General features: G+C 40.2%; 45 non-coding genes across 45 annotated transcripts; 24 read left to right on the top strand and 21 right to left on the bottom strand.

The window, feature by feature from the left end:
- Positions 1-36,472: 36,472 nt before the first annotated feature.
- Positions 36,473-36,554, bottom strand: trnas-gcu (transfer RNA serine (anticodon GCU)). Its single transcript has one exon. It is a non-coding gene; the product is annotated as a tRNA-Ser (tRNA).
- Positions 36,555-37,998: 1,444 nt separating this feature from the next.
- Positions 37,999-38,080, bottom strand: trnas-gcu (transfer RNA serine (anticodon GCU)). Its single transcript has one exon. It is a non-coding gene; the product is annotated as a tRNA-Ser (tRNA).
- Positions 38,081-38,200: 120 nt separating this feature from the next.
- On the top strand, positions 38,201-38,273 carry trnaa-agc (transfer RNA alanine (anticodon AGC)). Its single transcript has one exon. It is a non-coding gene; the product is annotated as a tRNA-Ala (tRNA).
- Positions 38,274-38,860: 587 nt separating this feature from the next.
- trnaa-ugc (transfer RNA alanine (anticodon UGC)) lies at positions 38,861-38,933 on the top strand. Its single transcript has one exon. It is a non-coding gene; the product is annotated as a tRNA-Ala (tRNA).
- Positions 38,934-39,460: 527 nt separating this feature from the next.
- On the bottom strand, positions 39,461-39,543 carry trnas-gcu (transfer RNA serine (anticodon GCU)). Its single transcript has one exon. It is a non-coding gene; the product is annotated as a tRNA-Ser (tRNA).
- A 121-nt stretch (positions 39,544-39,664) lies between these two features.
- trnaa-agc (transfer RNA alanine (anticodon AGC)) lies at positions 39,665-39,737 on the top strand. Its single transcript has one exon. It is a non-coding gene; the product is annotated as a tRNA-Ala (tRNA).
- A 1,169-nt stretch (positions 39,738-40,906) lies between these two features.
- trnas-gcu (transfer RNA serine (anticodon GCU)) lies at positions 40,907-40,988 on the bottom strand. Its single transcript has one exon. It is a non-coding gene; the product is annotated as a tRNA-Ser (tRNA).
- A 118-nt stretch (positions 40,989-41,106) lies between these two features.
- On the top strand, positions 41,107-41,178 carry trnaa-agc (transfer RNA alanine (anticodon AGC)). Its single transcript has one exon. It is a non-coding gene; the product is annotated as a tRNA-Ala (tRNA).
- Positions 41,179-41,675: 497 nt separating this feature from the next.
- On the bottom strand, positions 41,676-41,757 carry trnas-gcu (transfer RNA serine (anticodon GCU)). Its single transcript has one exon. It is a non-coding gene; the product is annotated as a tRNA-Ser (tRNA).
- A 1,373-nt stretch (positions 41,758-43,130) lies between these two features.
- Positions 43,131-43,211, bottom strand: trnas-gcu (transfer RNA serine (anticodon GCU)). Its single transcript has one exon. It is a non-coding gene; the product is annotated as a tRNA-Ser (tRNA).
- Positions 43,212-44,584: 1,373 nt separating this feature from the next.
- Positions 44,585-44,666, bottom strand: trnas-gcu (transfer RNA serine (anticodon GCU)). The gene has a single exon. It is a non-coding gene; the product is annotated as a tRNA-Ser (tRNA).
- A 121-nt stretch (positions 44,667-44,787) lies between these two features.
- Positions 44,788-44,860, top strand: trnaa-agc (transfer RNA alanine (anticodon AGC)). Its single transcript has one exon. It is a non-coding gene; the product is annotated as a tRNA-Ala (tRNA).
- Positions 44,861-45,361: 501 nt separating this feature from the next.
- Positions 45,362-45,443, bottom strand: trnas-gcu (transfer RNA serine (anticodon GCU)). Its single transcript has one exon. It is a non-coding gene; the product is annotated as a tRNA-Ser (tRNA).
- Positions 45,444-45,564: 121 nt separating this feature from the next.
- Positions 45,565-45,637, top strand: trnaa-agc (transfer RNA alanine (anticodon AGC)). Its single transcript has one exon. It is a non-coding gene; the product is annotated as a tRNA-Ala (tRNA).
- Positions 45,638-46,813: 1,176 nt separating this feature from the next.
- trnas-gcu (transfer RNA serine (anticodon GCU)) lies at positions 46,814-46,895 on the bottom strand. Its single transcript has one exon. It is a non-coding gene; the product is annotated as a tRNA-Ser (tRNA).
- A 779-nt stretch (positions 46,896-47,674) lies between these two features.
- trnaa-ugc (transfer RNA alanine (anticodon UGC)) lies at positions 47,675-47,747 on the top strand. Its single transcript has one exon. It is a non-coding gene; the product is annotated as a tRNA-Ala (tRNA).
- A 524-nt stretch (positions 47,748-48,271) lies between these two features.
- On the bottom strand, positions 48,272-48,353 carry trnas-gcu (transfer RNA serine (anticodon GCU)). The gene has a single exon. It is a non-coding gene; the product is annotated as a tRNA-Ser (tRNA).
- Positions 48,354-49,114: 761 nt separating this feature from the next.
- On the top strand, positions 49,115-49,187 carry trnaa-ugc (transfer RNA alanine (anticodon UGC)). The gene has a single exon. It is a non-coding gene; the product is annotated as a tRNA-Ala (tRNA).
- Positions 49,188-49,713: 526 nt separating this feature from the next.
- Positions 49,714-49,795, bottom strand: trnas-gcu (transfer RNA serine (anticodon GCU)). The gene has a single exon. It is a non-coding gene; the product is annotated as a tRNA-Ser (tRNA).
- Positions 49,796-49,916: 121 nt separating this feature from the next.
- Positions 49,917-49,989, top strand: trnaa-agc (transfer RNA alanine (anticodon AGC)). The gene has a single exon. It is a non-coding gene; the product is annotated as a tRNA-Ala (tRNA).
- Positions 49,990-50,487: 498 nt separating this feature from the next.
- On the bottom strand, positions 50,488-50,569 carry trnas-gcu (transfer RNA serine (anticodon GCU)). The gene has a single exon. It is a non-coding gene; the product is annotated as a tRNA-Ser (tRNA).
- A 120-nt stretch (positions 50,570-50,689) lies between these two features.
- On the top strand, positions 50,690-50,762 carry trnaa-agc (transfer RNA alanine (anticodon AGC)). The gene has a single exon. It is a non-coding gene; the product is annotated as a tRNA-Ala (tRNA).
- A 575-nt stretch (positions 50,763-51,337) lies between these two features.
- trnaa-ugc (transfer RNA alanine (anticodon UGC)) lies at positions 51,338-51,410 on the top strand. Its single transcript has one exon. It is a non-coding gene; the product is annotated as a tRNA-Ala (tRNA).
- Positions 51,411-51,933: 523 nt separating this feature from the next.
- Positions 51,934-52,015, bottom strand: trnas-gcu (transfer RNA serine (anticodon GCU)). The gene has a single exon. It is a non-coding gene; the product is annotated as a tRNA-Ser (tRNA).
- A 121-nt stretch (positions 52,016-52,136) lies between these two features.
- trnaa-agc (transfer RNA alanine (anticodon AGC)) lies at positions 52,137-52,209 on the top strand. The gene has a single exon. It is a non-coding gene; the product is annotated as a tRNA-Ala (tRNA).
- Positions 52,210-52,717: 508 nt separating this feature from the next.
- On the bottom strand, positions 52,718-52,799 carry trnas-gcu (transfer RNA serine (anticodon GCU)). Its single transcript has one exon. It is a non-coding gene; the product is annotated as a tRNA-Ser (tRNA).
- Positions 52,800-53,579: 780 nt separating this feature from the next.
- Positions 53,580-53,652, top strand: trnaa-ugc (transfer RNA alanine (anticodon UGC)). Its single transcript has one exon. It is a non-coding gene; the product is annotated as a tRNA-Ala (tRNA).
- A 522-nt stretch (positions 53,653-54,174) lies between these two features.
- trnas-gcu (transfer RNA serine (anticodon GCU)) lies at positions 54,175-54,256 on the bottom strand. The gene has a single exon. It is a non-coding gene; the product is annotated as a tRNA-Ser (tRNA).
- A 121-nt stretch (positions 54,257-54,377) lies between these two features.
- On the top strand, positions 54,378-54,450 carry trnaa-agc (transfer RNA alanine (anticodon AGC)). The gene has a single exon. It is a non-coding gene; the product is annotated as a tRNA-Ala (tRNA).
- A 1,175-nt stretch (positions 54,451-55,625) lies between these two features.
- trnas-gcu (transfer RNA serine (anticodon GCU)) lies at positions 55,626-55,707 on the bottom strand. The gene has a single exon. It is a non-coding gene; the product is annotated as a tRNA-Ser (tRNA).
- Positions 55,708-55,828: 121 nt separating this feature from the next.
- On the top strand, positions 55,829-55,901 carry trnaa-agc (transfer RNA alanine (anticodon AGC)). The gene has a single exon. It is a non-coding gene; the product is annotated as a tRNA-Ala (tRNA).
- A 500-nt stretch (positions 55,902-56,401) lies between these two features.
- trnas-gcu (transfer RNA serine (anticodon GCU)) lies at positions 56,402-56,483 on the bottom strand. The gene has a single exon. It is a non-coding gene; the product is annotated as a tRNA-Ser (tRNA).
- Positions 56,484-57,267: 784 nt separating this feature from the next.
- Positions 57,268-57,340, top strand: trnaa-ugc (transfer RNA alanine (anticodon UGC)). The gene has a single exon. It is a non-coding gene; the product is annotated as a tRNA-Ala (tRNA).
- Positions 57,341-57,863: 523 nt separating this feature from the next.
- Positions 57,864-57,945, bottom strand: trnas-gcu (transfer RNA serine (anticodon GCU)). Its single transcript has one exon. It is a non-coding gene; the product is annotated as a tRNA-Ser (tRNA).
- Positions 57,946-58,066: 121 nt separating this feature from the next.
- Positions 58,067-58,139, top strand: trnaa-agc (transfer RNA alanine (anticodon AGC)). Its single transcript has one exon. It is a non-coding gene; the product is annotated as a tRNA-Ala (tRNA).
- A 506-nt stretch (positions 58,140-58,645) lies between these two features.
- trnas-gcu (transfer RNA serine (anticodon GCU)) lies at positions 58,646-58,727 on the bottom strand. The gene has a single exon. It is a non-coding gene; the product is annotated as a tRNA-Ser (tRNA).
- Positions 58,728-58,848: 121 nt separating this feature from the next.
- Positions 58,849-58,921, top strand: trnaa-agc (transfer RNA alanine (anticodon AGC)). Its single transcript has one exon. It is a non-coding gene; the product is annotated as a tRNA-Ala (tRNA).
- Positions 58,922-59,510: 589 nt separating this feature from the next.
- Positions 59,511-59,583, top strand: trnaa-ugc (transfer RNA alanine (anticodon UGC)). Its single transcript has one exon. It is a non-coding gene; the product is annotated as a tRNA-Ala (tRNA).
- Positions 59,584-60,107: 524 nt separating this feature from the next.
- Positions 60,108-60,189, bottom strand: trnas-gcu (transfer RNA serine (anticodon GCU)). Its single transcript has one exon. It is a non-coding gene; the product is annotated as a tRNA-Ser (tRNA).
- A 783-nt stretch (positions 60,190-60,972) lies between these two features.
- Positions 60,973-61,045, top strand: trnaa-ugc (transfer RNA alanine (anticodon UGC)). The gene has a single exon. It is a non-coding gene; the product is annotated as a tRNA-Ala (tRNA).
- Positions 61,046-61,571: 526 nt separating this feature from the next.
- Positions 61,572-61,653, bottom strand: trnas-gcu (transfer RNA serine (anticodon GCU)). Its single transcript has one exon. It is a non-coding gene; the product is annotated as a tRNA-Ser (tRNA).
- A 121-nt stretch (positions 61,654-61,774) lies between these two features.
- On the top strand, positions 61,775-61,847 carry trnaa-agc (transfer RNA alanine (anticodon AGC)). The gene has a single exon. It is a non-coding gene; the product is annotated as a tRNA-Ala (tRNA).
- Positions 61,848-65,980: 4,133 nt separating this feature from the next.
- Positions 65,981-66,052, top strand: trnae-cuc (transfer RNA glutamic acid (anticodon CUC)). Its single transcript has one exon. It is a non-coding gene; the product is annotated as a tRNA-Glu (tRNA).
- Positions 66,053-67,229: 1,177 nt separating this feature from the next.
- Positions 67,230-67,301, top strand: trnae-uuc (transfer RNA glutamic acid (anticodon UUC)). The gene has a single exon. It is a non-coding gene; the product is annotated as a tRNA-Glu (tRNA).
- A 106-nt stretch (positions 67,302-67,407) lies between these two features.
- Positions 67,408-67,479, top strand: trnae-cuc (transfer RNA glutamic acid (anticodon CUC)). Its single transcript has one exon. It is a non-coding gene; the product is annotated as a tRNA-Glu (tRNA).
- The last annotated feature ends 649 nt before the right edge of the window (positions 67,480-68,128 follow it).

Here is a 68,128-nt window from a genome sequence, read left to right as displayed (position 1 = left end):
CCGAAGCATGTGGAGAGGCATCAGGACCATGACGGACTACAAACACAGCACTCAGCTGACCAGCCGCGACCCCACCCTGCCTGACACCTTAAACAGCTTCTTTGCCCGCTTTGACACAGTGGGCAGCAGAGAAGCTGTACATCTACCCCGACTGGAAGAGCAGTACCAGCCTCTCGTCCTGCAGCAGCACCAGGTGACGTCCACCCTGAGGAGGATCAACACCCACAAAGCTACAGGACCAGACAAGGTGTCAGGCCAGACGCTGAAAACGTGCGCCGACCAGCTGGCCGGAGTGTTTCTGGACATTTTCAATCTGTCCCTGCAGTTCACCATGGTTCCTGAGTGTCTCAAGTCTTCCACCATCATCCCTGTACCGAAGAAGACGACCATCACCAGCCTGAACGATTACCGGCCCGTCGCTCTGACCCCGGTGATCATGAAGTGCTTTGAGAGGATTCTTCTGAGGTACATCAGACACTTGATCCCTGCAGACCTGGACAGCCTCCAGTTCGCCTACAGAGCGAACCGGTCAACAGAGGATGCTGTCTCCATCACTCTGCACACAGCCCTGTCCCATCTGCAGCATCCCAACACCTACGTCAGGATGCTATTTGTAGACTTCAGCTCAGCATTTAACACCGTCATCCCAGACAAGCTGGTGCTGAAGCTACTCAAGGTGGGGCTGCCTGCTTCACTGTGCCACTGGATCAGAGACTTCCTCACCAACAGGCCTCAGGTGGTGAGAATAGGTGGCTCAACATCGTCCCCACTGGTCCTCAACACAGGCACACCGCAGGGCTGTGTGCTCAGCCCAGCTCTCTTCACCCTGTTCACACACGACTGCGTTGCCATCCACCCCACCAACACAGTCGTCAAGTTCGCGGACGACACAACAGTAGTGGGTCTCATTTCAGACAACAACGAGACCCACTACAGAGAGGAGATTCAGCAGCTCACTCAGTGGTGTTCAGCCAATAACTTGGTGCTGAACACAGGGAAGACCAAGGAGGTCATTGTGGACTACAGAAGGTCCAGGAGGACGGGTCACACTCCCCTTCTCATAGATGGAGAAGAGGTGGAGCGTGTGGACAACATCAAGTTCCTGGGCCTCCACATCACGTCTGACCTCTCCTGGAATACCAACACCTCCCACCTGGTGAAGAAAGCACAACAAAGGCTCTTCTTCCTCAGGAAACTGAGACGGGCTGGACTTTCCTCACGGCTGCTTGTGAACTTTTACAGGGCGACGATCGAGAGCGTCCTCTGCCTCAACGTGACTGTGTGGTATGGTAGCTGCACAGCACTGGAGAGGAAACAACTGACACGGGTGGTGAGAACAGCACAAGGCATTGTGGGATGCCCCCTCCCGGACCTGGACTCTATTTACATAGGCCGGGTCAAGAAGAGAGCTGGATCCATAGCCATGGATTCAAGCCACCCGGGCCACAGACTGTTTGTGCCGCTGCCATCAGGCAAGCGGTTCAGGAATATACGGACTACAACAAACAGACTGAGAAACAGTTTCTTCCCCACAGCCGTCAAAGCCATTACTCCCTGCCGCCCCCTCCCACACATATCATAACCTCACATACACCCCCCCCCCACACCCCAACCTCCACACAGCCATATTGTTCTGCACTTGCACTGTCACATCATCTGCACTTTACCATAATTGGACCTGCTGCTTCTTCTTTGGTGTGGTTGAGTGCCTTTAGTTAATTTTAGTTGTATATATTATTATTATTGTGTATTTGTTTATTTAATATTGTATTTTTGACTTTTTGCACGGGAGTTGCAATAGAAATTTCGTTGAATCCTGTTCAATGACAATAAATGCTATTCTATTCTTCTATTCTATTCTATTGAAGGAAACACAAAGATTAATGAAGGGAAGCAGCAACAGAAAAATAATGAAGCAGAAATATTTACTACTGACAATATGAGAGGAAAATGGCATTCAGAAAAAATCTAAATTACTAATTTATTTAAGGTTTATCTGGACTCACAAGTTGGAATTTCTTTGTTGAGGCCTTGAAATACTGTACATCCACAGCTTTTCTTCCAGTTAAGTCAAACATATCAGTTAACTTATCAGAAAGAACACCAAATGGGTTTGACCCAAATTTTATTAAATGACAATTATCTCTGATACTGACTAACAACCCTGAGCATCCTCTTCATGATGCTCAGGAGGGCAGAGCATCTTCAGTCAGAGGCTTCTTCAGATTCACTGCAGTACACACTGCTGCAGAAGATCATCAGAATCTTTGAAAAATCTAAATTAATGAGTTAAAATATTTAATTTTCCTTTGGGTTTAATTAAGTGTTTTTTAATATTGAAATTGAAATGAACGTTTGCAAACTTCTAAATTTGAACAAAAATACCTGTAAAAGGTGTTCTTGATAATTTTTCCAACATTTAACACAGAAATAATTTAGGTCATTCTAATCAACCTAAAGCAGGAGAAGTTTGGTTTGATTTAACTTCAGCCAGAAAGAAAAAAAAAACTTTTTATTTGGTATATGTAAATATCTGGTTTGACTTGTGCCAGACCAATGAGTTAGCTTATATTTTTACCATAAGTCAACGACGCGCTAACGTCAGCATCGACCATCATTTAATACTAATCCATGTTCAGATAAAACATGTCAGGTTTGTGTTACTAATGTCACAGAATATCGACATTTTCAGTAAGTACTGATGTTTTTAGTGCGTAGGTTTTCAGACCACTAGTTTATGCATTATTGTGATGTTACATAAAAGCTACGTTGGAAGGCAGGGCAGTGAAATCACTGCTCCATTTTCCATGGCTCATAATGAAAAACAATAAAAAGAAATGGAAGGCTACAAAGCTGAAATATAACCAGTGTCAGTGTCCATGGACCATACCAATTACACTCATCCAAATGTCCTCATTTCCAGGAATCCAGTTTAGTTTGATAGCAGCAAAATAATTTGTGCCGCTTTCAGGAGCCGCAATCAGTAGAAGGCCGGTTTCATTCGTTCTCCTGTTTTGATGACTTAACAGCCGAGTCCCAAACTGCCACAAGACGACCACAGGACCACAAACGATCTCTTACTGCTGCAGTGATTGGAATAACAAAGCAGAATAAGTGAATCAATGAGTGATTTTATTTGCTTTACAGTGTTTGCATAACTGCACTTTCTGGGCAAACAGGCAGTCACCTGGCTTCATGGCTCACAGATTTTGACAGTGGAGGAACACCCTCAGGTAAAAAGAGAAGGACCGATTTGTCCCAAGCATTTAGCAAACAAGCCCTTCTGAGTTCAGAACCGTTAATATTTAGTCTGTGGAAGCAGAACACTTTTAATGTTCTGTTGGTTCCAAAAAGCTCATGATGACCTGCGCTCTGGGCACGAAGGGCTTTTATTTTTTTCTTCTTTGCCAGACCCACCTGGACTGTTTGCTGCTGAAAAGCTGGACCTCAGGATGAATTCACATCAGCCATGTTTAGTCAGCTTTAAACCAACCACAAAGTCCAGTTTGTTTGGGAAGGTGTGAAACAGATTCTGATGCAGGTCAGACCAAAAACACAGAAGTGAACTCTGGTGCAGTTTGAATATGGACTTGACAACCGCTTCAAAAACAGGAAGTGGATTATAGGGCAGGGCATTCTGGGTAAATACCACCAAAACAAATGTAGAAGGCTAGCGCTAGCTGAAAAAATGGGTTGTGTTTTTTTGCCAAAGACAAAAGATTTTCTTTGAACTTTTCCTAATGCGATGCATCAAAATGCTCATAAGAAAACACAGTTAGCATTAAGTTCTCCAGAACAATAAACATAAAACATTCACGTTTACTGATGTCTTCATACCTGGGGATTGATGGCAACTATAATCAGTTTGTGCGTCTTGGCTTGATGTTTGATAAAGAAATCTGTAGTCTGATATGCCTTTACTGATTGTATGTTTACCTCAGCTCACAACCAGACCTTAAGAAGAAACCTATTTTTCTTCCAAAGCATAATTTCTTCCAATTCATTTATTAATTTTGTAACTGTTTGACCTGATAACCGTTTCGCTTAGATAAAGTGCAATTAACAATCAAAATCATTTTTGTCTCTGTGTCGTTGCTGTTTGCAGTTCGTTATCATGACACTTAATTGCAGAGGTGATGTCACACAGTGTGTGTGTGTGTGTGTGTGTGTGTGAGAGAGAGAGAGCAGTCACTGTAAAACTGTTTTTTTTTTTTTTAAATAAAGACAAAATGATGATCAGATTTCAAGTCTTTAGGATCATTTTATTAGTGATTAGCTCTGTTAGCTTTAGTGGACACATTAATCAGTCTCCATGTGTCAGAGCAGATCCGACAGATCCAGATCCAGAGTCTTCCATGAAAAGCCTAACAGAACAAAACCCAACTTTTCTGTAATATGTGTAACCTTCTTATTCTCCACTGAAGTCAGCGCCAGGTGAATTCACTTCATCAACTCAATGTCACGTCCCTGAGGCAGGTACAAAGTCGGCTCTTTTTGAATCCTCAGACAGATGAAACTGCAAACAAGTGAATGAGCAGCTTCTTACTTTAAAAACAGTCAATGTAAAAAAACACTTAATGTTAAGTTCCATCAAACTGTCACAACTTTAAAAACAATGAATAGATGCTAAATATCATGGAAATTCCATATTATTTTGCTTTAAAAGAAAAACTTTAGTAAGACAAGATGAGCTTAAGCTGAAGTCAGCCTCTTGCATCCAAGAAGTGGAAAAGAACAGATTTTTTTTGGGTCGTTCAAGACTCCTGTCAGTTTCTGATAACATTTCTCCCAAAGCCACTCACTGAAATAAAATGTTATTAATCCATCAATGTCAGGAATTGTATCACCAAGTGAAACGCGTTATTTAGATTTACTACACAGATGGAAGTTTGAAAGCCTTTCTTCCTGTTAATCATGATGATTTTCGACTTACAGGTTAATGAAAATATGATATTTTCAATTAGACTACTACATCAGATGAATAAAAGAAAATAGTTTAACAAAAAACTATGACTATATTTCACCTATGTGCATCTAGTTTTCCAGGTGTGTAAAATGAAAGCTGTTTTTTTTTTTGTTAAAGGATGAAAAAGTTGTCTAAACCCTTAGGCTGAGCTAACATCACATTTTTTGTTTATTCTATGCTGATATAACAAAAAGATGATTGAAATATTGTTTTAACCCTTTCATGCATAGTGATCATGACAGCGGACAGCTATCTAAAAGCCATTTCTTGTGGATTTTTATGATATAAATGCACACAGACCAATGAAGTGGACACATATGCATCATAAAATACATTATCAACTACTGGCCATCAGCTGCAAATGCAATAAATTCTTTTTGTTAAATCCATTTACAAATTTTTTTCCTACCTTTTTCATGCCTAAAGAAAATAGAAAAAAAAGAAGAAAAATATCTTGACAAAAAGGATCATAAATCATGCATGAAAGAGTTAAAAACAAGCAGGTTATTATTTTCAGTTTGGACTGGTGAACCCGGTACGTTGAACAGAACCCCATGTAGAGATAAACTGGGTGTCGTTTCATCAACGGCCGTTGCTTTCTTTCTTACAGGAGACAAACACTCTGACGTGTCGGACAGAGAAAGATAAATCTGTTTTCAGGAAACCAAAATGCCAAGTCTCCAGCATCATCAAGCACAATTTGATTATTCTTATGAAAATGTCTCATAATGGCGTCATTATGAGGAGGCAACACAGCGAACAGAGAGGGATCGAGAGAGAAAGCAACAGCCTGCAAGTCACAGTGCTGTTACTAAAATCAATATTTCAATTTCTTTGAACTTTTTCTGCGATTATTCCTTAAACTAACTAGGATTCATAAATTCACAAATTATAAATTAAGTTTCAACTAAGCTTTTGATAAAATGTTAACCAGACAAATGCAGAGAAGAAATAAAGTCTTGAGGAAGACTTAAACTGTTTAATTTACAGAAATGATGAAGAACATAATCTGAATAAATGTGTTGGGTCTTGCATTCTAAATTTAAACTGACTTTTGAAAGCTGATGCAAAATACATTTGCTGTAATTACTAGGTAATATTCAGCTCCAACACTGCAGTCAAGTGGTTCACGGAGCAAATGTTCTGACTTTGTGTCTGTCAGACATCTTGGAGGTGCTTGATGGAAATATCCTGTCTGCCAGTTATCAACAACAATATTCATTTTAATCATACATATACTTATAAAGAGTAAAATCAGAGAACTGATCATTTTAAGTTGTCTCTTAGTTTTTTAGGTTCCTTTATTAGGGCACCATGTGCCTGGAAAATTCATAACATCAATGTGGCTGACGTGCCGGTATTCTTACTGCTGTGTCGTTGCATAATTCAGAACAGAAGAGTTGCTCTCTTTGAACAGTGATGCTGAGTATCATAGTGTCAGACTTTTCAGATGATAGAAAGGAGGCTCCAGTAAACTGTTGAACCTCAGCCTGAGGAGCTGGAGCTTAGCGGTGAGGTGAAGAAGAAGCTGGGCTGGATGCAAAAGCTCTCAGTGAGGTGATTCATCTCTGTTCAATGACCTTTGGTCATGAGATACTCAGCAGAAGAACCAGATTCTGAGGACAAGCAGTGAAAATAAACTTCCTACGTGTCGCGTCTGGTCTCGATCTAAGACTGAAGATGATGAGGTCTGTCATCTCTGGACACAAAGTGTCAGCAGAGGGAGCCCAGCATTTGATTTCTGCCTTTGGAGATTTTCTGGCTGTCCTGTTATGGAAGGAGACGCAGGACTTGCTTATGGGTCAGTATTCACCAGCTGGACCACGGAGGACAACTTGGTAGTTTTTACAAATAGATTTTTGTGCGTTTTCTCACTGGCAGTACTCTACCTTCATTGTTCTCATACTGTATATAGAGATGCTTTTCTAGACAGTTTTTTTTTTTTACAGCATACACTGTTTGCTCATTAGCGACTGCAGAATGAGATAAGTACAGCATGTTTACAAATTAATTCCAAATTGCATCTCTGTGTTGCTTTATGCATTTTTGTGGAGCTCACATTGTAACATTTGTCCTTAATTTTATTTAGCTAAAAAAATGCTACATGCTAAAATGGGCCGTTTTGTTGCAGAGAAACGACCTCAGGGCTCCCATTGGTCGTTATCTTGAGTAAAATTTCGTTTTTTGTGGTGCATATGTATCTTATTTTGAAGGGATATGTAAATGAGTCAGCAAAATTGCCAAGTCTTGACCGATCTGCAATGATAAAAAGGTTGGGGACCAGTGCTCTAGTGGACATCAAGCACAAAACTCAGACCATATTTTCCATCATTTTCCTTACTGGTGATATTCCATACAGTGGCATATGGAATATCATTACTGTGCCTTTTCTTTCTTTCTGTGCTTTTTACCCTCACAAAGTGCAAATAAATGATGAACACCTTCTAAACTAAATGTTGTTTGTTTTCCTCTTTCAGCAGGTCTTGAGGCAGATTTCTGTGTTCTCTTTGTATGCTTTTTTCTCTCCTTTTTTCCTCTTTTCTCCTTTCTTTTTCTCATCTGTAACATTTGAAATAAACTTAAAGACAAATTGCTAATAAAATTCCACATACATATGGAGCGGAGCTTCACAATGAAAGCACCCATGCTTTGCTTGTCAAATTAAGTCTTGGGCCTCACCTTGAAGGACAACGACTCTGAACTCCACACCGCCAGAAAACACATACTTATAAAATAATAATGATAATCATTGGTGGGAGTTTTAGTTGACATTTTGCAGTTCTGATCAGTTTTCCTAAGTAAGGCAAGGTAAAAAGGTCAAGCAGATTATGCATCCTATTAAGTAGCTTTAAAATACACAACACATTATGAGTGGTTAATGTGATCAATTAATGTTCAATGTGGTAACAACAGTTTGCTGGATAAACACATTATAGTAATGACTGTATAGATTTACTAAGAGTGCAGTACTGCAGAAGACTTTTGAATTATTTTTTGGATGAAAATGCTCATCTGTTATTTTCTTTGTACTTGGGTTCATGGTTGCTATTTTCCTTTTTGCCAGATTAATGTGGGATTTGTTGCAGCTGATCATTTCAACAGCTCAACAGGATGTGGACGTTATGTCTGACTCTATTCACAGTGAATCATGCATTTTCAACAGGAAATGCATCTGGTCTGCAGGCGGGCCAGTCAAGTGCACACACTGCATCTATAAGCCTCGCTGCTGGAAGTGGATGGGAATGAGGCCTGAAATAACAGAATGCCGTCAGGGAAACGACTCTGGCTTGATGGACGTAAATGTTTTAAAAATCCAATATGCATTTCAGCCTGTCTGAAGACCGACACACGCTGCACGTCTGCACCTTCACTTCACGATAACACAGATTCTGCTTTTGGAATGAGGCATCTAAAGTCTAGTTAAAGAAAGAAAATTACGAATGTAAACAAGCAGCTTTTATTTTGAGAAAATATGATGAAATCTTAAAGTTTGGACGTTATATTTTGGAATATTAAGAACTTGGGGTGTCGTGAAACCAGTATGACGGCTTCAGCTGAGGTACTTGCCAAATCCAAGTCACATTTTCAACCACAAATGATAAACATGATCAGTCCAAGTATTTTAAGGATGTCAGTTACAAATGACCCTATGAGTCATAACATACTAATACATAAAACATTGTTGTAATATCATGGTACAAAGCTAATGTGGTTTTAATTTTACTTGATATGATAAGTCAGAATCACAACTGGAATTTCTGGAGGATTTACCTTCAGATTAACCAAGCAGCAGCAGCAGCACCAGCACTAGCAGCAGCACACCAGCACTAGCAGCAGCACCAACACCAGCAGCAGCAGCAGCAACAGCACCAGCAACAGCAGCAACAGCAGCAGCAACAGCACCAGCAGCAGCAGCAACAGCAGCAGCAACAGCACCAGCAGCACCAGCACCAGCAGCAGCAGCAGCAACAGCAGCACCAGCAGCACAGATGCTACATTTCTGAAGACATTCCATGAATGATCCAGAGTTTCTGAAACTCTGGAAAGATGAACGGACAGAAAAACACCTTGACTGTTGATGGTTGAAGAACCTCTATAACATTTGTTGTTGAGTGAATATGTCTATGTATCACATAATTTAGCAGCAAAAAAGGTTTTTAGATTTGAAAATGTTTATTTTGTGGAAATATGGTATTTTCTTAAAAGGCAATTAATTGCAATTACTTAATTACAGACCCTGCAATGAAGTCCATTAAAAACCCAGAATCCCATTATTAAATTTATTGTTTTGCTATTTTATCTTTCAACCTGCTTCCTGTCTTGTACATTCAGATTTTCTTTCTTCTTGTTCTGTGTTGCTTCAGTGAGGACCTTTCAATTGTTCTGTGTATAAATAGTGCTGAACAAATGAAGGCAGTGCACACATGCATACATGGAGTTTTCTCAAAAGGACCAGAAGAAAGCAACATGTTTCCTAACAGAACAGCTTTTCCTCCACACTCACACCGGCTGAAAGGCTCCAGGGTCTGAGCTGTTTTTACATCGAGGTGCAGAAAGCCACTTCCATCAGAAACATTTTTATGGGGTAATAGATGGGCTACATTTATAGCATCATATACAGCTATTTTCGATAGCCAGTGATTGTGCTTTTTGAAACAATCTGTATTATACTTAAAACTCCTTTTACAGATTCTGTCCAACAAAGTCAGTTTACTTTACTGGGACTTTCTGAGACAGGCTAACAGAAAGTAATGCGTAATTGTAGAGCATAAAGCAAAAACCCATATATGGTCATCAGACTGTTAAGCTTAGAAACATCCATTTTAATGCTCATGTAAAACGCGTAAAGAGCACATTGTAGTCTGGTGTTGACAAAACTCACAAATATTCAGTTGGTCTGAATACTATTGTAAGATACCCGTCCTGTGAGCTGTGGCTTAAACTCAGTGATAATGTTTCCTCATCTCTCCACTTAATTCATCAATAAAAGAGAAGACAATGCTGGGTTTTGACTTTCATTAGGAGAAGGCAATGTTAGGATACCTGGAACAAACAGAGAAAGGAGGACAGACAGGAGGAGGGAAGCTGCACCTCCTTACATACAGACATATACCGTAGATGTAAGCAAACAGCAGGTTACACTGCAGATTGTAGAGCAGAGGGTGAAAGCAGCTGTTCTTGATGTACGGCTGCTCCGAGCAGCGCGAGGTAAACCCCGACCCTTTCCTCCACTTCTGTCAGAGAGACTCCACATGTCAGGAGGATTGGATGAACTGCAGAGAGGAAGAGATGGATGTGACCGTATTGACAGCAGATAGACAGCTTCCCTACTTTGCCTCAGCTGATTGTGTTATAGGAAAGAGGATGATTGTGCACTTTTCTCCCCCTAAACAATAAAAAAAAGAAACCCAATACTAATGAGGCAAACTCAGCAAGAGGTTGCCACCCGTTTGCATGTGTAAGCCTTGAAACATGACAGTCCTCGATATTTCATTTTTTTCTCCCTGTGTCCGCACCACTCGTCACGCAGTGATTGACGGATATCATCCCATAGCGCTGATGGCCCGCAGCCCGCCGGTCCGCAGCCCGCCGGCCCGCAGCCCGCCGGCCCGCAGCCCGCCGGCCTCAGCTCGTCACCCTGCCGTCATCGCCACGACTCACTTTCTCTAAGACTCGTCGTTCAGCTGGACGTTTTCATCACGCTGCGTGACAGTTGCCTTGTGTTGCGTCAATGGCGCACTTTAAGACAGAGACTCGACTGTTGTGGGTCCATGGAGTTAAAAATAATGGGAACTTGCTTTAAGCCAATATCGACAAAACAAGAAGATTCATACTGAATTCAAGTTGCTCCACAAATTAAAGTTGGACAAGACTCCACTGGAATGTCTCCATTTCCACAATGTTAGCAAAAGGAAGCAAGCTGGGAAAAAAGGTAAACACAAATAAATGATTAAGAGTCTTCGCTATATATGCAACAGTTCAACACTTTTTACTTTCAGTCAGTCTAACAAATAAAAAATTCATGTAAGATTCATAATTATTATTATTATTTTTTTTTTTTGAAGAGCCGCTAAGAGTTCACGCTGGCTTTGTTGTTGGCATGCTGTTCTGTGTCCCTTTGTTTTGGTGGGCCTAAGCCGACGGGAGGGCCAGGAGCCGAGCAAGTGTGACACATAACAGAGCAGAATATTCGTTTGAAGAAAACCGTATGGCATTAATTATTCTGGGTAAATGCTTGATCCTGCATGGTGTTATTGTTAGCACTGAAAGGTGGCGAAGCCTCGAGGAAGAAGCTGAAGCAGAATGCTGATTTGGGAGTTTAATTACAGAAGAAGGATCTGGAACGTGACGGTGGAATCTGAATGAACACAACACCCGCTGGCGTCTTGAAGTTTACATGCTCTGATTAAAAATACACACACCTTTATTCTTCATCATCTGATGTTAAATCAGAGCAAAATTCTCTTTTGCTTAATTCAGTTAAAAGTAGTGAAATTCTTTATTTGCCAAATGCCATTTTATTATAAACTTCCTCTGAACTCAGATATTTACATGCAGAACTATCACCCTCACATAATGATGATGGTATCACAATTACCTTATGTGGTGATGGTGGTAACATCACCATCACCACATATGATTTTTCTTCCTGGTTGATGTCTAAAATGTGTGTCTCTTTGAATGTAAACCTCTGATTTCAATTGAACATTGCAGAGTGTGGAAACTTCACAACATACCTGAAGCAACATGGATTTTGTTCTCTCCACTCTTGAAGTTTCAAAGTAAGAATAATAAATTAAAATGTTTTCCTAAAAGATGACTTTGGACACTGAGCTTCAGTCCAGTCCTGTTCAACTCAGGCAAAGACTCAAAACTGCAGTTAATCGTGTTTTTTCACTTTTTCATACCAATGTTCCACTATAAGCCGGGATGCAGCACTACTTGAACATTTTCAGCAGTGACCTCTGGCAGCTTCCTCTCCCTGTGGCTGTCAGTGAGAATCTGTAACGAAGCAAATCTAGGATATCTGTATTGTGACATACTGTAGTGATAATCAGAAAAACTATTTGAATTACTTCACCTTAGAAGTAAATGAAATTCAACTTCATGATATTTATTAAGGTTAACCGTCATGTTAACTCTTTTACAATTCTAATCACACACATGTCATCTTACGCTTTTGATACAGCAAGGGAACAATGAAAGCAATGCTTTAATAATCTTTAGTAAAAGACAAAACTTTCATCTTGATGGCTCCACAACCATGCAAGGCTTAAAACTGCTATGGAAAACTGCACTAAACTGCATTACCTTCACTTGATATCATAAAATAATGACAGCTTATGAGAATACAATAGACATCAGGGTTACCTATTAATGTTGCTTCATAATTAAACAGAAATGAAAAGACTTTCACAAGGAAAGCATGGGGGACTTCATAGAGTACTCTGCTGTAACTCACTGGTGCATGAAGTCGTGTTTAATTGGCTGGCTGTGACCCTGAAAATGTTTCCCTGATTAAACCCACGTGTTAAAGGAAGAGTCAGAGCGAGACACAGCAGACTAATTGAGACGAGTGACTGAAACGATTCGCCCTGGATCTTACATCATATAAATGAAGCAGTAGCAGTACTTGCAGTGACCTGCACGTTCTTTAATTAATTTAGCTAACTTTACGATAATTACCTTTAGACTTCTGCAGCAATTTACTGCTTTCAGTCGAATATTCACACAAAAACTCCGGAGGAACAAGAAAAGTAGGTCATGAACAAACAACTTTAATTTCAAAATGGCTCCTCCACCTGGCTGCACAGATACAGAAGCTTTGGTTGTGATTATAAGAATCAATCACTTACTTTAGTCAACACTATCAAAGAACATCCAAGACAAAACCTTTTTTCTTTCATTATCTTTATGCTGTTTTAGATTAATAGGGGCTGCTTGAAGTCTCAGGTGTGTTTCATGTGTTTTATGTGTTTCATGTGTTTCATGTGTTTTGGTCTTTCTCAGTGTGTATCTCTACTGTGGAGTTACAAAATGCAGTTCAGTTAAATGAGTGTTTGATGTTTATGTACAGTCTCTCATCTGTCATGTTTACACTCACCAAAAACATTAACCTGAGGAACGAGTGGCTCTGCAACACAAACTGCTGCCACTGGAATGGGAGGAGTGACAAGTTTTATCAGTCAGTTTCCAGAAGATGTGGCAGTGGGTAAAAATACTAGCACAGGGAACTGTGAACACCATCGCAAAAATGTTTAGTTAATGCATAATTGTGAGTTTGATGCAAATGTTCGGCAAAAAAAAAATGGTGAAAAACTTATTTTTTTCCTTCTACTTTCTGGTAAAACCTCAGTCGTCAACATTATTATCCTCCTGCTTCTCAAGACAGTCACCAGCAGGTTGTGCTGCAGCATTTGACTGGGCAGGAAAAACGTTAATAAACACTTTAATCTTACCTGAGTTGTGGTCTTGAGTTCTGTTTCTGAATATTTCAAAATCATGCCAAACACCTAAAATTGGCTGAACTGACCTGATGCACATGTACCGAGCTTTCATACACACATATATATGTATATATCTATATATTCTTAGGATTACTTGAGGCTGTGGCTGTCTCACCAAATTTTCCCCAAAGTGCTGAGCATATTTACTATATTTAGTAATAAGGTTACAAAATCCATTATTTTAGTTGTGCCAGTAAAAGTGACTAGCACAACAATTGGTCAATAGTCAAAAAGATTGTCTGGGGTTTTTTGACTGTTTTAGGGTCATCTTGATGAAATGAATCCAAAAATCAGGTCAACTTTCTGAACCATGGAGTAACATGAGCATCAAAATGCAGGACTTGTGACATCTGGATCAGTTTCCTGACAATCTGGATCAATGAGCAGCAGGAGAGAATCCATCAGGACAGAAAAGAGACAGAGAACTTTACACAATGAAGACATAATGTTCAGTTCACATGTACTTACCCTTATCAGTGTTTATTATTTAATTTACAGAAATCCAAGTTTGCAACAATTATTTAGAAAAAAAATTTCTTTCTCTGAAAACTTTTTTTGGATGAGAAATTTTAACAGAAAAAAACTGATGTGTTAATTTACAGTCCAATATTTCATGAGTCAATATTAACTGAAATTGCTCCCTTTCAGCAAAACATTTTCGTATTTAAAAGTACTTTCCACCATTCCATGAAGAAAAATAAATAAATAAATTGTAAAGCTCTTTGGAACGCTTCATGTTTAGAATTTTCGGACATCTGGAGCTTATAATGACCCAAACATTTCACGTCTTTAAATGAAAAATTTTAAACAATCCAAATTTCATGGTCTATTGAGAAGCATGGTTCTCCAATAACTCTGAATGATGCAATCGGCTGTAACAGGCTCTAGTGATTTCCCCGCCTTACTTTTCAGGACTGAGGGAGAGTTTTCTCGTCTTTGAACTGAAACCAGCTCGGTTTCCTCTGACTTCTCAGGCCGGGCCTTTTTGCTCCGGGCAAAAGTTGCTCTTCATCCAACTACAGAGCATAGGTCTCTCTGTGTGTAAGTGTGGGTGTATGTGTGTGTGTGTGTGTGTATATATACATATATACACACATATATATGTATATATCTATATATACATATTTATGTATATATAGATATATATAATATATACATATTTATATTTACATATATATATATATATATATATATATATATATATATATATATATATATATATATATATATGTATATGTATATATATATATATATATATATATATATATATATATATATATATATACATATATATATATATATATATATATATATATATATATATATATATATATTCATATATAAAAATGTATATATGTATATATAGATCCATATATACATATTTATTATTTTTTATATATATATACGTGTGCGTATATATATATATGTGTGTGTGCGTGTGTGTGTATGAATATTATATTTATTCATACAGTGAACCCTCATAATGCGTTTCACGGTGTCACTGCTTCACGAATTTTAATCGTGCAATGTGTTCTGCATTCTGATTGGCTAAACAGTTTCTTCGCTTCTTCGCTACATGTGTGTCAATAATGTTGCATTTTAATATGAACACAGCTTGTAAAACATCTTGCCAAATTTACGTTTGCAAAGAAAAAAACTACCAATCACTTTATTCTTCTCACGAAAAAACTCACCTGCACCGCGGACTTTAGAAGAAAAAACCGCGACAGAGCGGAGACACGATGCAGCTGCAACACGCGAGTCTCTATTTGTCCTTCTGCACTTTGTGTTTTGTTTTCATAATCATTTTGCATTTCTCCCGTTCCAATCCAATGACTCTGGTCGCGGTGGTTCGGTTCTGATCTTCGCAATTTGAAGCCTCTGGTTCGTATTGATGATTCAGATGATCATTTTACAGTACATTTTACAGTACTGTAAAATGAGTAGTTTATTCACTACTTTTATTTGTTAAACAAATGCTTGCGTCTGTAAAAAGATTTTGTTTCATAATATCCATGATAAAATACTCCATGATAAATATCGCGGATTTCACCTTTTGCAGGTTCTTTTTGGAACTAAACGAGGGTTCGCTGTTTGCTATTTATATGTGTATATTTATGTATGGTCCTCCCTCCGTGTCCTCGCCTCCTAGTGGTCCTCCCTCCGATTGGTCCTCCCTCCGAGTGGTCCTCCCTCCGAGTGGTCCTCCCTCCGACTGGTCCTCCCTCCGACTGGTCCTCCCTCCGAGTGGTCTTCCCTGTCCCATAAATGTTAGGTCTTCTGGGATCTTTTTCTTCTTTTGAATTGAATATTTTTGGCTTCTCTCCAAAGGCACCCTCATCATCTTCCGGACGAGGGGCCGTATAACTGTCACAGATGTTACAATTTCTCGTAAATAAAAATGAATCCATTCGTGGAAATGTCTTCAGTGCAGTCAGTGAAGTCCACACTGCAGACATTCTGGTTTGTGGCCTTGGTGATTTGTCCCCCTTTCACTACATAAGTGTAGAAGTGGGTCGGCTCTGATCCCCCACAAACAACGGAAGACAGGTGGTACCTTTCAGTACCACCTTTGCATTTGGCCGGCACATCTACGACCTGACTGGAAACTATCCGGTGTTTCCTGGTCAGCCTGTGGAGGAAAAACACTAGGACCTTATTGTTGGTAAGGCAGTGCTTTCTCTCCAAGGCCGACTCGCACACTGAACAACGGCGTTTCCCCCGCACATCCAGCCAGTAATACAAGAGAGTTGCAATGCTGGCTGGAAATCTCACCGGTGGTAGGGAGAGCAGGGAGCCGTTGTTTAGCAGCTCAAGAAACACAGTGCCACAGACAGAGCAAGAGTTGTTGTTGTACAACTCTCTATCTGTGGCACTGCCGAAAGCGTCCAGCCAGACCATGGATGACTCCAACAAACATTTTATATCCAAGTCCCTTCCCAGGTCCGATGGCTGACACCTCTCCCTCAGCTCCATCAACACCGGGGAAAGGTCCTCCGGACAAAAATGTTTGCCGGGGTCATGGACCGCAGAGAGGATGAGCCTCGTCCAACTGGGGATGGACGAAGCCTCCAGAAAGTCCCTTTCCTGAGCGAGACACCTCCGTGTGACGCCCAGGTTCAGGACGCTCTGGAGAGCAGCGTCCACCCAGCTGTAGCGGAGTCCATCCTCCGCTAGTCCATGGCCTACCAATGCCGTCTTCTGTGTCCCTGGGAAATCTGAGCCGACTTCTTCTTCTTTTTTCGTGTCCGGGGGACAATCGATCTCAAGGCCAACGGAAATTGTTGCAGACAGAGTATTTTGATCCAAAACATCTTCCTCGACCAGGGAACATCTTATTGGAAAAGTTCTTGTATACGACAAGCGGAGAGGAGAATTTAAAGGAAGGGTCAGCGATGGGACCAGCGAAACCAAAGCTTTCTCTGTGGCTTCAGCCACAGCTTTGGCCGCGAGGTCAGTCGCAGACAAGTCTTCCCCAGCCGGGGGAGACTTCTCTACAACCGCGTCCTCGCCCTCATGTTCCGCCGTCTCTGAACAAACTTCCCCCGCCGGGTCAGTTTGTTTGTCGACAGTCGGAACCCCCTCAGGACTGTCTGGTACAGAGTCCACCACACCGGTTGTCTGCTCTGAGCAAACCTCCCCAGCCGGGCAGGTTTGCTCAGAGGCAGTGGTGTTGTCCTCTGTACGGACGGTCCTTGAGGGGATAGAGGCCGAGGTCCCACTCACACCCGCTTCACGACAAACCTCCCCCTCTGGGTTGGTCTGTTCTGTGGAAGTGGGTGTTGGACCCTTCCAGAGCAAATCCTCCTCTCCACGTTGATTGGCGTTTTCTTTCGAATCCTTCCCGGAAAAGTACTGGTCCGTGAGCTTCTGCATGCTGGAGGTAACCGCGTAGCCAATGCCCCAACCGAGGGGGATGAGAAAAGGGACGAATGCTTTAGCTAGGCCAAACATGATTCTGCTGTGTGATTATGATGCTCTACTCTGATGCTCCAGTGTCTTCATCTGGCTGATGCTTTCAGATTCAATCATTTAAGCATCAGAACCTCTTTGATCTATTGTGATGTAAATGTCATCTATGACCTCATCTATGACCTCATCTATGACCTCATCAGTGACCTCACTGGACTTCAGCCGCAACGGCTTGCTTCTGATCGTTTCCATAGCAATGATCAGATGTGTTCTGCATAACTCAAGCTGACATAAAATACTTAAATAAAAAGTAATATTTTTTATTTATTTAACATGAGATTAATAGATTTGTATATGATTTAATTTTTGCATTTGGTCTTAAGCTATTTATCCACTATTATTTTTAATTCTTATTCATTTATCATGATTATTCATGTTTTTTTTCTTTTCGCAGACAATTTACTGATGTGATTATTTTACCAAACATAGGAAACAAAAGCAGAAGAGAGATCTATGTATGATATTATACATGCTTTTATTGAGTTCCAGAACCCAGAAGTTCTTGGTTTGGGTCATTCAGCTTTGGGGATGAAAGTGCTTCAAGAGTTTGGGTCATGTGCTATTCTGGGATGTAGACGTGTGTAGGAATCCCCACGATGTCAGTAAAACCGAGTGGTATGCCTTAGTAGGTGTGTGTACCTGTGTGTGTGTGTGTGTGTGTGTGTGTGTGTGTGTGTGTGTGTGTGTGTGTGTGCGTGTGTGTGTGCGTGCGTGCGTGTGTGCTTCACAGTTTCACGGCTGTGACCAGGTTCTCACAGCACCGAAAATACTTCACTTTAATCATGACAGGCAAATACAAAGCAATATTCTTATTGTCTGCAGCAGACAATAAAAATAGTTGCTGAATAAGTAAACTTTAATCACTTCAAGTCAAATGAAGGGACATGCCTGAAACATCCTGACAGTTATCAGCCTCAGAGAGTCCAGTTTCTTTATTTGGATGAAGCTTTTCACTTTATCCTCACTGTCGTCCATGAGAAAACTTCAGCTGCTTGTTTAGTTTATTGACCCAGATGAATTTGTTTGTTTCTCCTCTCTTTAGTGACAGTAATGAAGAGCTCTGCAAACAAACGTTTCCTTTAGAGTTTTTCATCTCTGACTTTCTTTCTGACAGTGAATGAACTTCCCCAGTTGATTTTTCCTACCAAAGAGCTAAACTGATGCTGTTGCAGAGCGGTGGCAGGAGCACTTTGAAGATTCCCTTCATCCATTTTCTATGAGGTCACAGAATCTGATACCTGAGGGAAGATGAGTCCATGGCCATGGTACAGGTTGCGGGAACACCATGCTACTTTGGCGACTTGCCAACGTAACGAAGTCTCCAGAGTGCAGAACTGATTTGTTCTCATTTCTCTCATCCAGTTCATTACGAGTTCAGCCTAAGCTACAAGCGAGGAGTCTTTGTCCAAATGAAAAACGGGTCAGAATGCCTCTGAGTAAATCTTGAGATCCAATGTCAAGCCTCAACACTCATGTTTGTCAAATCTCAGTTTGACTGCACCTGGAGAACACTGGCTGTGTTTCAATCCTTTTGAAATGTTGCAAAAAGAAGAAAAAAACTAACCAAAGTCATAAAGAAACCACTCCATGCTTCAAACAGCCATTTTGAAAGTTTTAAAATGTTAATCTTTGTGTTTGAATTCAGAGTAAATCTGAGTTTCCTCAGATTTACTCTGAATTAACACACCAGCTTTTATTGGCTCGTCACACACTTCTGTTATTAGTATTCAGCCAATGACAAATGAACACATCGCTAATTTACATCACTAACACTTTACCCTATTCTGTAGTTGGGTGAAAAAAATGTAGGGCCAAGTTTGTTCAGGGGTTCAAGTGAATGCTCAGCTATATTTGGCCCACATCTGGCATGGAAAACTTTTGATGGTGAATCCTAAGAGGGAAGGATTGAGAATTCATACCACCATGCAACTGCAAACAGAGTTGCCTGGTGCTCTCTTTCTTTAGCAGAAAGAGCATCAGGACTTGAAGCCAACAGGAGTAAATCCTTACATTAGAGATGACATCTCCCAGGAAGACGTCAGTGAAAAGAAAACATGGCAGGACTATGTGACAAAGTCTGCATTTTTTCAACTTCTCAGGGCAAGTTGCAGAGTTTTTAGAATGCTATTACAAAACATAGGATGGTAGAGAGGAGGTGAGCAGCGCTACACCCTACACTGACAAAATGCATTTAGAAACTGTAACATCAACAATAAATAATCGAGCTTTCTTTGGACTGATAGGAAAATTGTCCAACAGTTTGTAATTATTATTTTCTTCTTTTTACCTGGATGGAGGCGCAGCAAAGACGTTTTCAAAAGATTGGGTTCTTTTGAATGGCTTTAACTGGAACTGGAGGACTGGAGTCTCAGGAGTTAGAGTCCCATTCATTGTTTTTTTACAATGTTGCCTCATTTAATGTAATGTATAGTGCAATAAAGTAAAGTAATGTAAATGAACAGCCATGTTAATACCCTGTCAGGTAACAGGTAGTTGATCAGGTTTGGGGCAGTTTTCTGAAATTTTTACTCCATTATCTTATGTGCAGTGTTATCATTAAAATGATAACAATGATATTTTTTTCATTTGCTTTTATTATTATTATTATTATTATTATTATTATTATTATTATTATTATTATTTTATTTTATTTTATTTATGTGTTTGACTTTATTAGAAAGTTCGGAATCCACAGTCTCAAAACGCCTCTGGGGAAATTTGTTCCTGGCTTAATGGCTAATGTTTCTGTAAAAGAACAGAATCTGAACCAAAACAAAGAGAACTGCATATTTAACATAAAACTAATCAAAAATTCACAGCTAAGCTTTAAAATGCTGAACACTGAGCTTTGTGTAATGAGTGAGGTTCTGCGCCAATGTTATCTACATTTTCCTAATTTACAAAAGAGCGTGCATGCCCCTCACAGCGGGAGTCCGCTAAATTAGCCTCAAACAGTTCAGGCGAAAAAACAATGAAAAATATATGTATTAATTAAGTGGGAAACAAACTGCGAAACAATTTAAATTAAATCCAGTCAACCAGTCTAGTTTTCTGCCTCATTAATCAGGATCATTCTGATTTCTTATGATAATATTTTTAATATTAAAAATATGCACACATATTGGTTTACAGTTTCCAGGTCTTAAAATAGGAATGAGTGAGGCACATGGCGTCCACTGAGGTTGTAGAGTTTAGTACAAATATTCCAGTCAGAATATTTTAATATATATTTAGGAACATGTCAGTTTCTGTATGGATTACAAAAAGTGCAGTACATTAGAACAATCTGCTGGGCTATTATTGTCATTGCTGTGATAAAGAACGTAGTGTTGTAGAAGGAATAATTATAAAACAAAATCCATCAGAAATATGACACAAACTGACAGATATATTGAGATGTGATTAGATACACATTCTGGTTCTTTCTCTAAATAAATTTTACGTGAAGTGTCATTAATGTTGATTGTAACGATCCGAAGCAACAGTCAAAGTGTAATGTATAGCAGTGAAAACACAGTTTTTATGTTCTGAAAACATAAAAACTGAACATCTTCAGCCCTTTGCTGAAGATGTTCTACAGTTTTGGTGGCACTGGGTACAGCATAATGGCAAACATTAATCATTTACATCTTCACAACAGGCAACAACCTTTAAAACCTTAGATAAGTTGGGATATACTTTGTATTTAGGTTCAAGGCTACAAAATTAGAATCCATCAACAACCCTTCATGTCGTTTCAGTGTTTTATTTTATTTCTGCATTACCTTCACATATTTTTCATCCAACATTTTATTGCCTTTTTGAAACTCAACGCAAATATTTTCTGCCCCGAATAAAACCTACAATTGCCACTCAAGAAACCAAATTTCCATCATCAAAATGGTAAAAGTAATTTCATACTTTTAAACATCACCTACGTCTAGTAGTTTGGTAACTTTTGTCTTTGTAATTACAATGATAAAATCCACCTCACTGCATCCAGAAATAATTATTTGCTTTGATTTATGTATTATTAAGTGGGATTAAAAGTACAAATTATTAAATCTGTTTTAGAACTTTTACAAAAGTAAAAGCCAAACATACCTCTGGACGAACTCACTAAAGCCGATCAAAATGCCAGCGGAATATCAGAGTTTCTGCTCATCACACTGGAGTAACTTTCATCAGTCTTTGATCCAAAGCCTCCCAGAAATACTGGAAATCAAGTCAAATTCATAAAACCACGCATTTTTAAGCATATATATCCATTATCTTAGATAATACACAGTTCATTTGGGTTAGATTTAGGATAATCTGTGATTTCATAGAGCGTTACTGGCTTCTATTGTTATTTTAAGAGCCAAGCCTCATCAGGCTAATTGAAGCTGAACTGTTTTGGATAATATTTTTCTGTTAATCAGAAGATGCACCTACATTTTTTTAAATCTCATTTACTAATTTTGTTATGCAATTAGTTATTCATAGTCACTATTATTGTAGAACATGGGGTTATAAGAAAGCTAAATTATTTTACTTATACCAAAAATGTTTTCCTCATTTTAGGTGAAATAATCTGCCAGTTGATATTAATTAATCAATATTAAGGATTTATGATGTAAATTTGCTGAAAAATTACTTTCAAATTAGTTTTGTTTTATTTCAGGTATACTGTACTGAAATCTTTTCTCTAGAAACCAGATCAAAATGTATTCAAAGTGCAGCTCTTCCGCTCTGCTGTCAGTGCCAGTTTCCTGAGGTCAAATTTCCTGAAATCAGAACTTTGTGGAAAAGTCTCAGCTCTTAGGAGAAGCTTGTTAGCCCAACAGTGAATTTTCAGTAAATGTTAGGGAGGAATGTTTTTCATAGTGATTTTACAGCTCTTAGAGCCAGAAAGACATTTTTAAAGTTGTTCTTTTAAAAATTAACAGACAGTTTGCATTTTACTCAGCAAATTGAATAAAATGCAAATGTTTCTTTCCCTCCAAGAATCTAGCAAAATCCCAATTGCCACATTTCACATGAGAACTTTTTCACAGTTTTTGCTTCAAGAGTAATATTAATAGCGGCACTAATGACATTAATAATTGTGTTTGATTACATTAGCATTTATTTCACACCGATGCAGCCTTCCAAGACTGCCAGGTACCCAAGTTGTATTTCCAGCAACTTTTTCTGAGCAGCAAAGCGTTCAGCAGACCGATCCTCCTGAAGAGAGGCAACACATGACGCCGTAAAACACTGAGGGGAATCTGGATAAACTGCATCCAAAATAAGATCAGACAGACTGTGTGACCACACCATCAGACGATCAATATGCTCCGCTCTCAGTGAGAGACAGAAAAGCAATGTCATCTCATAACACGGAACAGAAGAAATCAATCAGCAGAGGTCCTGTCATAGACTGTCTGGCTTTAGTCACTGAGGATGAGTAGCTTCTGTGAAGCACTCAGGAGGAAACATGGCCAAATCCAAAACGGTTAGCAGTGATGTATGGGCGTTTGGTTTTAATAGAGGAATCATCTCTATGTGATGGAGAAGTTTGGACTTTTTCCCAGTGAACAAAAGATGGAATTTCAGCATTAGAGTTACATGTACAGAGGCTCCCAAAGGTCTTTTGGTAATATTCCTTACTTGTCTCTTTACTTTCACCTTTATTTGTGATTTTTTTGTAACAATAAGACTTCGACTATGCAAATGAGGTTATTACCCAGACATCAGCTGAGCCCTAGCTCAGGTTAACCAATTAACTAAAGATAATGAGAGATATGAATTTGAAAAAAAAAGTTAATTTTTAGATTAAATCAAAAGTTTAAGGGTGACTTCTTTAGATTAATCTTCCATTCCACATCTAACAAAATGCATATTTATTGACTACAAGCCTCTTCCAACAGTCGGCATGCACCCCAATAATGGTGTTTTTTTACAGAGTGTGAGTCAATAGTATTAATTTGGTATATTATTTTCTTTGGTTACTCTTTAGGTAACCAAAGGCGAGCAGCAATGGGAGCATTGTGTTATGGCATAAAGCAAAGAGAGAAAGCTGGGTTTTCATAAGATAATGCAGAGTTTTGACTGACGTGTTCAGCTTCGCAGATAATCTGGGGTGTGATGCTAATAATGTAAAGTTTTATACTAAATATGTGAAGAGCTGGAAAACAAACAAGCAACAAAACAACACAAAAAAACCACATCAGACTGGAAACAAACTGGAAATGAGAGCGTTTTTCTTTCAGTCAGAACAGTGAGCGTGTGCCATGGCACGAGTTTTCTGCATGAAAATAACTCCCACCAACGCAACAAGCAGCAGCACGTGAAGGTATGAAGAGGAGAATACAGTCTATGAGCTTTAACACCTACCAGTTTTCAACATGTGAGATTTCATGCTGTAGAGTCAAACAAATCTTTTTTTTTTTTCTTTCATAACTTTAGTTAACATCAAACGTTTAAGGCTCAAGAAGAATTCAAGAAGTTTCTTTCTCCCTTGTTAGAAATTGTTTTAACAAGATTTTTGTTCTGTTCTGAAGCCAAGCCAGCTCCTTTTGACACAGACTTAGTAACTCTGATTTCTCAGTAAAACTCAAACTGCATTGTAGCTCAGATTCATAAAGAAACAGAATCCCTACCTCTCCAAACCTCGTAGCAGTGCTGTGCTGGTTGCCTGTCCTGTCTTTATCTCACCTCTGCACCTCAGTGCCCTCAAAAGCCACTGTGCATGTGTGCAAACTTATACATACATACATACTGTATGTACATACTGACCACTTTCACCATGTTCACCCACAAAGAAAGGTCATTTGCTGAAAGTGAGGTCATCTTTCTGGTCAAGTTTTTTGTGTGCGTTTCCTTTCTACTGGTTAGATTACTGGTGTGAATTAGGTTTTTGTTAAAGTTAGAAACACACTAGAAATACTTTGAATTACTAAAATGAACAAAGTCATCAGGTTAATAGAAGTACCAGGATGTGTGTGTGGTCAGCGCACACGTTCTGAGAACTCTTGTGACTAAAAAGCAATGAATCAATTAACTGCACAATAAATTAAAATGAGTTTGATCATTTCGAGTGATGAATATGTTTTGAAGGAAAATTTTGTATTTTTGTTTTGAGACATCTTTAATCCATTTTAAAAAAATTCCGTTGAATGTGGCTCCTTATTTTCATTTCATTTATTGTTTTGGATGTCATGTTTTATTTTGGTTTCTAACACAGTACCAGTGTTAGGAGTCCTTCACAAAGTAAAAGTTTGTTGGTCTTTGAAAGGCAAACTTGCTTTATTATGCCATTATCAATATATTGGGTAAAAATGGGTTTAAAACAACAATGTTAATCAATGTTAATTAATCGCAATAATTACCGGGACAACTGATCGACCAACAAAGTGTTTCAAGACAGCCCCATGGATGGCCTTTCTTGAATACATTTCTCCCATGAGAGGCAAATAAATAATGTTATCTAAGTTTCAGAAACATCACAAAGATGTTCAGTGGAAAGAGCTCAATATTGAGCTTCATGGCAAAAGTTGTGAATGTTTACATAAATGTGAAGTGCCACATTAATGTGTGAATGATCACACATTTTTAAAAATTTTCTTCAAATTTGCAAAGTGTTAAATACATTTCCACATTGTCATCAAGAGGTATTTGTTTTTCAAATATTGAGAAAATACTTTCTGGTGCACTGTGTGATGGCTGCCTTTTTCACTGTGAAGTTGCTCTACAGAAAGCTTTAAAAAGCAGATCTACTGACATAACCAAATGAATCCTGTGAAATACCAGAGTCATTTTCTCCATTGCTAAGAAGCTGAATATGATCTAGTTTTAGCAAGAGAGTGTGCAAGTCTCCCAGAGTACTTTGTTCATTGGGAAGTCTCATCCATATTGATTTTTCTATTCACAGGTATGAGGAGGAATAATTGCCCCCAGAGCTGAGTACTCAGATGTTTTCATTGATTGCTGCTTCATGCTCATATTCAGCCTTGATCTCTGCCATTGATTTCACTTTCTGTCTCTACCATGACACATGCTTTACACTCACATTAATTTTAGTACATCAAACTATATTTTTATTTAAATTTTTCTCTCCATTTAATAGTTTTTACTTCTTTAAAGAAGCTGAAACTTGATATTGTGCCTCCTTAAGCTAAACGTGTGTGTGAATGGATTTAAAGTCAAAAGAAGCTTTACATACCTTAATTAGAGTCACAGTCTTCTAGGCTTCTAAAATTTTAAAGTTTTTTAAAATTTAATCCAAATGCAAAGAAGAGATAATTTCTCAAACAATGTTATACCTCCTTGTATTTGATGTGAATGGATTTACATGTCATCCCCTGAGGTCGGAGAGACAGGAAGCTCAGACGACAGGCCTTTCCCTGAATGACCAAACATCATGGAAGGTGTAAAGTAAAAGGATTTTTTCTGACCGGGAATCTAACCTGGGCTACAGCGGTGAGAGCACTGAATCCTGACCATCAGGGACCTGCCGGTTGATAGAGCAAGAAGGCGCTCCAGCCATGGTTTTTGATCCTCTGCTTGACTTAAAACATGACATTGTGTGAGTGGATGTAAAGCCAACAAAAGCTTTACGCTTTGAGTCTTAAGTAGAGGTAGAGTTATGGCAGGCTGTCTTCTAACCTCCTGAGGGATTACCTTTCACTAAACCTTCAAGTGCAGCTACTTTTGTCGTCCACATCCTATGCACCGCTTCCTTTTAGGTGAATAGAGAAGGGCTGATAGTGTGGCCCATTCTGTTTTAACACTATGATAGTTTGAGCGCCATCAGCGAAAACAGAACCTCCATTCAGGAGTTTTAATATCTGTGTGAAGCAGTGGCGGAGCCAGAGGGGTGGCCCGGATGGCACTTGCCACCCCTACTGCCACCCCACTGGAAATGGTCATTTTAAAATATAATACATATGAGATCGGCAAAGATTTGCCAGGAAAACTGTAATTTCCGACTGTCCCTGAAGGCAGCCCGATGCCCGACGCTGTTCATTGGTTAAACTGACATGTGGGTCCTGCTTGATCCAAAACACATTTAGAGTTACACCGTCAGGAGTTTTGCAGGTATTTACAACATTTTACCGCTCAGCTGTAACCGCTGTTACCTTCCTAATGAGAGGCGGCTCTTGTCATACATTTCTAAAAAGAAAAAAAAATGGTTGTGCACCGCTGCGTAGTGCCTCGTTTATTATATTAGCCATGCTAGTGCTGATAGATCGTGTTTTAGATAAGATTATTTTAACATATGTTTTAGTGACATGCTGCCCTGTAATGTTTTATATCTCCCTCTTGCTTGAAATGTGTGTGGTAAGAATATGTTCTTAAAGTTTTATAATGACTGAAATGTAAGTAGGCTACGTCATATGAAAGCTTTGAATTATAACCTAACTAGTTATATTAATTAATTTTGAACGAAAGGAAACAAATATTTTTTCCTTTCGTTCCATGAAACGGTCCATTTGTATATGGACCCCTCTGATAAAGCCGTGCTCACCCTTTGGTCACCCCTTGAAAAAAAGTCTAGCTCCGCCACTGGTGTGAAGGCCAAACGAGTGTGACCATGTGACCATTTTAAAAGCTTTCTGTGCTATTTATAAGCTGCAGGCATCATTAAGGATCACAAGTGAGTAGGTGGCCTTGAAATGGAATATTATTAATCTGACTTCTTATTAGGTTTGGTATGCCTGTTTGTGTGAGAAGCTGATGGAGCAGTGAGGCACATGCACAGTGGCCTCTGGTTGGTGTGCGCACTCAGGTTTGCATGCATTCACACTCAGTGAATTCATACAGACAGAACAAACACAATGGAGTGTTTGTATTAAAAAAAATTAACTCAGGAAAAAAAAACTCTAAAATAAGCTGAACAGAACAGGATAAACATGAGATAGAAGCATCTGTCTGCAATTTAGGTAAGTAGGAAAGTTTTGACGGTTGGATGATATTTTAAATGTGTGTAGAGAGTCATGCCTCAGACCCAGGTGACTGTTAAACCACAGAACAATCAATCAAATGAGAATAAAACCAGGCCTGTCAACAGATCTGAGATTTATACACACACCTCTCTCCCAAGAAACCCCATCTTACTGTCTCCTATCCTTTCAGGGTAATATCCCTCGATCCATCACTTGCCTTCTCTCCTCCATGCGTCTCCCAGCTTTTAGCTCCTCTCACACCAAATGTCAATCCATCATAGGTCCCCGTTTCTCTCCTCACTCATTGACTTTCTCATTGTCTCTCTCCTCTTTTCAAACCACCTCATGTATAATCAATCCCGTTTTAGCGCCTTACCCACACTCCAGCATCTCTCTCTAGCCTGGTGTTATTGACCAATCAATCAGGCCAAAGTTTGGCCTCGCTGACATCCAAAAGATGGAAAGCACTTTATTGACCTGCTGATGAATTTGATGTATACATGTACCCAAACCTGTAACTTAGTGAAAGTTCTCACACCAGGACAAGTCAGCATTTTAAGTGGAACCACACTGTTAGGTCACTGAGGCTGGAGATGATGGAATATGTTGCACTATGGAAGTTAAGAAATGTGACTATGTGCATACATAGATGCACAATGACTAGAAATCATAATGAAATCAAATTGAACTACAGAAATCTTTTATCCAACAAATGTTCAAGAAAACTGCAGCATAAATGTTTTTCTCACTCGAAAGGTGAACTATATACTTAGAGACTAATGATTACATGTCAGATCATTCTCTTTAAAGTTATATTTATCTGTTAGTTTAGAATTGAGGAAGCTTTAGGAATGACTGTAATCTTGTCTTTCCCCTGTGTAGAAGACTCCAGTGGATGTTTGCAGTTGGTAATTTTCTGGGTTTGTTTTGGAGCCTGTCTTCTCGCTGAAATGTGAACGATGATAGAAACAGTAAAATCTGTTGTTTTGTTGTGTTTTCTGTTACTTGTGTTTTGTTGGAACCTTAGATGTTCCGAGTCAGAAGAAGGTAAAGTCATTTTATTTCTGTAAAGCACATTTCAGCAACAAGGCAGTTCACAGTGCTTTACATGAATTAGAAAGAAATACAAAAAAAAAAAACAACAAACCAAAAAAAAAAAAAAAAAAAAAAAAAGATAAAAGCACATATTGGTTCCCCACATTTAATAAGAATAATTAGTTTAACTTTTAAAGTAGAAGGGATTTTCAGTTGTTCTGGGTAAAAGTATAAAACTACATATTGGTTCCCCATATTTAATAAGAATAAGAATGACTACTCCACATAAACTATTAGGGGTTTCTTTGGATTCTTATTCTGATAAAACTAAATGTTGGTTCCAGTAGTTCTGCGTTGAGTTCTAGATTGTAGAATATAAAGCTGAATGTTGGTTTGCAATGTTTGATAGATTGATAACTATTCCAGGATGTAACCCTCCCATCACCCAATGATAGTTAGAGACAGGCAGATGGAATACGAACAGGATTCTGGTACAATTGAGCTAAAGGTCAAAGGTGACGTCAACCTCAAAAAATGACTTATTAGCTCATTTCCAAATATAAGCTGGCAAAACTTGGCATCAATGATATGAAGGATGTAATTACTGTCATAAAAATGATGATAATTCAGCATAAATATAATCAATTCAGCCATTATAGAACATATATATTACAAAATCAGATTTAATTTGGTCCTTGAGGATTCTAGTCTTTTAATTTGAGTTGAAGTTAGCACTTTAGCATCACTACTTTGCTAAGTGGCATTTTGGTGCATTGCTTTAGCGTTGGCAGAACTAATGATTATGATTAGTTCTTTAGGGTTAGCCGGACTCAGCACTGCCCAGCATACAGAAGGCAATATCAGATGTAGATACAAGAACAAGTTGCAATTAAAGTTATAAAGTTATATTCTACAAAAATATCTTGGACACCCAAATGATGAAAGATTTGTCTGTTTGCTGAGAACACAGCCTGTACTTCAATATTAAAATATCACTTTAAACCCCAGAAACACTCAAAGGTCATAGGTCTGTTTGGTATGCCACCACTTAAAATAAGGCCTATTGTACCGTATGGCTCCTTGGAAGGTTAAAAAACATTTTTTCTTGGTATTATGTATTTTACCAGAAACAATATAGAAGGCTGAGCAAACACATGGAAGAAGATGCCTTGGTTAGATCAGACCAAAATTAAACTTTCTGGGCTAGTTTGAAAAGTAACACGTTGAACACACTCTTGTGTGTTACATGATCCGACTGCATGATCCGGTGCTTTTCTTCTGCCAGGAGAGATGAGGTCAAGGTTGATGGGAAGATGGATGGAGTTAAATACAGGACACTCCTTGCTGTCAGAGGTTCATGGAGAACAATGACCCTAAATACACATCCAGAGCTGGAAGCTAAGTTTAGATCAAAGTGTATTCATGTGTTGGAATGCCCAAACCGTCCACAAATAAATCTAGTTGAGAATCTGTGGCAAGACCTGATGACTAATGTCCACAAGAATACAATTTTCTGATTTTTATTTGAACATTTTTTGTATTTTTTTACTTCTTGCAGCATTTACACATGATTGTTTCACTCTGAAGTTAAAATTAATGTTAAGACAAAAGCTACTCAACAGAGACAAATTTGTCATAAAAAATGTGAAGAAAAGCCCAGCGGTTTCCATCTATCCATCACCAACTCAGAAAGAGTTTCGCAGCAAAAGCCTTTTCCTTGACACATTTTCATATGCACAATGATGAATGTCCTCACTTTACAAAGGAATTATTTCTGTTCCTCCCTGGAACATTCACACAAAAGAATGTCTTCCTTGAACTGGCCGTCGACATTAAAACAGCCTCGGTCCTTTTCTGTGCCGCCAAATGGGGACCTCACAAAAACGCCTCCAGTATAGGAAAGAGCTGCAAACTCCTCACACACAAGGTGAAAGAGTCAGCTGCAGGAGGCCACACAAATTCCAAGTCGGCAGCACCAGTCCCATCCAGGAGACAGCTGAGCATCCTTCATCAGTCAGAGGTCTTGCTAATTAGCTGACACTCCCCTATAATTACTGTCTGATACCTGAAAAGAATAGCTGCTTTTCACAGTAGCCGTTTGCCCTGTCTCTGTGTGTCTTCGCCTCTGCATGACAAACCTCATTCATTATAGTGCACAGCTCTTTTTGTCTCTGTCAGTCTCTGGATGTTCCATGTAGCTCAGAGCAGGGCTGTGACTGTCAAACTTCATTATTATTGACCAAGTTCATTGCTCCCTATTTATGCTACAGATTTTTTTTGTTTGTCTGTTTTTTCCCCACAAAAAGACTGCATTTCTTATTTGTTCTTTCATCTTTCAGTCCTGCCTGTTGTTTTCCTACATGGCTCCGGTTGTCAGAACAGTAATACTTGATTTGTAGTGTTTACCCTGTTACAGCCTGGTGACCTGTCCGGAGTAAACCATGCCTCTCGCTCGGTCACCTCCACATGCACAACTCTCCAAGGACAAATGAGCATAGACAATGGGTGGATGGGTTTGAAGTATTTTATTTTAATATAAACAATTTTGATAACATTTATAACTAAGTCAAAAGATCCCAGAATTTTTTAGTGTAGAGGAAAGTTGAAGTGTAGTTTAGGGTTCAGATTGGTAAAGGCTAACTGTTGAAAACAATATACAAATATAATCTCACTCTTTTAGATTGTAATTTTTGACATTTTTAATATCTTTTCATGAAATAACATGATAAACATTGCATATGAGATTTTGTCCTCTTTGCTCTGTCTTCTGTCCTGTGACCTTCTGGTTGAGGCATCCATGACACCTTTGTGCAGCTTGCACTGTGATTGGCTGAGTAGAAAAAATTTCCCATTCCATATATATTCTAAGAAAACAGTTTGTTGTTGCAGTTTCACAAATATGAGCTTCTACATATGTACCGTTCCCTGTTTATATATACATATACACACACTTCGCTCTATGTTAAACATAGCATAAGATAAAAACACAAAGGCAATCATTTTATTTTTCTTCTTTCTTGCTGAAGCAATGAGAAAGAAAATCATAAGTTTGGCTCAACAAAGTTCCTAATATCAAATAATCAGACTCAACTATCATTATAAATAGTACTAGTGCCATAATAAATGCCATCCATCCATCCATCCATCCATCCATCCATCCATCCAGACGGGCGGGGTCACCCTGCCTCTCGCCCGTCTGGACAGGTCGCCAGTCTGTCACAAGGCAACACAGAGACAAACAGGACAAACAACAATGCATGGTAACTCTAAAGGCTGATAATATTAACATTTCATCTCGAATCTTAGTTGAATATTTTGGTAAATATATTAAGGGGTTTCAAGGCTCATTAAAGGAGATAAAATAAAAGTCCATTCTTGCCTCTATTTGTATTTGTATCGATCCAAAAGGGATCAATAAAAATCAATTTAGTGCACTGCTCTCTTTATTTATTGCTATGGCAATAAATAAATAAATAAATAATGTGTGTACATTATACCACAGTATTTACTATTGGAAACTCTTTAGGAAAAACTAAACTCAGATCAGGCTAATAACATCACAGCACTGCAATTTTATATTTTTTTAATACTGACAGACCAACAAAAACATCTAAATAAAATAAATTTATTTATGTGAAATTCTAACATGCTGTTAGAATTAATTTATTAGGTTAACTAAACCAGACATTTTATTGTCTACCTTTTGACAGGACATACGGGTTCAAAAAGTCAAATTTTTAAAAACTTTTCTAGGCTAAATCAAGAGAACAGGCTATACTAAGGAGCCATAAAAAGAGTGATATTTGATTGAAATGTGATAGTGATGTAAGATTTTTACAGATTCTAATATCAACTCATCTATGTTAATATATTTTCAACCTCATATGCATGATTAAGTCTGCCGGTTTTCATAACTAATGATACAGATGTGAGCTAAAACGTCTTCCAAGTTTTCACAGAGCTGTTTCTCAAAGTGCCTCCCTCCTTTGTTGTCATTTATTTCCCTTCAGTAGTTACTTTGTATTTTGAGCTCAATAAGGTGGCACTGCTTTTCCTTGAGATCTATTTTGGGTGGTACTTAGCTTGCAGGCTTGTCTTTATGCAGCATTTACCCGCAACTCAAGCAGAGTTACACGCTAACCTTGGTGTTCTGATATTCTCTGTGAGACGTTTCATCCAAAGCAAGCCTGGATTTCCTTACTGCCCATCCACTCGTCTACTGCTCCTTCACACTTTGTTTCCATCATCTGTTCCCATCCTGTATTTTGTGTTTGCAGAATCATACACACACATGCAATTACGAAACCATACACACAAAACGTTCCTCTTCATGAACATTTTGGCTCTTCCTTACCAATGAATGCCTAAATAGCTCGTTCACTTATGGGAAAAATGTCTTGTTAAAAATGAAATAATCTGCTAGTGAAACTAGTAGTTTTTTTTTTTTTCATACATTTTTTTTTACTTAAAACGAGCTCTAATCTTTTGCTAAAAAGTTACTTGAAAGTGAATTTTGTCTTATTTCAAGTGGACTAGACTAGATCAAAAATACTTGGTAAGACTGTGGTTCTGCAGTGTCGACCGCAGCAGCAGTTGATTTTCTTGAAAAACATTGAACGAATCTAAATAAATATTTTAAGCCTTCTCGGCCTGCTGCTCCCATCTCTCAGAGGCCAATAAAAACTACAAACTGCTGTGAGATGCCATTGTGCTGTCTTAGTCCATAGCAGTAGCATGATAATGGAGCAGAACTGACTTTTAGCCTTAACAAATGGATTTCATATAAATTCAATGTACTGACTCTTCTTCAACAACATACATTAAGAATCTACAGGCTGATACGCAGCTGCATATTTTTACCGCTTAGTTCGGTTGGAGCTTTAAAGAAGTTGTCAGCTTCAGTACAACAACTCAATCTGAAACTCTTCATTTCATAGTCAAAACACTATCCTAGCATATTCTAGCAGTCTCTAATTTCACAACAGACCTTTGCTGTGTTTGTTGCATCTTGATGCTTCAGGCATGTTATGTAGGTTTAAGATGCCTGCTCAATAAGCGCTCCAAAGCTGCATCGTCAGTCTTCTCCAGGATTTAGCTTAGTCTTAATAAATTGACTGACCCACAGCAAGAGCTGAACGTTACAGCAAACCCCAACCATCACAGCACAGATCAAACCTTCTCATTCTGACCAACTTCAAATATGTTTGGCCCCGAGGCGACAGTAGAAAAGATACCGATGTTGAATGATTGGCCTTTAGAAAAGCACTCTAACTTGACTTTAGAAAACATAATCTAACTTATTTTTAATGGGATGTTGAAAATGATAACATACTTTGTCTTTCTTTGCTGATTGGCTATATTTGAGTCTCCTGGATTACACAGAGTTCTCTCATTGCTGTTTTTTTTAACTCTCTATTTGAATGTCATATCCAAACTTCATTTGTAAGTTCATCTGAGATTTAATTATGATGAGAAATCATTTCTATTTCTTTTACACCATCCAACTGAAACAACTTTCTGTCCTATTCTGTTTTAAACACTGAAAAAATTACAATACTTTTAAAAATGTTTAGTTTGTATTTATTCAGCTTTTCTGGAGGTCTAAAAATTAAACACAGCAGTAAAAATAACCAACAAAAGAGATTAAAAAATTTTTTTCATTCTTTGTCTCGTCTTCTGCACATAAACAGTTGTTTGTTAATGCCCTGCACTCTATTATGAGGCATGCATGCTGCTGAGATTAACAGTAGCCACCGCTGTGAGCTGAGAATACAGAATCACTTCAAAAATAAAACATGGGAAAGAACGGAGATGGAATAAATGATAAGGGATTGTGGGAAACAGTGTATGCATCGTTAAGGAGTAAAGAAAACTTTTAGGTGTTATTTTCAAAATATTTCTTGTTTCAGTTCATGAAAAATATTGCTCAAGAATTTTGTAATTACTTATGGAATTAAAAAGAAATTAGCTGGAAAGTCTCTTTCACAAACTCTAAACTGTCTGTCTGTTCAGAAATTTGGAGAGGAAACAGAAATATCCAACACAATTGACTTTCCAGGTATTAAAGCAGGATGAGTGGAATGTGGTGCCATGCACAATGACAGTCAATCATGTCATTGTGTATTTACACTGTTATTAATTATTAGCAATATTTTATCTGGTATTTCTGGCTTTCATAAATTTCTAGTCAAAGATGATTTCGTCATGCTTTTTTATGTTGAAGTCACATGAATGAAGTCATCATCTCCTCAATCCCTAAAGCTGCCTCCTTCCTACACAGGTCTTATAAGCAATAAGATGTTTAATAGATGCAGGGTCAATTAGCCTGCATCTAGGCATAAGGAGGCATAAGGAGTTTTGTATGCATGTTTGTTTTGTATTTATCCAGAATCCCCTGCACTGAAGACCCAAGTAAAAATCCAGAGATTTTCTGATTCTCCTTCCAAAGTCTCCTCAACCTTGGGAGCAGTCTCTGGTTTGCTTCATAGTCTCATATGTCTTCAGATCACACTAAAGTTTGTTTCAACTGAACTTAGATGGAGGTTTGTTGGCAGATCGGAGTTAGATTTTTTTTGATCAGCATTAATAATCCAATTTGATGCCTATCCTGGTTAACATGTCATTTGGTCAGCATGGTGGGTCAGGGAGAGGAGTGTTGTCAGTCACGCTCCTAAATGAATGAACCTCAACCAACACAGTGATTTAGGAAGTTGTTTCTTCCTCTACCTAGTAAGCTCTGTATCTCCATTCAGGTGTGACAAGAGAGAAAAAATAAACAATCAGATTTTACAAACACAGACACAATAAATATTTTTCTCAAAATATTTAACAAGCAGGACGTTCATCCAAACAACATTTTCATTGCTCTTTTCAATTCTGTACCACAGAAACTACTGAACGTCCGGGATCTTCTGATCCTTTTTCTCATAAGCATATAGGAATTAGATCAAGTGGTAGAGTGCGCGCTTTGCTCTTTTCAATCAGTCAATCAATCAAATTTTATTTGTATAGCACATTTCAGCTACAAGGCATTTCAAAGTGCTTTACATCATAAACACAAACACAAAGGCATGCAACATTTTCTTCTCAATATAGCAGTTCTCGAGAGAATTAAAAGAACAGGCAATATCACCTTGATGAAAAGTAAACACTCTGAGTGATCTTCTTTGAACTATCCAAAGAAGACCCCAAACACACAAATCTAAGCATAGGTCAATTAGAGCCCAAATGATCTCCCAAGTTCACTTGGATGAAACCTACTGACAGTCCAGAGATATTCTGATTCTTTTTCTCATTTGCATACGGGAATTAGCTCAAGTGGTAGAGCGCTCCGCTTTGCATGTGAGAGGTAGCGGGATCGATGCCCGCATTCTCCAGGATGTCTTTCTGGCGAATTCGTCTTTCTCTTAAGATCGAGTATATTGTCAGTACCTCAATGTCCTGGAGAATGGGACACGGGTTTACAACGTTCCCTTGAATGAAACCATGTGAAAATCCTTAGATCTTCTGATCCTTTCTCATGTAACCATGTGCAGATTCAAGTAGAAGAGCGCTTGCTTTGCACTCGAGAAGTCGCAGAATCAGTGCCCGCATTGTCCAAGCAGCCTTCTCTACACTTCTCTCTCTGTTTTGTGTCCCATCAATTAGAATTGGATAATTGCTGAAAACAATCTCTTTTCATGGTCTCTTTAATGAAACTGTCTGCAGATCCGGAGATCTTCTGATCCCTTTTCTTGTAAGCGTGTGGGTATTCAAGAGCTAATGCGCTAACTTTGGCATGCGAGAAGGAGCGAGAATGATGCCCACATTCTCTAAGCGGACACCTCTATACTTCTCTGTCTTTTATGTGTCCCATCCATGAAGATTCAGTCTCTGGTGAAGTATTCGAGTATGCCTCAAGAGTCTATACTCATGAGCCAGTTTCCAAATCCGATGTTATGGGATTTGGTATAATTGCTCTTTTCTTGTCATGATAACAGGTCTCGAGAGAATTAAAAGTACAATCAATACTCCTTGATGTAAGTGAACAATCTGAATGATCTTTGAACTATTCGAAGAAGACACCTCGTACCGAGAAAAATTGCTTCGCGATGTATCATCATACACGACGAGGATGGGATTTGAACCCATGCGTGCTCAGCACAATGGATTAGCAGTCCATCGCCTTAACCACTCGGCCACCTCGTCCTTCATTTCCACACAAAGTGTTGGGGAGATGATTGAGCTTTGGATATAAGTCCTTAGATGACGTTGGAACAAACCCTTGTTAAAATCCTGAGTTTCCTGGCACTTTTCTATGTGAACATGTGGGGAATTAGCTCAAGTGGTAGAGCGCTCGCTGAAGCAAGCACCGATTGGCTGGCGTTGGGCTTACTTTGAGCAAAGTAAGCCCTTCTCCGCTCTAACATTGAGATGCTGCAGGCGCAAGTGAGAGGTAGCGGGATCGATGCCTGCATTCTCCAGGATGTCTTTCTGGGAGACATCATCTTTTCTCTTAAGATCGAGTATATTGTCAGTACCACAATGTCCTGGAGAATGGGACACGGGTTTACAACGTTCCCTTGAATGAAACCATGTGAAAATCCTTAGATCTTCTGATCCTTTCTCTTGTAACCATGTGCACATTCAAGTAGAAGAGCGCTTGCTTTGCACTCGAGAAGTCGCAGAATCAGTGCCCGCATTGTCCAAGCATCCTTCTCTACACTTCTCTCTCTGTTTTGTGTCCCATCAATGAAGATTCAGCATCTCTTGAAGTATTCAAGTCAAGAGTTCATACTCATGACCCAGTTGCCAAAATGGATTTAGTGGAATTTGGTTGAATTGCTCTTTTCTACTCAATATAGCAGTTCTCGAGAGAATTAAAAGAAAAGGCAATATCACCTTGATGAAAAGTAAACATTCTGAGTGATCTTCTTTGAACTATCCAAAGAAGACCCCAAACACACAAATCTAAGCATAGGTCAATTAGAGCCCATATGATCTCCCAAGTTCACTTGGATGAAACCTACTGACAGTCCGGAGATTTTCTGATCCTTTTTCTCATTTGCATACGGGGAATTAGCTCAAGTGGTAGAGCGCTTGCCTTGCATGTGAGAGGTAGCGGGATTGATGCCCGCATTCTCCGGAATGTCATTATCTTTGCTGCTAAGTCGAGTTTCATGTCAAGTACCACAATATCTTGTAGAATTGGATAATTGTTGACAACAATCTCTTTTCATGGTCTCTTGAATGAAACTGTCTGCAGATCCGGAAATCTTCTGATCCCTTTTCTTGTAAGCGTGTGGGTATTCAAGAGCTAATGCACTAACTTTGCATGCGAGAAGCAGCAGGAATGATGCCCACATTCTCTAAGCGGACACCTCTATACTTCTCTGTCTTTTATGTGTCCCATCCATGAAGATTCAGTCTCTGGTGAAGTATTCGAGTATGCCTCAAGAGTCTATACTCATGAGCCAGTTTCCAAATCCGATGTTATGGGTTTGGTATAATTGCTCTTTCTTGTCATGATAACAGGTCTCGAGAGAATTAAAAGTACAATCAATACTCCCTTGATGTAAAGTGAACAATCTTTGAACTATCCAAAGAAGACACCTTGTACCGAGGAACATATTGCTTCCCGATGTATCGTACACGACGAGGATGGGATTTGAACCCATGCGTGCTCAGCACAATGGATTAGCAGTCCATCGCCTTAACCACTCGGCCACCTCGTCCTTCATTTCCACGCAAAGTGTTGGGGAGATGATCGAGCTTTGCACATAAGTCCTTAGATGACGTTGGAACAAACCCTTGTTACAATCCTGAGTTTCCTGGCACTTTTATATGTGAAGTGTGGGGAATTAGCTCAAGTGGTAGAGCGCTCGCTTAGCATGTGAGAGGTAGCGGGATCGATGCCCGCATTCTCCAGGATGTCTTTCTGGGCGACTTTGTCTTTTCTCTAAGATTGAGTATATTGTCAGTACCATAATGTCCTGGAGAATGGGACACGGGTTTACAACGTTCCCTTGAATGAAACCATGTGAAATCCGTAATCTTCTGATCCTTTCTCATGTAACCATGTGCACATTCAAGTAGAAGAGCGCTTGCTTTGCACTCGAGAAGTCGCAGAAATCAGTGCCCGCATTGTCCAAGCATCCTTCTCTACACTTCTCTCTCTGTTTTGTGTCCCATCAATGAAGATTCAGCATCTCTTGAAGTATTCAAGTCAAGAGTTCATACTCATGAACCCAGTTGCCAAAATGGATTTAGTGGAATTTGGTTGAATTGCTCTTTTCTACTCAATATAGCAGTTCTCGAGAGAATTAAAAGAAAAGGCAATATCACCTTGATGAAAGTAAACATTCTGAGTGATCTTCTTTGAACTATCCAAAGAAGACCCCAAACACACAAATCTAAGCATAGGTCAATTAGAGCCCATATGATTTCCCAAGTTCACTTGGATGAAACCTACTGACAGTCCGGAGATTTTCTGATCCTTTTTCTCATTTGCATATGGGGAATTAGCTCAAGTGGTAGAGCGCTCGCTTTGCATGTGAGAGGTAGTGGGATCGATGCCCACATTCTCCAGAATGTCATTATCTTTGCTGCTAAGTCGAGTTCGAGTTTCGTGTCAAGTACCACAATATCTTGTAGAATTGGATAATTGCTGACAACAATCTCTTTTCATGGTCTCTTGAATGAAACTGTCTGCAGATCCGGAGATCTTCTGATCCCTTTTCTTGTAAGCGTGTGGGTATTCAAGAGCTAATGCACTAACTTTGCATGCGAGAAGGAGCGAGATATGATGCCCACATTCTCCAAGCGGACACCTCTATACTTCTCTGTCTTCTATGTGTCCCATCCATGAAGATTCAGTCTCTGGTGAAGTATTCGAGTATGCCTCAAGAGTCTATACTCATGAGCCAGTTTCCAAATCCGATGTTATGGGATTTGGTATAATTGCTCTTTTCTTGTCATGATAACAGGTCTCGAGAGAATTAAAAGTACAATCAATACTCCCTTGATGTAAAGTGAACAATCTGAATGATCTTTGAACTATCCAAAGAAGACACCTTGTACCGAGAAAAAATTGCTTCGCGATGTATCATCATACACGACGAGGATGGGATTTGAACCCATGCGTGCTCAGCACAATGGATTAGCAGTCCCATCGCCTTAACCACTCGGCCACCTCGTCCTTCATTTCCACACAAAGTGTTGGGGAGATGATTGAGCTTTGCACATAAGTCCTTAGATGACGTTGGAACAAACCCTTGTTAAAATCCTGAGTTTCCTGGCACTTTTCTATGTGAACATGTGGGGAATTAGCTCAAGTGGTAGAGCGCTCGCTTAGCATGTGAGAGGTAGCGGGATCGATGCCCGCATTCTCCAGGGTGTCTTTCTCTGTGACTTCGTCTTTTCTCTAAGATTGAGTATATTGTCAGTACCATAATGTCCTGGAGAATGGGGACACGGGTTTACAACGTTCCCTTGAATGAAACCATGTGAAAATCCGTAGATCTTCTGATCCTTTATCATGTAACCATGTGCAGATTCAAGTAGAAGAGCGCTTGCTTTGCACTCGAGAAGTCGCAGAATCAGTGCCCGCAGTGTCCAAGCAGCCTTCTCTACACTTCTCTGTTTTGTGTCCCATCAATGAAGATTCAGCATCTCGTGAAGTATTCAAGTCAAGAGTCTATACTCATGAGCCAGTTTCCAAAATGGATTTAGTGGAATTTGGTTGAATTGCTCTTTTCTACTCATATAGCAGTTCTCGAGAGAATTAAAAGAAAAGGCAATATCACCTTGATGAAAAGTAAACATTCTGAGTGATCTTCTTTGAACTATCCAAAGAAGACCCCAAACACACAAATCTAAGCATAGGTCAATTAGAGCCCATATGATCTCCCAAGTTCACTTGGATGAAACCTACTGACAGTCCGGAGATTTTTCTCATTTGCATATGGGGAATTAGCTCAAGTGGTAGAGCGCTCGCTTTGCATGTGAGAGTAGTGGGATCGATGCCCACATTCTCCAGAATGTCATTATCTTTGCTGCTAAGTCGAGTTCGAGTTTCGTGTCAAGTACCACAATATCTTGTAGAATTGGATAATTGCTGAAAACAATCTCTTTCATGGTCTCTTGAATGAAACTGTCTGCAGATCCGGAGATCTTCTGATCCCTTTTCTTGTAAGCGTGTGGGTATTCAAGAGCTAATGCGCTAACTTTGCATGCGAGAAGGAGCGAGAATGATGCCACATTCTCCAAGCGGACACCTCTATACTTCTCTGTCTTCTATGTGTCCCATCCATGAAGATTCAGTCTCTGGTGAAGTATTCGAGTATGCCTCAAGAGTCTATACTCATGAGCCAGTTTCCAAATCCGATGTTATGGGATTTGGTATAATTGCTCTTTTCTTGTCATGATAACAGGTCTCGAGAGAATTAAAAGTACAATCAATGCTCCCTTGATGTAAAGTGAACAATCTGAATGATCTTTGAACTATTCGAAGAAGACACCTCGTACCGAGAAAAAATTGCTTCGCGATGTATCATCATACACGACGAGGATGGGATTTGAACCCATGCGTGCTCAGCACAATGGATTAGCAGTCCATCGCCTTAACCACTCGGCCACCTCGTCCTTCATTTCCACACAAGTGTTGGGGAGATGATTGAGCTTTGCACATAAGTCCTTAGATGACGTTGGAACAAACCCTTGTTAAATCCTGATTTCCTGGCACTTTTCTATGTGAACATGTGGGGAATTAGCTCAATGGTAGAGCGCTCGCTTAGCATGTGAGAGGTAGCGGGATCGATGCCCGCATTCTCCAGGGTGTCTTTCTCTGTGACTTCGTCTTTTCTCTTAAATTGAGTATATTGTCGTACCATAATGTCCTGAGAATGGGACACGGGTTTACAACGTTCCCTTGAATGAAACCATGTGAAAATCCGTAGATCTTCTGATCCTTTATCATGTAACCATGTGCACATTCAAGTAGAAGAGCACTTGCTTTGCACTCGAGAAGTCGCAGAATCAGTGCCCGCATTGTCCAAGCAGCCTTCTCTACACTTCTCTCTCTGTTTTGTGTCCCATCAATGAAGATTCAGCATCTCATGAAGTATTCAAGTCAAGAGTCTATACTCATGAGCCAGTTTCCAAATCCGATGTTATGGGATTTGGTATAATTGCTCTTTTCTTGTCATGATAACAGGTCTTGAGAGAATTAAAAGTACAATCAATACTCCCCTTGATGTAAAGTGAACAATCTTTGAACTATCCAAGAAGACACCTTGTACCGAGACATATTGCTTCCCGATGTATCGTACACGACGAGGATGGGATTTGAACCCATGCGTGCTCAGCACAATGGATTAGCAGTCCATCGCCTTAACCACTCGGCCACCTCGTCCTTCATTTACACGCAAAGTGTTGGGGAGATGATCGAGCTTTGCACATAAGTCCTTAGATGACGTTGGAACAAACCCTGTTAAAATCCTGAGTTTCCTGCACTTTAATATGTGAAAGTGTGGGGAATTAGCTCAAGTGGTAGAGCGCTCGCTTAGCATGTGATAGGTAGCGGGATCGATGCCCGCATTCTCCAGGATGTCTTTCTGGGCGACTTGTCTTTTCTCTTAAGATTGAGTATATTGTCAGTACCATATGTCCTGGAGAATGGGACACGGGTTTACAACGTTCCCTTGAATGAAACCATGTGAAAATCCGTAGATCTTCTGATCCTTTCTCATGTAACCATGTGCACATTCAAGTAGAAGAGCGCTTGCTTTGCACTCGATAAGTCGCGCAGAATCAGTGCCCGCATTGTCCAAGCATCCTTCTCTACACTTCTCCTCTTTTGTGTCCCATCAATGAAGATTCAGCATCTCTTGAAGTATTCAAGTCAAGAGTTCATACTCATGACCCAGTTGCCAAAATGGATTTAGTGGAATTTGGTTGAATTGCTCTTTTCTACTCATATAGCAGTTCTCGAGAGAATTAAAAGAAAAGGCAATATCACCTTGATGAAAAGTAAACATTCTGAGTGATCTTCTTTGAACTATCCAAAGAAGACCCCAAACACACAAATCTAAGCATAGGTCAATTAGAGCCCATATGATCTCCCAAGTTCACTTGGATGAAACCTACTGACAGTCCGGAGATTTTCTGATCCTTTTTCTCATTTGCATATGGGAATTAGCTCAGTGGTAGAGCGCTCGCTTTGCATGTGAGAGGTAGTGGGATCGATGCCCACATTCTCCAGAATGTCATTATCTTTGCTGCTAAGTCGAGTTCGAGTTTCGTGTCAAGTACCACAATATCTTGTAGAATTGGATAATTGCTGACAACAATCTCTTTTCATGGTCTCTTGAATGAAACTGTCTGCAGATCCGGAGATCTTCTGATCCCTTTTCTTGTAAGCGTGTGGGTATTCAAGAGCTAATGCACTAACTTTGCATGCGAGAAGGAGCGAGAATGATGCCCACATTCCTCCAAGCGGACACCTCTATACTTCTCTGTCTTCTATGTGTCCCATCCATGAAGATTCAGTCTCTGGTGAAGTATTCGAGTATGCCTCAAGAGTCTATACTCATGAGCCAGTTTCCAAATCCGATGTTATGGGATTTGGTATAATTGCTCTTTTCTTGTCATGATAACAGGTCTCGAGAGAATTAAAGTACAATCAATACTCCCTTGATGTAAAGTGAACAATCTGAATGATCTTTGAACTATTCGAAGAAGACACCTCGTACCGAGAAAAATTGCTTCGCGATGTATCATCATACACGACGAGGATGGGATTTGAACCCATGCGTGCTCAGCACAATGGATTAGCAGTCCATCGCCTTAACCACTCGCCACCTCGTCCTTCATTTCCACACAAAGTGTTGGGGAGATGATTGAGCTTTGCACATAAGTCCTTAGATGACGTTGGAACAAACCCTTGTTATCCTGAGTTTCCTGGCACTTTATATGTGAAAGTGTGGGGAATTAGCTCAAGTGGTAGAGCGCTCGCTTAGCATGTGAGAGGTAGCGGGATCGATGCCGCATTCTCCAGGATGTCTTTCTGGGCGACTTTGTCTTTTCTCTTAAGATTGAGTATATTGTCAGTACCATAATGTCCTTGGAGAATGGGACACGGGTTTACAACGTTCCCTTGAATGAAACCATGTGAAAATCCGTAGATCTTCTGATCCTTTCTCATGTAACCATGTGCACATTCAAGTAGAAGAGCGCTTGCTTTGCACTCGAAAGTCGCAGAATCAGTGCCCGCATTGTCCAAGCATCCTTCTCTACACTTCTCTCTCTGTTTTGTGTCCCATCAATGAAGATTCAGCATCTCGTGAAGTATTCAAGTCAAGAGTTCATACTCATGACCCAGTTGCCAAAATGGATTTAGTGGAATTTGGTTGAATTGCTCTTTTTCTACTCAATATAGCAGTTCTCGAGAGAATTAAAAGAAAAGGCAATATCACCTTGATGAAAAGTAAACATTCTGAGTGATCTTCTTTGAACTATCCAAAGAAGACCCCAAACACACAAATCTAAGCATAGGTCATTAGAGCCCATATGATTTCCAAGTTCACTTGGATGAAACCTACTGACAGTCCGGAGATTTTCTGATCCTTTTTCTCATTTGCATATGGGGAATTAGCTCAAGTGGTAGAGCTCGCTTTGCATGTGAGAGTAGTGGGATCGATGCCCACATTCTCCAGAATGTCATTATCTTTGCTGCTAAGTCGAGTTCGAGTTTCGTGTCAAGTACCACAATATCTTGTAGAATTGGATAATTGCTGACAACAATCTCTTTTCATGGTCTCTTGAATGAAACTGTCTGCAGATCCGGAGATCTTCTGATCCCTTTTCTTGTAAGCGTGTGGGTATTCAAGAGCTAATGCACTAACTTTGCATGCGAGAAGCAGCAGGAATGATGCCCACATTCTCTAAGCGGACACCTCTATACTTCTCTGTCTTTTATGTGTCCCATCCATGAAGATTCAGTCTCTGGTGAAGTATTCGAGTATGCCTCAAGAGTCTATACTCATGAGCCAGTTTCCAAATCCGATGTTATGGGATTTGGTATAATTGCTCTTTTCTTGTCATAATAACAGGTCTCGAGAGAATTAAAAGTACAATCAATACTCCCTTGATGTAAAGTGAACAATCTGAATGATCTTTGAACTATCCAAAGAAGACACCTTGTACCGAGAACATATTGCTTCCCGATGTATCATCATACACGACGAGGATGGGATTTGAACCCATGCGTGCTCAGCACAATGGATTAGCAGTCCATCGCCTTAACCACTCGGCCACCTCGTCCTTCATTTCCACACAAAGTGTTGGGGAGATGATTGAGCTTTGCACATAAGTCCTTAGATGACGTTGGAACAAACCCTTGTTAAAATCCTGAGTTTCCTGGCACTTTTCTATGTGAACATGTGGGGAATTAGCTCAAGTGGTAGAGCGCTCGCTTAGCATGTGAGAGGTAGCGGGATCGATGCCCGCATTCTCCAGGGTGTCTTTCTCTGTGACTTCGTCTTTTCTCTTAAGATTGAGTATATTGTCGGTACCATAATGTCCTGGAGAATGGGACACGGGTTTACAACGTTCCCTTTGAATGAAACCATGTGAAAATCCGTAGATCTTCTGATCCTTTATCATGTAACCATGTGCACATTCAAGTAGAAGAGCACTTGCTTTGCACTCGAGAAGTCGCAGAATCAGTGCCCGCATTGTCCAAGCAGCCTTCTCTACACTTCTCTCTCTGTTTTGTGTCCCATCAATGAAGATTCAGCATCTCATGAAGTATTCAAGTCAAGAGTCTATACTCATGAGCCAGTTTCCAAATCCGATGTTATGGGATTTGGTATAATTGCTCTTTTCTTGTCATGATAACAGGTCTTGAGAGAATTAAAAGTACAATCAATACTCCCTTGATGTAAAGTGAACAATCTTTGAACTATCCAAAGAAGACACCTTGTACCGAGAACAATTGCTTCCCGATGTATCGTACACGACGAGGATGGGCTTTGAACCCATGCGTGCTCAGCACAATGGATTAGCAGTCCATCGCCTGAACCACTCGGCCACCTCGTCCTTCATTTACACGCAAAGTGTTGGGGAGATGATCGAGCTTTGCACATAAGTCCTTAGATGACGTTGGAACAAACCCTTGTTAAAATCCTGAGTTTCCTGGCACTTTAATATGTGAAAGTGTGGGGAATTAGCTCAAGTGGTAGAGCGCTCGCTTAGCATGTGAGAGGTAGCGGGATCGATGCCCGCATTCTCCAGGATGTCTTTCTGGGCGACTTTGTCTTTTCTTAAGATTGAGTATATTGTCAGTACCATAATGTCCTGGAGAATGGGACACGGGTTTACAACGTTCCCTTGAATGAAACCATGTGAAAATCCGTAGATCTTCTGATCCTTTCTCATGTAACCATGTGCACATTCAAGTAGAAGAGCGCTTGCTTTGCACTCGAGAAGTCGCAGAATCAGTGCCCGCATTGTCCAAGCATCCTTCTCTACACTTCTCTCTCTGTTTTGTGTCCCATCAATGAAGATTCAGCATCTCTTGAAGTATTCAAGTCAAGAGTTCATACTCATGACCCAGTTGCCAAAATGGATTTAGTGGAATTTGGTTGAATTGCTCTTTTCTACTCAATATAGCAGTTCTCGAGAGAATTAAAAGAAAAGGCAATATCACCTTGATGAAAAGTAAACATTCTGAGTGATCTTCTTTGAACTATCCAAAGAAGACCCCAACACACAAATCTAAGCATAGGTCAATTAGAGCCCATATGATTTCCCAAGTTCACTTGGATGAAACCTACTGACAGTCCGGAGATTTTCTGATCCTTTTTCTCATTTGCATATGGGGAATTAGCTCAAGTGGTAGCGCTCGCTTTGCATGTGAGAGGTAGTGGGATCGATGCCCACATTCTCCAGAATGTCATTATCTTTGCTAAGTCGAGTTCGAGTTTCGTGTCAAGTACCACAATATCTTGTAGAATTGGATAATTGCTGACAACAATCTCTTTTCATGGTCTCTTGAATGAAACTGTCTGCAGATCCGGAGATCTTCTGATCCCTTTTCTTGTAAGCGTGTGGGTATTCAAGAGCTAATGCACTAACTTTGCATGCGAGAAGCAGCAGGAATGATGCCCACATTCTCTAAGCGGACACCTCTATACTTCTCTGTCTTCTATGTGTCCCATCCATGAGATTCAGTCTCTGGTGAAGTATTCGAGTATGCCTCAAGAGTCTATACTCATGAGCCAGTTTCCAAATCCGATGTTATGGGATTTGGTATAATTGCTCTTTTCTTGTCATGATAACAGGTCTCGAGAGAATTAAAAGTACAATCAATACTCCTTGATGTAAAGTGAACAATCTGAATGATCTTTGAACTATTCGAAGAAGACACCTCGTACCGAGAAAAAATTGCTTCGCGATGTATCATCATACGACGAGGATGGGATTTGAACCCATGCGTGCTCAGCACAATGGATTAGCAGTCCATCGCCTTAACCACTCGGCCACCTCGTCCTTCATTTCCACACAAAGTGTTGGGGAGATGATTGAGCTTTGCACATAAGTCCTTAGATGACGTTGGAACAAACCCTTGTTACAATCCTGAGTTTCCTGGCACTTTTATATGTGAAAGTGTGGGGAATTAGCTCAAGTGGTAGAGCGCTCGCTTAGCATGTGAGGTAGCGGGATCGATGCCCGCATTCTCCAGGATGTCTTTCTGGGCGACTTTGTCTTTTCTCTTAAGATTGAGTATATTGTCAGTACCATAATGTCCTGGAGAATGGGACACGGGTTTACAACGTTCCCTTGAATGAAACCATGTGAAAATCCGTAGATCTTCTGATCCTTTCTCATGTAACCATGTGCACATTCAAGTAGAAGAGCGCTTGCTTTGCACTCGAGAAGTCGCAGAATCAGTGCCCGCATTGTCCAAGCATCCTTCTCTACACTTTCTCTCTGTTTTGTGTCCCATCATGAAGATTCAGCATCTCTTGAAGTATTCAAGTCAAGAGTTCATACTCATGACCCAGTTGCCAAAATGGATTTAGTGGAATTTGGGTTGAATTGCTCTTTTCTACTCAATATAGCAGTTCTCGAGAGAATTAAAAGAAAAGGCAATATCACCTTGATGAAAAGTAAACATTCTGAGTGATCTTCTTTGAACTATCCAAAGAAGACCCAAACACACAAATCTAAGCATAGGTCAATTAGAGCCCATATGATTTCCCAAGTTCACTTGGATGAAACCTACTGACAGTCCGGAGATTTTCTGATCCTTTTTCTCATTTGCATATGGGGAATTAGCTCAAGTGGTAGAGCGCTCGCTTTGCATGTGAGAGGTAGTGGGATCGATGCCCACATTCTCCAGAATGTCATTATCTTTGCTGCTAAGTCGAGTTCGAGTTTCGTGTCAAGTACCACAATATCTTGTAGAATTGGATAATTGCTGACAACAATCTCTTTTCATGGTCTCTTGAATGAAACTGTCTGCAGATCCGGAGATCTTCTGATCCCTTTTCTTGTAAGCGTGTGGGTATTCAAGAGCTAATGCACTAACTTTGCATGCGAGAAGCAGCAGGAATGATGCCCACATTCTCTAAGCGGACACCTCTATACTTCTCTGTCTTTTATGTGTCCCATCCATGAAGATTCAGTCTCTGGTGAAGTATTCGAGTATGCCTCAAGAGTCTATACTCATGAGCCAGTTTCCAAATCCGATGTTATGGGATTTGGTATAATTGCTCTTTTCTTGTCATGATAACAGGTCTCGAGAATTAAAAGTACAATCAATACTCCCTTGATGTAAAGTGAACAATCTGAATGATCTTTGAACTATTCGAAGAAGACACCTCGTACCGAGAAAAAATTGCTTCGCGATGTATCATCATACACGACGAGGATGGGATTTGAACCCATGCGTGCTCAGCACAATGGATTAGCAGTCCATCGCCTTAACCACTCGGCCACCTCGTCCTTCATTTCCACACAAAGTGTTGGGGAGATGATTGAGCTTGCACATAAGTCCTTAGATGACGTTGGAACAAACCCTTGTTAAAATCCTGAGTTTCCTGGCACTTTTCTATGTGAACATGTGGGGAATTAGCTCAAGTGGTAGAGCGCTCGCTTAGCATGTGAGAGGTAGCGGGATCGATGCCCGCATCTCCAGGGTGTCTTTCTCTGTGACTTCGTCTTTCTCTTAAGATTGAGTATATTGTCAGTACCATAATGTCCTGGAGAATGGGACACGGGTTTACAACGTTCCCTTGAATGAAACCATGTGAAAATCCTTAGATCTTCTGATCCTTTATCATGTAACCATGTGCACATTCAAGTAGAAGAGCGCTTGCTTTGCACTCGAGAAGTCGCAGAATCAGTGCCCGCAGTGTCCAAGCAGCCTTCTCTACACTTCTCTGTTTTGTGTCCCATCAATGAAGATTCAGCATCTCGTGAAGTATTCAAGTCAAGAGTCTATACTCATGAGCCAGTTTCCAAATGGATTTAGTGGAATTTGGTTGAATTGCTCTTTTCTACTCAATATAGCAGTTCTCGAGAGAATTAAAAGAAAAGGCAATCACCTTGATGAAAAGTAAACATTCTGAGTGATCTTCTTTGAACTATCCAAAGAAGACCCCAAACACACAAATCTAAGCATAGGTCAATTAGAGCCCATATGATTCCCAAGTTCACTTGGATGAAACCTACTGACAGTCCGGAGATTTTTCTCATTTGCATATGGGGAATTAGCTCAAGTGGTAGAGCGCTCGCTTTGCATGTGAGAGGTAGTGGGATCGATGCCCACATTCTCCAGAATGTCATTATCTTTGCTGCTAAGTCGAGTTCGAGTTTCGTGTCAAGTACCACAATATCTTGTAGAATTGGATAATTGCTGACAACAATCTCTTTTCATGGTCTCTTGAATGAAACTGTCTGCAGATCCGGAGATCTTCTGATCCCTTTTCTTGTAAGCGTGTGGGTATTCAAGAGCTAATGCACTAACTTTGCATGCGAGAAGCAGCAGGAATGATGCCCACATTCTCTAAGCGGACACCTCTATACTTCTCTGTCTTTTATGTGTCCCATCCATGAAGATTCAGTCTCTGGTGAAGTATTCGAGTATGCCTCAAGAGTCTATACTCATGAGCCAGTTTCCAAATCCGATGTTATGGGATTTGGTATAATTGCTCTTTTCTTGTCATGATAACAGGTCTCGAGAGAATTAAAAGTACAATCAATACTCCCTTGATGTAAAGTGAACAATCTGAATGATCTTTGAACTATCCAAAGAAGACACCTTGTACCGAGAAAAAATTGCTTCGCGATGTATCATCATACACGACGAGGATGGGATTTGAACCCATGCGTGCTCAGCACAATGGATTAGCAGTCCATCGCCTTAACCACTCGGCCACCTCGTCCTTCATTTCCACACAAAGTGTTGGGGAGATGATTGAGCTTTGCACATAAGTCCTTAGATGACGTTGGAACAAACCCTTGTTAAAATCCTGAGTTTCCTGGCACTTTTCTATGTGAACATGTGGGGAATTAGCTCAAGTGGTAGAGCGCTCGCTTAGCATGTGAGAGGTAGCGGGATCGATGCCCGCATTCTCCAGGGTGTCTTTCTCTGTGACTTCGTCTTTTCTCTTAAGATTGAGTATATTGTCGTACCATAATGTCCTGGAGAATGGGACACGGGTTTACAACGTTCCTTGAATGAAACCATGTGAAAATCCGTAGATCTTCTGATCCTTTATCATGTAACCATGTGCACATTCAAGTAGAAGAGCACTTGCTTTGCACTCGAGAAGTCGCAGAATCAGTGCCCGCATTGTCCAAGCAGCCTTCTCTACACTTCTCTCTCTGTTTTGTGTCCCATCAATGAAGATTCAGCATCTCATGAAGTATTCAAGTCAAGAGTCTATACTCATGAGCCAGTTTCCAAATCCGATGTTATGGGATTTGGTATAATTGCTCTTTTCTTGTCATGATAACAGGTCTTGAGAGAATTAAAAGTACAATCAATACTCCCTTGATGTAAAGTGAACAATCTTTGAACTATCCAAAGAAGACACCTTGTACCGAGAACATATTGCTTCCGATGTATCGTACACGACGAGGATGGGATTTGAACCCATGCGTGCTCAGCACAATGGATTAGCAGTCCATCGCCTTAACCACTCGGCCACCTCGTCCTTCATTTACACGCAAAGTGTTGGGGAGATGATCGAGCTTTGCACATAAGTCCTTAGATGACGTTGGAACAAACCCTGTTAAAATCCTGAGTTTCCTGGCACTTTAATATGTGAAAGTGTGGGGAATTAGCTCAAGTGGTAGAGCGCTCGCTTAGCATGTGAGAGGTAGCGGGATCGATGCCCGCATTCTCCAGGATGTCTTTCTGGGCGACTTCGTCTTTTCTCTTAAGATCGAGTATATTGTCAGTACCATAATGTCCTGGAGAATGGGACACGGGTTTACAACGTTCCCTTGAATGACCATGTGAAAATCCGTAGATCTTCTGATCCTTTCTCATGTAACCATGTGCACATTCAAGTAGAAGAGCGCTTGCTTTGCACTCGAGAAGTCGCAGAATCAGTGCCCGCATTGTCCAAGCATCCTTCTCTACACTTCTCTCTCTGTTTTGTGTCCCATCAATGAAGATTCAGCATCTCTTGAAGTATTCAAGTCAAGAGTTCATACTCATGACCCAGTTGCCAAAATGGATTTAGTGGAATTTGGTTGAATGCTCTTTTCTACTCAATATAGCAGTTCTCGAGAGAATTAAAAGAAAAGGCAATATCACCTTGATGAAAAGTAAACATTCTGAGTGATCTTCTTTGAACTATCCAAAGAAGACCCCAAACACACAAATCTAAGCATAGGTCAATTAGAGCCCATATGATCTCCCAAGTTCACTTGGATGAAACCTACTGACAGTCCGGAGATTTTTCTCATTTGCATATGGGGAATTAGCTCAAGTGGTAGAGCGCTCGCTTTGCATGTGAGAGGTAGTGGGATCGATGCCCACATTCTCCAGAATGTCATTATCTTTGCTGCTAGTCGAGTTCGAGTTTCGTGTCAAGTACCACAATATCTTGTAGAATTGGATAATTGCTGAAAACAATCTCTTTTCATGTCTCTTGAATGAAACTGTCTGCAGATCCGGAGATCTTCTCATCCCTTTTCTTTTAAGCGTGTGGTTATTCAAGAGCTAATGCACTAACTTTGCATGCGAGAAGCAGCAGGAATGATGCCCACATTCTCTAAGCGGACACCTCTATACTTCTCTGTCTTTTATGTGTCCCATCCATGAAGATTCAGTCTCTGGTGAAGTATTCGAGTATGCTCAAGAGTCTATACTCATGAGCCAGTTTCCAAATCCGATGTTATGGGATTTGGTATAATTGCTCTTTTCTTGTCATGATAACAGGTCTCGAGAGAATTAAAAGTACAATCAATACTCCCTTGATGTAAAGTGAACAATCTGAATGATCTTTGAACTATCCAAAGAAGACACCTCGTACCGAGAAAAAATTGCTTCGCGATGTATCATCATACACGACGAGGATGGGATTTGAACCCATGCGTGCTCAGCACAATGGATTAGCAGTCCATCGCCTTAACCACTCGGCCACCTCGTCCTTCATTTCCACACAAAGTGTTGGGGAGATGATTGAGCTTTGCACATAAGTCCTTAGATGACGTTGGAACAAACCCTTGTTAAAATCCTGAGTTTCCTGGCACTTTTCTATGTGAACATGTGGGGAATTAGCTCAAGTGGTAGAGCGCTCGCTTAGCATGTGAGAGGTAGCGGGATCGATGCCCGCATTCTCCAGGGTGTCTTTCTCTGTGACTTCGTCTTTCTCTTAAGATTGAGTATATTGTCGGTACCATAATGTCCTGGAGAATGGGACACGGGTTTACAACGTTCCCTTGAATGAAACCATGTGAAAATCCGTAGATCTTCTGATCCTTTATCATGTAACCATGTGCACATTCAAGTAGAAGAGCACTTGCTTTGCACTCGAGAAGTCGCAGAATCAGTGCCCGCATTGTCCAAGCAGCCTTCTCTACACTTCTCTCTCTGTTTTGTGTCCCATCAATGAAGATTCAGCATCTCATGAAGTATTCAAGTCAAGAGTCTATACTCATGAGCCAGTTTCCAAATCCGATGTTATGGGATTTGGTATAATTGCTCTTTTCTTGTCATGATAACAGGTCTTGAGAGAATTAAAGTACAATCAATACTCCCTTGATGTAAAGTGAACAATCTGAATGATCTTTGAACTATCCAAAGAAGACACCTTGTACCGAGAACATATTGCTTCCCGATGTATCGTACACGACGAGGATGGGATTTGAACCCATGCGTGCTCAGCACAATGGATTAGCAGTCCATCGCCTTAACCACTCGGCCACCTCGTCCTTCATTTACACGCAAAGTGTTGGGGAGATGATCGAGCTTTGCACATAAGTCCTTAGATGACGTTGGAACAAACCTTGTTAAAATCCTGAGTTTCCTGGCACTTTAATATGTGAAAGTGTGGGAATTAGCTCAAGTGGTAGAGCGCTCGCTTAGCATGTGAGAGGTAGCGGGATCGATGCCCGCATTCTCCAGGATGTCTTTCTGGGCGACTTTGTCTTTCTCTTAAGATTGAGTATATTGTCAGTACCATAATGTCCTGGAGAATGGGACACGGGTTTACAACGTTCCCTTGAATGAAACCATGTGAAAATCCGTAGATCTTCTGATCCTTTCTCATGTAACCATGTGCACATTCAAGTAGAAGAGCGCTTGCTTTGCACTCGAGAAGTCGCAGAATCAGTGCCCGCATTGTCCAAGCATCCTTCTCTACACTTCTCTCTCTGTTTTGTGTCCCATCAATGAAGATTCAGCATCTCTTGAAGTATTCAAGTCAAGAGTTCATACTCATGACCCAGTTGCCAAAATGGATTTAGTGGAATTTGGTTGAATTGCTCTTTTCTACTCAATATAGCAGTTCTCGAGAGAATTAAAAGAAAAGGCAATATCACCTTGATGAAAAGTAAACATTCTGAGTGATCTTCTATGAACTATCCAAAGAAGACCCCAAACACACAAATCTAAGCATAGGTCAATTAGAGCCCATATGATCTCCCAAGTTCACTTGGATGAAACCTACTGACAGTCCGGAGATTTTCTGATCCTTTTTCTCATTTGCATATGGGGAATTAGCTCAAGTGGTAGAGCGCTCGCTTTGCATGTGAGAGGTAGTGGGATCGATGCCCACATTCTCCAGAATGTCATTATCTTTGCTGCTAAGTCGAGTTCGAGTTTCGTGTCAAGTACCACAATATCTTGTAGAATTGGATAATTGCTGACAACAATCTCTTTTCATGGTCTCTTGAATGAAACTGTCTGCAGATCCGGAGATCTTCTGATCCCTTTTCTTGTAAGCGTGTGGGTATTCAAGAGCTAATGCACTAACTTTGCATGCGAGAAGGAGCGAGAATGATGCCACATTCTCCAAGCGGACACCTCTATACTTCTCTGTCTTCTATGTGTCCCATCCATGAAGATTCAGTCTCTGGTGAAGTATTCGAGTATGCCTCAAGAGTCTATACTCATGAGCCAGTTTCCAAATCCGATGTTATGGATTTGGTATAAGCTCTTTTCTTGTCATGATAACAGGTCTCGAGAGAATTAAAAGTACAATCAATACTCCCTTGATGTAAAGTGAACAATCTGAATGATCTTTGAACTATTCGAAGAAGACACCTCGTACCGAGAAAAAATTGCTTCGCGATGTATCATCATACACGACGAGGATGGGATTTGAACCCATGCGTGCTCAGCACAATGGATTAGCAGTCCATCGCCTTAACCACTCGGCCACCTCGTCCTTCATTTCCACACAAAGTGTTGGGGAGATGATTGAGCTTTGCACATAAGTCCTTAGATGACGTTGGAACAAACCCTTGTTAAAATCCTGAGTTTCCTGGCACTTTTCTATGTGAACATGTGGGGAATTAGCTCAAGTGGTAGAGCGCTCGCTTAGCATGTGAGAGGTAGCGGGATCGATGCCCGCATTCTCCAGGGTGTCTTTCTCTGTGACTTCGTCTTTTCTCTTAAGATTGAGTATATTGTCAGTACCATAATGTCCTGGAGAATGGGACACGGGTTTACAACGTTCCCTTGAATGAAACCATGTGAAAATCCGTAGATCTTCTGATCCTTTCTCATGTAACCATGTGCAGATTCAAGTAGAAGAGCGCTTGCTTTGCACTCGAGAAGTCGCAGAATCAGTGCCCGCATTGTCCAAGCAGCCTTCTCTACACTTCTCTCTCTGTTTTGTGTCCCATCAATGAAGATTCAGCATCTCGTGAAGTATTCAAGTCAAGAGTCTATACTCATGAGCCAGTTTCCAAAATGGATTTAGTGGAATTTGGTTGAATTGCTCTTTTCTACTCAATATAGCAGTTCTCGAGAGAATTAAAAGAAAAGGCAATATCACCTTGATGAAAAGTAAACATTCTGAGTGATCTTCTTTGAACTATCCAAAGAAGACCCAAACACACAAATCTAAGCATAGGTCAATTAGAGCCCATATGATTTCCCAAGTTCACTTGGATGAAACCTACTGACAGTCCGGAGATTTTTCTCATTTGCATATGGGGAATTAGCTCAAGTGGTAGAGCGCTCGCTTTGCATGTGAGAGGTAGCGGGATCGATGCCCACATTCTCCAGAATGTCATTATCTTTGCTGCTAAGTCGAGTTCGAGTTTCGTGTCAAGTACCACAATATCTTGTAGAATTGGATAATTGCTGACAACAATCTCTTTTCATGGTCTCTTGAATGAAACTGTCTGCAGATCCGGAGATCTTCTGATCCCTTTTCTTGTAAGCGTGTGGGTATTCAAGAGCTAATGCACTAACTTTGCATGCGAGAAGCAGCAGGAATGATGCCCACATTCTCTAAGCGGACACCTCTATACTTCTCTGTCTTTTATGTGTCCCATCCATGAAGATTCAGTCTCTGGTGAAGTATTCGAGTATGCCTCAAGAGTCTATACTCATGAGCCAGTTTCCAAATCCGATGTTATGGGATTTGGTATAATTGCTCTTTTCTTGTCATGATAACAGGTCTCGAGAGAATTAAAAGTACAATCAATACTCCCTTGATGTAAAGTGAACAATCTGAATGATCTTTGAACTATTCGAAGAAGACACCTCGTACCGAGAAAAATTGCTTCGCGATGTATCATCATACACGACGAGGATGGGATTTGAACCCATGCGTGCTCAGCACAATGGATTAGCAGTCCATCGCCTTAACCACTCGGCCACCTCGTCCTTCATTTCCACACAAAGTGTTGGGGAGATGATTGAGCTTTGCACATAAGTCCTTAGATGACGTTGGAACAAACCCTTGTTAAAATCCTGAGTTTCCTGGCACTTTTCTATGTGAACATGTGGGGAATTAGCTCAAGTGGTAGAGCGCTCGCTTAGCATGTGAGAGGTAGCGGGATCGATGCCCGCATTCTCCAGGGTGTCTTTCTCTGTGACTTCGTCTTTTCTCTTAAGATTGAGTATATTGTCGGTACCATAATGTCCTGGAGAATGGGACACGGGTTTACAACGTTCCCTTGAATGAAACCATGTGAAAATCCGTAGATCTTCTGATCCTTTATCATGTAACCATGTGCACATTCAAGTAGAAGAGCACTTGCTTTGCACTCGAGAAGTCGCAGAATCAGTGCCCGCATTGTCCAAGCAGCCTTCTCTACACTTCTCTCTCTGTTTTGTGTCCCATCAATGAAGATTCAGCATCTCATGAAGTATTCAAGTCAAGAGTCTATACTCATGAGCCAGTTTCCAAATCCGATGTTATGGGATTTGGTATAATTGCTCTTTTCTTGTCATGATAACAGGTCTTGAGAGAATTAAAAGTACAATCAATACTCCCTTGATGTAAAGTGAACAATCTTTGAACTATCCAAAGAAGACACCTGTACCGAGAACATATTGCTTCCCGATGTATCGTACACGACGAGGATGGGATTTGAACCCATGCGTGCTCAGCACAATGGATTAGCAGTCCATCGCCTTAACCACTCGGCCACCTCGTCCTTCATTTACACGCAAAGTGTTGGGGAGATGATCGAGCTTTGCACATAAGTCCTTAGATGACGTTGGAACAAACCCTTGTTAAAATCCTGAGTTTCCTGGCACTTTAATATGTGAAAGTGTGGGGAATTAGCTCAAGTGGTAGAGCGCTCGCTTAGCATGTGAGAGGTAGCGGGATCGATGCCTGCATTCTCCAGGATGTCTTTCTGGGAGACATCGTCTTTTCTCTTAAGATCGAGTATATTGTCAGTACCACAATGTCCTGGAGAATGGGACACGGGTTTACAACGTTCCCTTGAATGAAACCATGTGAAAAATCCGTAGATCTTCTGATCCTTTCTCATGTAACCATGTGCACATTCAAGTAGAAGAGCGCTTGCTTTGCACTCGAGAAGTCGCAGAATCAGTGCCCGCATTGTCCAAGCATCCTTCTCTACACTTCTCTCTCTGTTTTGTGTCCCATCAATGAAGATTCAGCATCTCTTGAAGTATTCAAGTCAAGAGTTCATACTCATGACCCAGTTGCCAAAATGGATTTAGTGGAATTTGGTTGAATTGCTCTTTTCTACTCAATATAGCAGTTCTCGAGAGAATTAAAAGAAAAGGCAATATCACCTTGATGAAAAGTAAACATTCTGAGTGATCTTCTTTGAACTATCCAAAGAAGACCCCAAACACACAAATCTAAGCATAGGTCAATTAGAGCCCATATGATCTCCCAAGTTCACTTGGATGAAACCTACTGACAGTCCGGAGATTTTCTGATCCTTTTTCTCATTTGCATATGGGGAATTAGCTCAAGTGGTAGAGCGCTCGCTTTGCATGTGAGAGGTAGTGGGATCGATGCCCACATTCTCCAGAATGTCATTATCTTTGCTGCTAAGTCGAGTTCGAGTTTCGTGTCAAGTACCACAATATCTTGTAGAATTGGATAATTGCTGACAACAATCTCTTTTCATGGTCTCTTGAATGAAACTGTCTGCAGATCCGGAGATCTTCTGATCCCTTTTCTTGTAAGCGTGTGGGTATTCAAGAGCTAATGCACTAACTTTGCATGCGAGAAGCAGCAGGAATGATGCCCACATTCTCTAAGCGGACACCTCTATACTTCTCTGTCTTTTATGTGTCCCATCCATGAAGATTCAGTCTCTGGTGAAGTATTCGAGTATGCCTCAAGAGTCTATACTCATGAGCCAGTTTCCAAATCCGATGTTATGGGATTTGGTATAATTGCTCTTTTCTTGTCATGATAACAGGTCTCGAGAGAATTAAAAGTACAATCAATGCTCCCTTGATGTAAAGTGAACAATTTGAATGATCTTTGAACTATCCAAAGAAGACACCTTGCACCGAGAATAAATTGCTTCCCGATGTATCGTACACGACGAGGATGGGATTTGAACCCATGCGTGCTCAGCACAATGGATTAGCAGTCCATCGCCTTAACCACTCGGCCACCTCGTCCTTCATTTCCACACAAAGTGTTGGGGAGATGATTGAGCTTTGCACATAAGTCCTTAGATGACGTTGGAACAAACCCTTGTTAAAATCCTGAGTTTCCTGGCACTTTTCTATGTGAACATGTGGGGAATTAGCTCAAGTGGTAGAGCGCTCGCTTAGCATGTGAGAGGTAGCGGGATCGATGCCCGCATTCTCCAGGGTGTCTTTCTCTGTGACTTCGTCTTTTCTCTTAAGATTGAGTATATTGTCAGTACCATAATGTCCTGGAGAATGGGACACGGGTTTACAACGTTCCCTTGAATGAAACCATGTGAAAATCCGTAGATCTTCTGATCCTTTATCATGTAACCATGTGCACATTCAAGTAGAAGAGCACTTGCTTTGCACTCGAGAAGTCGCAGAATCAGTGCCCGCAGTGTCCAAGCAGCCTTCTCTACACTTCTCTGTTTTGTGTCCCATCAATGAAGATTCAGCATCTCGTGAAGTATTCAAGTCAAGAGTCTATACTCATGAGCCAGTTTCCAAATCCGATGTTATGGGATTTGGTATAATTGCTCTTTTCTTGTCATGATAACAGGTCTCGAGAGAATTAAAAGTGCAATCAATGCTCCCTTGATGTAAAGTGAACAATTTGAATGATCTTTGAACTATCCAAAGAAGACACCTTGTACCGAGAACAAATTGCTTCCCGATGTATCGTACACGACAAGGATGGGATTTGAACCCATGCGTGCTCAGCACAATGGATTAGCAGTCCATCGCCTTAACCACTCGGCCACCTCGTCCTTCATTTCCACGCAAAGTGTTGGGGAGATGATTGAGCTTTGCACATAAGTCCTTAGATGACGTTGGAACAAACCCTTGTTAAAATCCTGAGTTTCCTGGCACTTTTATATGTGAAAGTGTGGGGAATTAGCTCAAGTGGTAGAGCGCTCGCTTAGCATGTGAGAGGTAGCGGGATCGATGCCCGCATTCTCCAGGATGTCTTTCTGGGCGACTTCGTCTTTTCTCTTAAGATCGAGTATATTGTCAGTACCACAATGTCCTGGAGAATGGGACACGGGTTTACAACGTTCCCTTGAATGAAACCATGTGAAAATCCTTAGATCTTCTGATCCTTTCTCATGTAACCATGTGCAGATTCAAGTAGAAGAGCGCTTGCTTTGCACTCGAGAAGTCGCAGAATCAGTGCCCGCATTGTCCAAGCATCCTTCTCTACACTTCTCTCTCTGTTTTGTGTCCCATCAATGAAGATTCAGCATCTCTTGAAGTATTCAAGTCAAGAGTTCATACTCATGACCCAGTTGCCAAAATGGATTTAGTGGAATTTGGTTGAATTGCTCTTTTCTACTCAATATAGCAGTTCTCGAGAGAATTAAAAGAAAAGGCAATATCACCTTGATGAAAAGTAAACATTCTGAGTGATCTTCTTTGAACTATCCAAAGAAGACCCCAAACACACAAATCTAAGCATAGGTCAATTAGAGCCCATATGATCTCCCAAGTTCACTTGGATGAAACCTACTGACAGTCCGGAGATTTTCTGATCCTTTTTCTCATTTGCATATGGGGAATTAGCTCAAGTGGTAGAGCGCTCGCTTTGCATGTGAGAGGTAGTGGGTTCGATGCCCACATTCTCCAGAATGTCATTATCTTTGCTGCTAAGTCGAGTTCGAGTTTCGTGTCAAGTACCACAATATCTTGTAGAATTGGATAATTGCTGAAAACAATCTCTTTTCATGGTCTTGAATGAAACTGTCTGCAGATCCGGAGATCTTCTGATCCCTTTTCTTGTAAGCGTGTGGGTATTCAAGAGCTAATGCACTAACTTTGCATGCGAGAAGCAGCAGGAATGATGCCCACATTCTCTAAGCGGACACCTCTATACTTCTCTGTCTTTTATGTGTCCCATCCATGAAGATTCAGTCTCTGGTGAAGTATTCGAGTATGCCTCAAGAGTCTATACTCATGAGCCAGTTTCCAAATCCGATGTTATGGGATTTGGTATAATTGCTCTTTTCTTGTCATGATAACAGGTCTCGAGAGAATTAAAAGTACAATCAATACTCCCTTGATGTAAAGTGAACAATCTGAATGATCTTTTAACTATCCAAAGAAGACACCTCGTACCGAGAAAAAATTGCTTCGCGATGTATCATCATACACAATGAGGATGGGATTTGAACCCATGCGTGCTCAGCACAATGGATTAGCAGTCCATCGCCTTAACCACTCGGCCACCTCGTCCTTCATTTCCACACAAAGTGTTGGGGAGATGATTGAGCTTTGCACATAAGTCCTTAGATGACGTTGGAACAAACCCTTGTTAAAATCCTGAGTTTCCTGGCACTTTTCTATGTGAACGTGTGGGGAATTAGCTCAAGTGGTAGAGCACTCGCTTAGCATGTGAGAGGTAGCGGGATCGATGCCCGCATTCTCCAGGGTGTCTTTCTCTGTGACTTCGTCTTTTCTCTTAAGATTGAGTATATTGTCAGTACCATAATGTCCTGGAGAATGGGACACGGGTTTACAACGTTCCCTTGAATGAAACCATGTGAAAATCCGTAGATCTTCTGATCCTTTATCATGTAACCATGTGCACATTCAAGTAGAAGAGCGCTTGCTTTGCACTCGAGAAGTCGCAGAATCAGTGCCCGCATTGTCCAAGCAGCCTTCTCTACACTTCTCTCTCTGTTTTGTGTCCCATCAATGAAGATTCAGCATCTCGTGAAGTATTCAAGTCAAGAGTCCATACTCATGACCCAGTTGCCAAAATGGATTTAGTGGAATTTGGTTGAATTGCTCTTTTCTACTCAATATAGCAGTTCTCGAGAGAATTAAAAGAAAAGGCAATATCACCTTGATGAAAAGTAAACATTCTGAGTGATCTTCTTTGAACTATCCAAAGAAGACCCCAAACACACAAATCTAAGCATAGGTCAATTAGAGCCCATATGATCTCCCAAGTTCACTTGGATGAAACCTACTGACAGTCCGGAGATTTTCTGATCCTTTTTCTCATTTGCATACGGGGAATTAGCTCAAGTGGTAGAGCGCTCGCTTTGCATGTGAGAGGTAGTGGGATCGATGCCCACATTCTCCAGAATGTCATTATCTTTGCTGCTAAGTCGAGTTCGAGTTTCGTGTCAAGTACCACAATATCTTGTAGAATTGGATAATTGCTGACAACAATCTCTTTTCATGGTCTCTTGAATGAAACTGTCTGCAGATCCGGAGATCTTCTGATCCCTTTTCTTGTAAGCGTGTGGGTATTCAAGAGCTAATGCACTAACTTTGCATGCGAGAAGCAGCAGGAATGATGCCCACATTCTCTAAGCGGACACCTCTATACTTCTCTGTCTTTTATGTGTCCCATCCATGAAGATTCAGTCTCTGGTGAAGTATTCGAGTATGCCTCAAGAGTCTATACTCATGAGCCAGTTTCCAAATCCGATGTTATGGGATTTGGTATAATTGCTCTTTTCTTGTCATGATAACAGGTCTCGAGAGAATTAAAAGTACAATCAATACTCCCTTGATGTAAAGTGAACAATCTGAATGATCTTTGAACTATCCAAAGAAGACACCTTGTACCGAGAAAAAATTGCTTCGCGATGTATCATCATACACGACGAGGATGGGATTTGAACCCATGCGTGCTCAGCACAATGGATTAGCAGTCCATCGCCTTAACCACTCGGCCACCTCGTCCTTCATTTCCACACAAAGTGTTGGGGAGATGATTGAGCTTTGCACATAAGTCCTTAGATGACGTTGGAACAAACCCTTGTTAAAATCCTGAGTTTCCTGGCACTTTTCTATGTGAACATGTGGGGAATTAGCTCAAGTGGTAGAGCGCTCGCTTAGCATGTGAGAGGTAGCGGGATCGATGCCCGCATTCTCCAGGGTGTCTTTCTCTGTGACTTCGTCTTTTCTCTTAAGATTGAGTATATTGTCAGTACCATAATGTCCTGGAGAATGGGACTCGGGTTTATAACGTTCCCTTGAATGAACCATGTGAAAATCCTTAGATCTTCTGATCCTTTATTATGTAACCATGTGCAGATTCAAGTAGAAGAGCGCTTGCTTTGCACTCGAGAAGTCGCAGAATCAGTGCCGACATTGTCCAAGCAGCCTTCTCTACACTTCTCTCTCTGTTTTGTGTCCCATCAATGAAGATTCAGCATCTCGTGAAGTATTCAAGTCAAGAGTCTATACTCATGAGCCAGTTGCCAAATGTATTTCATGGAATTTGGTTGAATTGCTCTTTTCTTGTCATGATAACGTTCTTGAGAGAATTAAAAGAACAATCAATGCTGCCTTGATGAAAAATGAACATCCTGAATCATCTTCTTTAAACTAACCAAAGAAGACGCCTTGTGCAGAGAACAAAGGATATGTCAATTTGAGAACATGCTATATCCCAATGTAACATTTACAACAAGGATGGGATCTGAACCCATGCGTGCGTAGCAGAATAGATTAGTAGTCCATTACTTTAACCACTCGGCCACCTCCTCTCTCCTTTCCACACAAAAGAAATTTTGTTATTTGAAAAAGCACGTATTGAATGCTGAAACAGGTATTTATTGATATGTATAAAACCTAAATGGGTTTTATCAATTCATTAAGAACATTGAGATTTTTTATATGAAAAAATTAACATCAGTTTAATTCCTCTGGACTAGATGTATGAATTAAGTTTAGGCTGAGATTAAAGGTAGAAACATCCTGGCAATATAGTTGTTTAAATGGTCGCGGTAGGCACATATTAAGTTACTGAAGTCTATGGAAGTAAGTACCAAGTCCTAAACCTGAAATATAAATGTGTCTGTGTTTAAATCACTCTTGGATAACATTTGTCTCACTTGCCCTTTCTGTAGCATGCAGAGCCCTGCACTCCTCCCTATCGTGATGTTTGAAAGCGTTCTAGCCTTCGTGGGTTTCATCAATCAATTGAATCTGTCTCAATGTATGTGAGGGGAGTGTGTTTTCATAATCTATCCATTCAGCCTAGAATGTGATTAATGCCAAGTGATGCCAGAAGCATTATCACAGTGCTCTGTGTGTGTGTGCGTTAAAAAGGTGTTTACTTTAGAACATTCAAGAGTTTGATCAAGTTGTCCAGAACTGCAGAGGAAGTAATTTAACCCAAAGAATCTATAATATGCTCCACACCCAGCTTTACTGAGTTGCTGCAGCAGCCAGGAAGTGGCAAATAGAAGTTATAGGAAAAAGACTTCATATTTGCTGTTTTAGTTACTTCATCAATAATTCATTTTATGTTTTTATTACAACAACCTCTTACAAATACATCTGAGAGAAATACGGTAGCTTATTATATGGTTATATCAGCAAAGACGGTCTTCTTTAAATAAATAGCAGTAATTTTATTCATATATGTATGAGTCAAGATCATTCCAAACCAGTTGGCAGAATCCCAACCCTGTGTGTGCTGGATATGGATTGGCAGAGTTAGACTGTTTTGAATGAAGGAATCTGTGGAAAATAAGTTATCATTATTAAATAAAATAAAGAGAAAAAAAAAACATAAGGTGACCCTGAAATCAAGATGCTGTGGTCTTTGGATTAGCTTGAAAAATATATACATATTCCCCGTCTAACCAGACATCACTTCTGATCATGCTGTTCGCTCAAGGATTCACAATTCTTGAGCTGTGCAGATAATTACAGAGAACGCATCTCCACCTCAAAACAAAAGTCTCCAAACTCTGTAAAGAGTAAACCTTAATTTACAAATAGAGTGAACAGCTTTGCATTGGCCATATTGAGAGCTTTATGGGATGATATACGCTTCCCTAAAGTCACAGCTGTTTGGTTTTCAGACTGGGATTTTTGTGGGAAAACACTATTTCCAAGCGCTCTTCATGTAAGATCACTCAATCGGTTTTATTCATAAATTGTGCACAATTCATGAATGAAATAAAAAAAATCAATAATCAAGCCAGTCTGGATTCAAGCTCTGCTAGGCAGAGACAACATGCAAGTTTTATACAATGATAAAAAATTAAAAACAAGGGAAAAGAATGTCTGGTTCCATGCAGCTGTGGGAAACAACCTTCCAACCTCGATCATGTAACCCAAATAGTTCTTTTGGTGAGCGTTCACAATCATTTCATATGACATGACTAGCAGATGTGACCTAATTGTAATCTTTTCCATCACAAAACCTAAACATGAGAGTCAAGTCCTTTTGAGAATACTGGAAACTGATGATTACAATTTCTGCTTGTAGCACTGATCCTAAAATTTGTGGTGAAATCACATTCTATGCAGATTCTTTTCTTATTTATTATTTCAGTTTCAGCCACCTGTCTTCAGGATCTATTTCGTTCAGTCATGGTTCACATCTTGTTATGTCGGTCAGGGCTAGAACAGAGACACAATAGGATTAGATAAAAAATAGGAATTTATATAAATCAAAATTTTACTTATACCAATTTATCTGAAATATGGACTGAGAACCTTTAGGAATGTAAAATAAATATTGCTAAGATGCAATTAGTTATACTTAAGTAAATTTTTATGTATTTGTACTTTACTTTAATCATGGATACTTTTGAATTTTACTGCACTACATTTGACATTAAGTATCTGTACTTTCTACTTGACTGCATTTCCACAAAACTGTCGCGTTACTCCTTACATCCAAGTTGCACAGCTTTTTTTTTCAGTAAAATGTGAGGTTCAGGGACTTAACGTGACTCTGTAAAATTCAAGCAATAATGTGACTTACTGATTACGTGCGTTTATTGTCATCCATCGCGTCTCCTTTTCACTCGCACGCAATGCTCCAAGACATGCGCAGTCTTTTTCACTGAGGGGAGAAGATAACTGTCTAATCGTCTGTAATAGAATTCCTCGAAACAAATCATAAGATTTGGCAACATGTGAAATCAGCACCACTTTGCTTTCACAGACGGTGGGGACTTCGTCCAACTTTTAGCGTCATTTAAAAAAGAAGCTCAAACAAAGGTAACCTATGTGGACATTCTACGTTCAACTCCAAGTTTAATTTGGTAAATAAAAATGTTATGTTTTACAAAAATAACAAAAAAAAACAATGCCATAAAACTTCAAGGAATAAAAGGAGCCACTAGACCACATAAATGTCTGCTATTCAGGACCAGAGTTCCTTGCCTGAAGCATGTTGTGTACCAATCACATTAGTGCCATAATGTTCAAACCACTGGCCCCTGGGTGTGGGAGTAATTGTTACCAAACGTATTTGTGATTTTAAGCGTGTACAATCCCATCACCGTGTGTAGAGCCGTGTGCCCTGCCGTGCTGCTCTGTGGAAAGATATTGTTGGTCAGATCACTGTCAGGTCTCATCACTGCCCTCAGGGTGAGCAGACCTTGCTGACTGCAGCCATGCGCCTGGTAATCCAAGAGAGGGCTGAGCAAGCAGATTCAGCCACCAATTTCATTCTCTCTTTCCTCACACATCTCTCCAAACCAGATGTGGGCCGTCTGAATTAACTCAGTGGACACATTCAATGTTGGATTGCTTTAATCATCTTACAATAACAAAATACTAACAGTTTTCGAGTTAAAAAAGAAAAAAAAGGCTACTGCCAAAAATAACTTTCTCAAAACAAGTTTAAAAAAAGAAAAAGAAATAAATGATTTTTTTGAAAATCTGATTATAAAACTGCTTTTTTAATCAGAGGTAATTACTGGATGAAAACAAGCTCTTGTACATTTATGAATAGTTAATTGTGAGTTAATTTTCTTTTTCTTTTAGTAGACATCAATGGCGGTACCATCTTATTATTTATTTTATTTTTTTAGTAAGCCTTTAACAGCACATGTAAGCGACCTGGTTCTCTGTATTGTACGTTTATGATGACTTAGGATGAGGAAATTACCGATTGTCTAGCGGTTAGGATTTGGTGCTTTCACCGCCGCGGCCCGGGTTCGATTCCCGGTCAGGGAAATCCTTTCAACTCTTTAACGGCCTGTATTTAATGATTATGAATGACTGCTTGCAAACTTCAGACAAATGCACACAGCTGTCCCTGATTGTCTAGCGGTGAGGATTTGGCGCTCTCACCGCCGCGGCCCGGGTTCAATTCCCGGTCAGGGAAATCCTTTCCTTTCTACGTTCCCCATTGTTTTGATCAACTTTTTAACGCCCTGTCTTTATTGATTATGAAGGACTGCTTGCAAAGTTTACAAAAATGCACAGAATAGTCCCTGATTGTCTAGTGGTTAGAATTCGGCGCTCTCACCTCCGTGGCCCGGGTTCGATTCCCGTTCAGGGAAATCCTTTCCTTTTTACGTTCCCCATTGTTTTGATCAACTTTTTAACGCCCTGTCTTTATTGATTATGAATGACTGCTTGCAAATTTTTTTAAAAAGTGCACACGGCTGTCCCTGATTGTCTAGTGGTTAGGATTCGGTGCTTTCACAGCCGCGGCCGGTGTTCGATTCCCGGTCAGGGAAATCCATTCCTTTTTACATTTCCCATTGTTTTGATCAACTTTTTAACACCCTGTATTTATTGATAATGAATGACTGCTTGCAATTTTTAAAAAAAATGCAAACAGCTGTTCCTGATTGTCTAGTGGTTAGGATTCGGCGCTCTCACCCCCGCGTCCCGGGTTCAATTAGTAAGGGAAATCCTGTCGTTTTTACGTTCCCCATTGTTTTAATCAACTTTTTAACACCCTGTATTTATTGATTATGAATGACTGCTTGCAAAGTTTTCAAAAGTGCACAGAATCGTCCCTGATTGTCTAGTGGTTAGGATTAGGCGCTCTAACCGCCGCGAACGGGGTTCGATTCCCGGTCAGGGAAATCCTTTCCTTTCTATGTTTCCCATTGTTTTGATCAACTTTTTAACGCCCTGTATTTATTGATTATGAATGACTGCTTGCAATTTTTTTAAAAAATGCACACACCTGTCTCTGATTGTATAGTGCTTAGGATTCAACGCTTTCACCGCCGCGTCCTGGGTTCGATTCCCGGTCAGGGAAATCCTTTCCTTTCTACATTCCCCATTGTTTTGATCAACTTTTTAACGCCCTGTCTTTATTGATTATGAAGGACTGCTTGCAATGTTTGCATAAATGCACACAGTTGTCCCTGATTGTGTAGCGGTTAGGATTCGTCGCTTTCACCGCCGCGGCCCGGGTTCGATTCCCGGTCAGCGAAATCCTTTCCTTTCTATGTTTCCCATTGTTTTGATCAACTTTTTAACGCCCTGTATTTATTGATTATGAATGACTGCTTGCAATTTTTTTTGAAAAATGCACACAGCTGTCCCTGATTGTCTAGTGGTTAGGATTCAGCGCTTTCACCGCCGCGGCCCGGGTTCGATTCCCGGTCAGGGAAATCCATTCCTTTTTACATTTCCCATTGTTTTGATCAACTTTTTAACGCCCTTTCTTTATTGATTATGAAGGACTGCTTGCAAAGTTTACAAAAATGCACAGAATAGTCCCTGATTGTCTAGTGGTTAGGATTCGGCGCTCTCACCGCCGCGGCCCGGGTTCGATTCCCGGTCAGGGAAATCCTTTCCTTTTTACGTTCCCCATTGTTTTAATCAACTTTTAACGCCCTTTATTTATTGATTATGAATGACTGCTTGCAATTTTTTTAAAAAAATGCACACAGCTGTCCCTGATTGTCTAGTGGTTAGGATTCGACGCTTTCACAGCCGCGGCCGGTGTTCGATTCCCGGTCAGGGAAATCCTTTACTTTCTACATTCCCCATTGGTATATCAACTTTTTAACGCACTTTCTCTATTGATTATGAAGGACTGCTTGCAATGTTTACAAAAATGCACAGAATACTCCCTGATTAAATAGTGGTTAGGATTCGGCGCTCTCACCGCCGCGTCGCGGGTTCGATTCCTGGTCAGGGAAATCCTTTCCTTTTTAGGTTCCCCATTGTTTTAATCAACTTTTTAACACCCTGTATTTATTGATTATGAATGACTGCTTGCAATCTTTTAAAAAAATGCACACAGCTGTTCCTGATTGTCTAGTGGTTAGGTTTCGGCGCTCTAACCGCCGCTAACGGGGTTCGATTCCCGGTCAGGGAAATCCTTTGCATTTTATGTTCCCCATTGTTTTGATCAACTTTTTATCGTCCTGTCTTGATTGATTATAAAGGACTGCTTGCAGAGTTTGCATAAATGCACACAGTTGTCCATGAT

The sequence above is a fragment of the Poeciliopsis prolifica genome, unplaced genomic scaffold (genome assembly GCF_027474105.1).
Source record: "Poeciliopsis prolifica strain line A6 unplaced genomic scaffold, Auburn_PproV2 SCAFFOLD098, whole genome shotgun sequence".
NCBI lineage: Eukaryota > Metazoa > Chordata > Actinopteri > Cyprinodontiformes > Poeciliidae > Poeciliopsis > Poeciliopsis prolifica.
This window is presented reverse-complemented; position numbering and strand designations above follow the sequence as displayed.